The sequence below is a fragment of the Astatotilapia calliptera genome, chromosome 12 (assembly GCF_964374335.1).
Source record: "Astatotilapia calliptera chromosome 12, fAstCal68.1, whole genome shotgun sequence".
In the NCBI taxonomy this organism is placed as follows: domain Eukaryota; kingdom Metazoa; phylum Chordata; class Actinopteri; order Cichliformes; family Cichlidae; genus Astatotilapia; species Astatotilapia calliptera.
The window spans coordinates 3568418-3626079 of record NC_137433.1 but is presented as its reverse complement, the minus strand read 5'-3'; the positions used below and the strand labels follow the sequence as shown (position 1 = coordinate 3626079).

Sequence of the window (57662 nt, the reverse complement as noted above, 5' to 3'; positions counted from 1 at the left end):
CGGTCACTAGACTGACTTTGCGTTCTCATCGAGTTGTAATGTTCGTCCACAAAAACACTGAATGCACCCACAGCATAGTGGAAAAGGGCAAAGAGATTGTATTCTTCATAAGACTGGCTTCAACCAGGCGTTTCAGCATTCCAGGGCTGGCTTCAGCCCCGCCTCCCATGCTTCTTTGGAAATTTGTCTGGCAGCAAACATGCTTTGAAAGGCTCTTATCTCCTATCTAGCCAGGAGTTTCATGCACCAAAACAACAAACCCTATCTTATCTCAGTGTGTTCGTTAATGTCACAGCTTAAGGGGCTTGTTCTTCCACTTGCAATGGGGCTTGGAGAGCAGATTGTTTGCAGATTAGTAAATGCGGGCCTCTGGAGGTCTTGGAGCTAGTACAAAATACTTGTCTTCTCCCGCAGATGTTCATGTGCGCACACCTCACCGTATTGGCGGCCCTCCCACTTTCCCGTGTCAAATGGCAGGAGTACCGCACAATGGCTGGTAAGCATCATTACCGACAGTCAGATCTACAGCGATAGTTCTCTCATCAGAGTGCCAAAACAATGCACGATAGCTACACGAGGCTACAAATGTTGCTGATGCGCTTCTTCTGTTGCACAAAGCCCTAATCTGTGATACCTCCTGAACCACCTGCAATACTTGATGCCTTTTGCCCAGCCTGTGTGGCCATGTTCACGACCATCCCTCAGTGACACAGGAGAGCAGGCGAAGCTCTACTGGCTTCAGCCATCTGGCTATCTCACACAGCCCTTGGCTACACAGTGGCTCACTCAGCGATTGATTGGGGTGTTGAAGGCCAGCTATTTAACACATCAGAACAACAAGTACTGCTATCATGCTGGCTCCTTTTCATGTCTCGTTTCTGTGCCGCCCAAGAATGCCTCTTATCTCTTCCCTTCTGCTTGTTGGTTTAAGCCAGACAGCATATGCCCACATTCCCCCTGTAATAAACCATTTTGCTTTCGGTGTAACCCTGACAGACAGAAAGGCTGCAGCTGAGCTGCGATTGGGGGGGTGGGGGTGGGGGATGGCGGTTTAACCCTTGTGTTGCTCGGTAAGAAAGAAAAAAAATAAACAATAAAATCTGCAGCCCACTCTCCTGTTGGTGCACCCAAAGACTGACAGATGAAAATAAAGCCCTATGTTCCATATCATTAAATCCTCCTCTCTCACCTGATTACATTCTTATTAGTGTCTCCATTCTTCTCCCATTATTGTTACTTCTAGTGAAACAGGTCTGATAATGTGCTCTCACTCGCTGGATGCACAACCTGCTCATTCCTATCTCTGATTCTTTGTTGCAGCCGAATGGTTTTTAAATGAAAAGTGTGAGTGCTGTGTAATTATATTTCTGGGGGTATTATAAAATCAAATATCACAATGAATGTAATTTTATTTGCTTGTAATCTCTCTCGCCCAGGCTAATAGGCGTTTTCGAAGGGCGCGCCTGGGGGGGGGTTTAAACAGCCGACCATCTCCAAATAGAATGGCTGCTCTCTAACTCTCCCGCTCTGCTCCCTTTGTCTTTGATATGCAGGCAAAGGAGCTTGACAGTCTGGGAGACGTGGGAGATTTGTCGGCCTGTGATCTCCATGCCTCCCTGACAAATGAGCGCCTTTGGCAGGGCTGCTGGAGGTATGGCTTCTCTGCCCTGCTGGAATCCTGATGAGACTACTCTGGACCTGCTGGTAATGAAGTCAGGGCACAGGACCAACCTGCTGCCAGAAATGACCTTTAATCTACACACATGCAGGCCATTTGGCATGCGATGACTCAGAGTTGCACAAGCAGCTTTGTGCTATTACATCAAGCACATTTTTCACTGAGATGTTACTAAAATAGACCAAAAACACACAAGTTCAGTCCTTACAGAAATACAGTCACCACATCTTTTTTTAAGCTTATTTAAGAGAGAGAGAGAGAGATGCTGCTATGTGGAAAATAGTTGTTTCGTATTTTTTGGAACAATATGTTACGGCTGATGTTTTATGTGTATTCTTCTTGTTGGGCAATTTAGGATGCAATCACCATCCAGTCAATCTTCATTACATCGGACTCCACTGCTCCACCAAGCACGCAATTGCTTGACATTGATTCTGCAGATTCTTTCAGCCCATGTAATTCCTCACACGGAGCCGTGCAAGTAAAGATCTTTCCACCGGCGTGTCTGTGCAAAGTAAGACGTTAACAAATCACAACCTTAAAAATCTGAATCCCCTCTGACGATAAATGCGCTCATTTCAGCTCCACGCTGAGCATTAAATAGCTGACATTGATCGGGTGCATTTCCCATTCCACAGCGAGGAATATGAAAGCCTGAGTAGGTCCAATCCAACATGGTTGCCTTTGATTTCAGCTCCCACTTTCAGCGCGTCTCTCGGTATTGACTCACAGGAAGAACAAGCACTACCCCTTGTGGCCCAGTTGGCCCAGTGCACTGCGGGTGAATGACACATCCAGCTGCTTCTGGGCCCCTCCTGATAAGTTAACCTTGTGATCACATGCTAATGCCTGATTAATGTTGCAGTAATTAGACACAGCCTTTCACACTTAGTTAAGAGGACATCCTCCAGCAATTAGCCCGAGCCGGAGAGAGATAATTTCAGAGAACACAGCCAAATCACGTTCTTCAGCTCGCCTCCATTCCCACTTGGCAACATTAAGGTTTATTTTCTCATTATTTCATTTAATTACTCGTTTGATGTTTCATGCAGCTGCCACAAGTAATCTTTGATCCAATTAGGAAATGCTGATTGACGTGAGCGTGCGCATGGGATTCAATAAGCTGCCTTCAATTTGATGTTGTGACTATATCAGGGGATCTGTAGAGGTTTCGCGTTCTCCACTGAATGCCATCTAATAGGTTAATAATCTCCCTTAAAAATGTTTCTTAATAGATGGCACACCTTTGTTTGCGCGTGTGTGCACAACACGCGTGTGTTCCAGCACGTGCGCACTGCGCAGTTTCTCTAGCAGATATGGAGCAGCGAGGAATGAATGCGCTAGTGAGGAGAGGGCCCTGCGCTCACCATCCTGCCGCCTGCCCATTAATAATACATTGGCACAGAGTAGATGGAGGTTTGCTGAGATTAGTCCTTCATTAAGGACTCGTTTGCTTTTACAGAGACACCTTGGTCTTTTTTAACCAAGAAGAATCAGCCCACTTGTAACGGGACTGGAATCCTATATTATATTAAATTATATTAGTCGTTGCAGTGTGAAAAGCGACTAGAAGCACTGTGATTTCCTATCAAGACAAAGTAAATGTACATTTAATAACTGTGCATCTGTAGTTGCATAACTATTTGCATCTAACTGGAGTGGATGAGCAACTACTCCTAACTTTCAAATGCATTAATGTAATAGTATTTGCTACATACGAAACACAGAAAACTGGTGCAGGTGAGTCATGTCTTAATATAGGTCACATTACAGTACAGTAAAATTCATTTAGTTCCCAAAACTGTGTGGAAATATATCTGTGCAATTAATTCCCAGCACATCTTTAAGGAACCTTAAGAGTTTTAGGAGCTTGAAATGGAGCCTTGTCGTGTTACCAGGAAAGATGCGCGAACCATTTGGTGGATTGAGTTTTAAATGTTGGGGACTGTTTTTCCTGACTACAAAATGTTGGTCCTGCATGTTACAGGTAACTTAAAGCATTCACAGACTTATTTGATACCACATAAACAGTTATAAGTATACCATAGACATTTTACTTGAGATCCAAGCATTGTATGACACATTTAAGTTGCATTAAAATGGTGCAAAGGCAGAAGAACCTACATTTTTCTTTGCATTAATTACCCTCTCGAACTCTCAAAGTATGTTGAAGAATAAAGGAAAAAAAAGTTTTTTACTGTGTTTGAAGAAAGATATGCTTGTTGTAGTGTAGAAGTAGTGTCATCATTAAGTTTGTTCAAATGGTGCTGTGAAAAAGTCTTGAGCCACCTCCAAGTTCTTTATATTTTTTGTATTATTTCTTACTCCACGTTTTTAAAGATCAAAGTTTTTCTTTGGACAATGGCTGCTTTTATGCTCCTTTTCAGTCCAGTCCTTGTTCCTGATCATTGTCGGAGGGGTGTTTTTGTTTATCTAGTTCTTGAACCACTGTTGTGTTTACACATGACAGACAACCAGTTCTTTTCTGTCTTTAGACACTTTGCTACCAGGATGCTGCAAACATATTTGTCCCCATTTCTTTAGTTGGATCTATGAAAAATAAATACACAAAATTATGTTTTTGCCTTGTTCACCAACAAGGTGATTTCCAAAGAGATGTTAGCCATAGTGTGTCCTTACTAGACTGGACAAGTGGAGGACAAAAAGAATAAGTGGGAGACCTAAAAGAACCTCTTACAGCAGGTGAACAGTATCTGAATCATTTGTTTGAATCTGAGCAGAGCGTAGAGCCCTGTACATTTCAGAGCACTCGGATTATCAGTAGACACTAGTGACTTGGTTCCACTTGCAGTCAAACATGCCCATGTTATAACACTGACTCCACCATGCCTGACAGCTGTGCAGCCTATTTCAGATGTTTGTTTTTTCAGTGGAACCAGGTATTTGCATCTCATAGTAAACTCTCTGTATTCAAATTCGTGAAGCCACTTTCTGGATTGTAGACTTTGACAGTGTGCACCTGCCTTCTTCAGAGAGTTCCTCATTTGGCTAAATATCATGAAGGAGTTTCATCCATTACATTTCTTTGCAGTCTTTCAGCCCTTTCAGTGTTGCTGAGCTGGCCAATGCATTTCTGCTTTCTATAGTATTTTGTATATTTAGCCACTGCTAAAGGTTTTATCATCTCTCTGATAGGATAATTTGTCTCACTTGCATCCAGATCTGTTTGGATATCAGAGTTCACTGGAAATTTCCTGTGAGATTTCCAGATAATTTTGAGCCTCTGAAAATTAGAGACTGTATATAAATGGTCTCAAATGCAAACCTTTCTTAAAGGCTTGAATTAAAGCTAAAAGGATGTTGAGTGTTTGATTTAAAATCCACTGTGGTGTGCACAGAGGTCAAATTTAGCAGGAAAAATGTGTCAGTGTGCAAAAACATATCTAAATCTATTTAGTGAGTGACATAAAGAATTGGCTGAGGTTTTGCTGATTCTGGGATGTTTACAAGCTGGTGATGCAGCAAAATATGACAGCTCTATAAGGCAAAACACAAAGGCATGCAAAAAAATACTTCATGTGGGGACTCAGGAAATTTAACAGCCTTTTAATTTTAATGGGGAAAATATTTTTGTCTGTCATGCTGTCTTGTTTATAATAGCTTGAGGGATAGGTTTTGCATATTCATGCAGAGACTGTTCCTGTGTTGTTAACAACAAAATAACCTCGCTACAAAGTCCGCTGTGAAGCTCTTTTGGAGCTTATCACCAGCCCCTCTTCAAATCCCAGTTATTGTTTTGAAAACTTTAAGGACTGAATGGAATAAACAGATTTACTTACTGGAAATATCTGCTGGAACTAAGTGAAACACAAAGGCCCACAAATCCATATTGATTCATGTATTTCTGACAGTCCAGTATTTGAGCATGTACAGGTGCGGCGGTACGAAGCCAAGACATTTGGTTTGCAAAAATTAAATTTAGAGTCGAGCTGGAACATTTTCATTACTCAAGCCTGCAGCATTCAACTTTGGAAGACCAGAAATGTCTGGAGTACTTTATCTACCTCCTCATCGTTACCTGTCAGCAGTGGAGGACAGCCAGGTGCTTCAGCTCTAAGTGTGCGTATAAGGGGGGGGGGGGGGGGGGAGTGGGAGTATCTCATCTAGAACCCAGAGGTGGGCAGATCAATCCAAATATTGATTCTATAGATACCACCGCTGGTATTGGTGTCAGATCAATACTAGGATCAATACTTTTCATCAAAACAGCCTTCTGGTTTTTTGTTTTGTTTTTTTTTGGAAAGGAAAAATAAGCCTCAAATGAGCCTTTTTGTGTTGATTGTTACATCTGTTTTATTTATAGCCTACAGTAACTTAAACAATCAAAAATATTTACATTACCATTTGTATTCCAGCTCTCTAAAAAATCTCGGTTTCAAACCCATGAAAAGCTGAAAGATGTGTTTTGTTGTGTTAACCAAGAATTGTGGGATAGAAAAAAATCGCAGGGACTTGGTGGTCATTAAAATGTGTTCAGAATTTGCAAATTGATGATAATTCGCCTCCTAAATCGTGACACGCTGCTCTCACCTACATAAGCTGCCTTTATATAATAAAAGTAAAGTATCTGTATTGGAAATACTGGCCCTGTTTTTACTTGGTGTCGTATTGATACCAGAGGAGACGCGCAGTCTGTGGGAAGTTGAACCCAGTGAATCCACGACGTGCCCCTCCTCCATCAGCTGATGACGGTCAACCCAAAGCTGGGCAGGAAGTGCATCTTGTGCCTGAAGCTAGTTGGAACATGAACGGGAGAAGCTTGTTTTCACGCAGCTTCTGGGATAACAAACTAAGCTTTTGACGGTAGGGAAACCGTTTCCGACACGACATATAAACGACGTTACAGACATTGCTAGTACTCGCACCGAAGAACTACCGTTTTTGTCTTGGTCGCAAAATATGAACGGCTGCTAATGTTAGCAGTCGCGTTAGCTTATTATTGAAGTTGTGTGTGTATACGTGTGTGTTGGTAACTCGCCGCACCTCGTATTTAAGAAGTTGTCACCTTGATAGCTGACAGTTGAAATAACCTTTCCCCCCCTAACATGTAGCAGAGCATAGTCAGCTAGTAGTTTAGCTATGTAGCAGGCAAACTCACGTATGTCAAGCTAAGCCCAGTGTCGTTAGGGGGGGTCTTCCCCCCCCCATCATTTCGTACCAAACTTCATGAGAGATTCGTTCAGTTTAATGTAGCTTCGCTGATGTAATAATGTGCATTTCTGCACTAACGTGTTTAGTCTGTTTGTAAACTCATCCTACACGTAAACATGATGTTTAAAACTAGATATGTTTAACAGGACTTCATAAACACAGTTCGAAGAATTATTCGGCTTAAAAAGTAATGATAAAATATTAAAAAAAAAACCCAAAAAAACAAGCTTAGTAAAATAAATGCTGGGTTGACGTATGGCTCTTGTGTGTTAATCTGAAAAAAATAATTTCTAATTATTATTAGTGTCTATAAGAACACCAGTGTTTTTAAATGTAAGCATTTGCTTCTTGTTAACTGTTAATAGTTGGTGTGAGTGACGAAGAAATTAAAGAGCTTTGTAATTTTATCATAGGCAGAAATTTAATTTCACTTTCTCTCTGCTACCATGTTTCTAGGAAATCCCCTGAAAAAACGCCAAAGTGAAACTTGTTTTCTCTTAACTTCTGTAGAAAAAGGGTGGGGGGAAGAAACACAACAACGCATCCTGGGACATGGACAGTAGGAGAGGACGAGCGTGGGGGAAGCTTGTCAAAGTGGACTCCAGTGAAACTGTGATGCTGTTCAACAGTGAATGCACGGTTGGCAGAAAAAAAGGTGGTTAAGTTTGACTGTGTTTGGGAACGAGAAACGATTGGCATTAAATTCAATGCATTTTTTTTGTTTGTTTTGCTTTGTTTTTATCTCCTTTTGTTTTGAAACGCTTAATTTTCTGATGCCTATTAACAAATGACAGTCCTGTCAGGAGCGCAGACGTTGCTGTCAGTGTCTGGAGCTTTTGAAACCTCCCCCTTGAAAACACAAAGCTTTCTTTTAGTGAACCAAACTTAGACAGGCCCTTGTGATGAGAACAAAAGACATCCATCGAGAACATGCGTGCAGAATATTAAGTAGATTTTTTTTTTGTTTGGGTTTTTACTAAAGAAAAGGTTAGGTCTATAATTCCCCCTGTGTCTGCTTTTGTTGTCGAGTGCTTTTTGGGGGTCTGCCTTTTTGCAATGCAAAACTGCTAGGTTTAATTAGTTTGCTTATGTCTGGGCAGTGAATGATTTAAAAATGTCACAGCAGCACAATTTCAGGTATAACATGCGATGTTTTTAAAGGCTTAAATTTGGCTAAAGATTAAAAACTCAATATAGATAGTATTGGATTAATGAAGCATTGTTATAGAATGTTTGGTGGAGGGGGATTTAAAAATATGTTTGTGCTGTAATGGTTTACAGGTGCCTTTTATAACCTATAATGTTCTCTCGAGATGGGCTTTTAAAAGCAGAAAAACTAGGAATTTCTATATTTTCATGATAGCAATTTTCATTTTTTTGTTTCCAGGATGTTATCTTTCCTTTCCAGCGAATAAACTTGTCTCAGGGGAGCACTGCAAGATTGTGAAAGATGAAAGCTCAGGGCTGGTGTGGCTTGAAGACATGAGGTACTCCAGGCTGAACTTTTGTACCACTCATATCATTTGCTTGTTTTCCCAGTGGGCCAAACTGAATATCATTATAAAAAATAATAAGCTCTCTGCTGCACCGTTGAGTAGAAATAAAACTCTTAGAAGAAGTTGGTTGAAAAGACACTGGGAGTTATCAGAAACGTGTACCACCAGGTTGAGAATGTCCTACTGAGATAGAGGGAAAAGAAAAAGGAGACGCATACACTTTAAAGCTCCTTTTCAGTCATTCACTTTTTTCCATTAATCTGAGAGCATCGTAACTTGCTAGCCTATTATGGATTTTGCGATTTTAAACAATATATTAAGCCACCTTCCTGTTTTATAGGAATACAAGCAGCTGGCAGCCAGCTGAATCGAGTCCCCTCGAGATGTGCTCATTAACAAAGACTCATTCAGACTGATGGCAACATGTAGGCATTTATAAATTAGACCGCAGTTGTTTGCAAACTTTTGACAGTCTGTCTGAGAGTGACTGCAGTCAGTACAAGTCAGACTGTGACTGTTTGCAGAAAGGTTGCCTTTTATCAGGTGACCTGTGTAATCGCCTTGGAATCAAAAACTGTTGTTTATTAGGAGGCAGTTTTGTCAAGATAAGAGTGTTGATTTTTCAGTTGAGCTGATTTAATGTAAGTTTGTTTGGATAGTGGCACATGAGATGACTGCTTGTTCTATTCCCAGAGATTTTTCAATTCATTTAATAAAGTGTTGATATACGGAGGCCTGTATTGATACAATATGACCACAATATCACTCTGCTGGATCAGTTTTTTTCCCCCGCTGCAAAAAAATGCACATCTTCACTACCTAGTACAAAAATGGACAGTTCACACACTGAATATTTAAGTGGGACATGGTGAGCATTAGTTCGTATTTGTTCATAATGCCCCTTTGTAAAGCAGACGTATAAGCTAGGGCTGCTCTATTATGGCAAAAATGATAATCACGATTATTTTCACTGATATTGAGATCTCGATTATTTGACGATATTTAACAATAACAATGTATTGAATAATGACTTTAAAGATTGTCAAAAATATATATAAAATAGTGTGCAAATACTGATAACAGTGCAAATGTTTGCAATATAAGAAATCAATGAAAAATGTAAACATCTATGTTTAGTGAACTTTGCAGTGTTGCTCTGTGGTGCAGCTACGACACCGTAGCAAAGTTTACACACTATGTCTACTTGACCCACGTCTGACTCCGCCAACCCATAATGTTTCCACACCACTGAAGTTTTTTACCTCTCTTTTCAACCAACAGCAGTCACTCTCCTCTCCAAATAACTTCTGCTTAGCTTTCCGAGCTTCCCTCGGGTCCTCTTAATCAGCGGTCCCCAACCCCCGGGCCTCGGACCGGTACCGGTCCGTGAGTCGTTTGGTACCGGGCCGCGAGAGTTGAGGCTCAGGTGTGAAATGTATGGTTTTCAGGGTTTTCAGCGTTATTTTGTTATCGTTTTTATCGTTAACTCCGTTTTCCTGGGTCTTTTCACGTGTGTTATGAATAAATCTAATTTTTTTCGGTACCGGTACTAGTTTTATTTTGTTGTATTTATCCGCGACACCTTAAAGGCCGGTCCATGAAAATATTGTCGGGCATAAACCGGTCCGTGGCGCAAAAAAGGTTGGAGACCGCTGCTCTTAATTGTTGTGACACGTGTTCGAAACGCAGAGAGGTGCGCTCGATTTGTCACACGGAGCAGCGCGAGAGGAAAGCACGAGGGAGGGGCTAATAATCGGCTCAGTCATTTTTAATGATCGTTGAAAGCCCAGATCGTAATCGTGATTAAAATTCGATTAATTGAGCAGCCCTAGTATAAGCAGTATAGTTAAATATCATGTCTGTCTGTCCGTAGCACTAATGGCACAGTGATCAACATGTCCAAACTGGTCAAGAAACAAACTCACATGCTGCAGAATGGCGATGTCATCTACTTTGTGTACAGGAAAAGTGAACCTGAACAAAGTGAGTTTTGAATTTGTGAACTATAACAATGATATATTATTTTGTATGTGTGTATATGAAGACAAAAACGCGTACGCTGTGTGCTCTTGCCACCCTGTAGACATCGCCTATGTTTACCACTCCATCAAACTGGATCAAACCGCTTCACAACACAATTATGGTGAGTACCTGAGTAGTTCCCCACAGTTAATTTGTCAAAAGGAGCTAATTACACAAACCAGCCACAACACACAACATTAAAACCACCTGGCTAATGTTGTGAAGGTACCCCTTTGTGCTACCAAAACACACTCAGTTTCTGGGAGCCCTGCCTGTCCTTAAAGTGTCCTGTGGTGTCCAGAGCTGGTCGGTATCAGTGCTTGGTGGGTGGTACATGCCACTTAGTTACATGAATGGAATGGGCTACTGTTCACCAGCAGCATATTACACAAAAGCAACACGATCAAAACGAGTCACTTCATCTGTCTGTGATTTTAATGTTGTGGCTGAACTCTGTAGATCTTTACTTCTGTTTGTTTTGTTAGTCATCTCCCACTCTGTACTCAGACTTCAGCCCACAGCCGTCCTCCTCCTCTTCCAGGTTCAGAGATGGCCCTCTCTGTAGAGCCTGTAATGCTCTCAAAGGCTCCTCGGGATGCAACTCAGGAGGAACCTCAACCCTCTACCTCTGCTTCACACTTCTGTATTGAGACTGCTTACTCTTCTGGTGCCATGGCAACCACAGGCTCTCCTGTGACTGGTGGGTTCTCTACTCACGCACTTTTAAAAGGTTGGTGTGCAAAAGGACAGCGGGGAGTATTCATAAGATTAAAAATCACTCTTTAAAGTCTTACATTATGTACATTTACCGTTTGGAGCTTCTCTAAATTACTTTACGTCTTCAAATAGAAAAAGAGTTAACAGCCACGTCTTTTGAATGAAATGATAAATGGGCCGCTTCTTATATAGCATGTTTCTACTCTACTTGAACACTTGAGCTCTTTATACAACATGCTTCATTCACACAAGCACTCCTTTGTATGTCCAAGTGCTTTCTAGCTAACATTGTGATGATCCAGGAGCAGCCTTCCCAAGGATATGCTCTGGCATGCAGACTTTAGCAGCCAGCGGTCGAACCACCAACCTTCCGATTAATAGATGACCTGCTCCAGGGCCAAACACAAAAAGCATTTTTTTCTGAAATATTACAATACCTAAATACAGATTTGACACAGCACTGAACACTGATAGCACCTGCGCTTTCTCGCCCACTCTTCTGTCAGACAGCAAGCTGACACACTCACTGCAGTGGGACACGTTGCCTCGCCTACTCATTCACTCACTGCGCTGTCTTCTTATTTTAATTTTCTCATTTGCTCCGGTTACTTGTTTGGATTTGGTGTTAAAAACAAGTGCAGAGTCTCTCTGACCGGTTTTGGTGCATAAAGAAACTGATGGAACGCTGTTTCAAAATATTTCAGCTTTAAATCAAAGAACATTAAGATGAGAAACTCAAGTGTTGCAACTTCTGACAAAACAAAAAGCACCACATTCACATGTTTGTAGTTATCTTTTAATAAATAATAACCCCCCATGACCTCAGAAATGGTTTATCAGTGATATATAAGTATTGAAGTTGAAATTCTATTCTTTTTGCTTTGTATTTACTCCAAGTGAGATCAGTAAAGCTGGAGGACAGTCTTTGTGTTGGTGTTTCAGGAAATGTATCTAATTGATCTCACAGGATGGGTCATCAATTACAACATTTCTACACTGTAAAATATTAAAAGGGCTAATGTGAGGAATTTAGAATAAGACATCAGGCTGTTTACACATGACCAGTTAATTAGAAATTATAGGTGCACTTTATAAATTCCCCTAAACTGCAGTAAGTTACGAGATTTTCTCTCACTCAAACAGCTACAGTGAAAGCTTCTGCTACTGGAAGGAGGGACAGATAATTAAATGGAGATGAGCTGCTATACCTGCCTGAATCTGATATAATTTACCTTACCAACCAAACACAGGTGCAACAGATTCATAAAAAACGACGAATGCCATGTTCTCACATCATTTTCTAGTATGTTTATAACATCAGCCTTGTTCTTCTTTCCACTCGTCACAGTTTTCTACTTCTAACTGCTTTTTTTCATACTGAAGGCTCATACTGGTTTGTGGCTTTGAGCTGGAGATATTTTTACCTTTAGCCACTTTATTCTTGTTAGCGTGTTTTTAAATTTCCATGTTAATGAGGGAAGGTGATTTCAGCGTCTGATCAGGGTTGCTGTTAAGAATATTTTCATGCTTTACCAAACTTCATGTTTTCAGTCACGTTGAAGAGCTTCCATGCTAGCTACATGTTAGCTTGTGGCTGCTGTGAGTGTGTGTTGAGCATCTGATATATGGGAGGGTGACCAGCCGGTTGGTCTGACTCAGAACACTGAAAATTGGTCAATCGGTGCATCTCTATTAGGAAAAATGGCAGCGTTTAATAAAAGTGTGTTTCAGATAAATCCCCGGTACACTCTGCATTTGAGGTATACAAAGCCCCTTGTGCCTGCTGCATGGACTAACTACAGGATCTTTAGATTGCTTTGGTGGGAATAGTGTTCTGTGGTCATGGCTCTCAGAAGTTTGTTGCAGGGAACTCCTTAGAAAGACAACAATACTATTTTCTCCAGATGAGACAAGTAAAATATGTGTTAATTGCTGAGCAGTAGAGATGCTATTTGGTGGCTTTCTGTACTTCTGAGCAGAGCAATGTGAGCAGTTTTCTCCTGCTTTTGTTCCACATGTAGCTTCAGCTCTTTGATGGAGAGAGTCCAATAAACGTGGACTAAAACTGGCATTCCCATTTTCCCAATTTCTCTAATTCCTCTGGAAGTAGGGCTGCCACAAACGATTATTTTGATAGTCGACTAGTCACCGATTATTTATGTGATTAGTCGACTAATCAGATCATCATCCACTGGACGTAAAACTACAGCTTATTGCACCAGCAGCATCTGCTCTTATATAACTATCATTAGCTTACAGCTTTAAGCTTTTAAGGTGCTAACTAAAAATAAAGACAAGATGATAGTTTATTCAATTTTAATGAAATTTGCAGATTGTTTCGGTGAAGTTTAATAAACTCCTTGCTATCTAAAATATAACAGGACACCGGAGTATATTCTCCAGCATCTCACACTTCTGATAATCAGCTGTCTGCTTGACGTTCATTCAGCTGTGTAAAAACTATAACTTTAATCTCAGCCAAACCGATTTACTCAGGAACAAATAAAATACAAAAAAAAAAAAAAGCCAAACAACAACATTTTTAATTTATCTAAGTGACTCATATATATTTAACCTGAGTCGCGAAAGACGGCGGTGGGTTTGAAAACAATTTGCCGGGAGTCCGGTGTTCTCACGGCGCTAGTGACCTAGCCCCCGGCTAGCTATCGAGCTAGTGGGTAACAGACGTCTCCGAAAACGTCGGAGCGCTTTTGAAAATATGTGGTGTCCTGAAACTGAGCCGATATTTGAGGTTTACACAGCTACATTCTCGCCTGAAAATATGTTAAACGTTTATTTTGTGACCCAGAAAGAATAATAAGAGTAATATTAAAACTAACTAGCTACCGCCATTGTTGGAAACTAAGCTGGGCCGCGCTATGAATTCTGGGACACAGCTGCTTCTTCTTCTTCGGGGTTTAACGGCAGCTGACATCCTTGTACATGCTGTGCTGCCATCTTCTGTTTCAGTCCGTTATTACACTCTTAAATCCTGCTATTATTCCTGCGTCTTTTGCGATCTTACAAAGCTTCAAACGACACGTCGACTATTAAATCAGTCGTCGACGATTTTGATAGTCGACGTAATCGTGACTAGTCGACAAATCGTGGCAGCCCTATCTGGAAGGCAGCCACCAAATAGGTTATATTAATATAGTCCCTGTGTAGTTTGTTTTAGCTGTCTAAAGTCTGGTTGTTATTGCTTTAAAAAATTATAATATTGCAGGTGTTTAGTAAAATATAGTTGTAGAAATGAATATTGAGAATAATAATAATGTAATTGTTCTGACATAAATTGGTACCACCAGCTCATGTGTTTTGACAGTGTGACGGATGATTAACTGCTGTAGAGGAGCAGACAGTGAGCTGTGAGGACTCTGTGCTGCTTTTTGAAACTCTGATTACAGTTAGTGAGGGAAGAAGATGATTTACAGCTGATCAATACTGAACTTTACGCTAATTCAGCTTTATTGTTTGGCACGTGTCCAGCTGGTCATTATTGATTATATCTGGCCCGGTGTTTAACTGCCATTTCTGTCTGCTTTCATCTGCTTTGTGTATTGATTTGTTTCTCAATCTTGAAATCTTAGGTTCAGAGTACTCTGCTGGTACGGTGCCATTTTCTTTACAGTCACTCTCTGCAGTAAATAAACAAAGATGATTATGGTAAAAGAAGCTATCCTCAGCAGAGTTATGATACATGGTCAATAGAAGTCATTTCATCCATGTTTTGCCAGAACACAAAAGGCCAATGAGAATAATACCATGCTGAACCAATCACGTGGCTGGAATAGTTGGTCATATCAGGTTAGGCTAACAGATCAGCTCCATGGAAACACTTGTGTTACCTGCATACATCTTGTACACCCTCAGCTGTTTAACACCTGCTCATTATTCGTGACACACAACCATGTTAGCTGGTCACAGATTACCAAGTGACACTGTCTGCTCAATAGAACCTCACAATATGACTTTATTTTATTTTTTTAATTCAAACTAAGTAAATGTTCCTTATCTTACACCAGCTTAGACAGCTGGGCTGCTGGTACCTTGTGTTCACACTCAAAATAACTTACCTGATTTAAAATGAATAAACGTGATTTTAAAAAGAGAACAGTCTGAAAGTTTCACAAAAAGCCAGGTTGGTATCATTTGTTTCCAACAGGTTGGTAAGTAAGTGCTGTTTATTTTTTCAGCATGACACGTTTGTTGTAGGTTAGAGCACTTGGAGTTGATAAGTGTCTTAACATAGAGCTGCAGTGCCGACCAGCGTGTCTGAAGTTTGATGGGATTAAAGACTCCTACAAACACATAAAGTCGCGCTCACCACCACTAAATGCACTTAACTGCAAATGTGATCTCGGCAACATTACAGAACAATGCTTACGTCAAAAATAAATGGATTTAGTAAACTGGACACTGGTGTCATACTTTGCTACCACATCAGGTTTCTGGTCAAGTAGCACAGCTGATCCATATACGAGCCTCACTGGCCACCTCGTTTATATAATACGGCTCTTGTGTTTCTCAGAATTTGTATTTGTTTATTTATGTATTATTTATTTGCTTGAACCACAGTTGACTGAATGTCTGGTAGTTTGCTTTTGTTTATCCTTGAAAGTTTGTGGGATTATTTAAAATACAGCTGTAAAACGGTCTACAGTATAATTTTCATGTTCCACTTGCACTAAAAAATAAAGAGAGAGAGATGGATGGATAGTCATGTATTGGTTGATCCAATAAATTTAGACCAGACTAAACTTAATTGGAAAATGTTGTAATCTGTTATCTATTAAAAACAAGTAGTTTAGAGCATTGAAGTCATTATTTGACCCACAACTGTTGTTCTTTTGTCTCATTAGGCCAAGCTAACGATCCAACCACTACACAGGAGGAAGAAACAGAAAACCTGGAGCCAACAAGCAAGAGGAGGAAAACCGATGATGGTTAATGAATATGTTACTTTGAGATTAAACTAGATTCCCTTAACTTCTCTGATTTTGTCAGAGCCATCATGTTCCAAGCCACATTTCATTTTAATCTCACGCTTTGTGTGTGTTCTGATTTATAATGTGCACCTACTGTGTTTACAGATAAATCTTATGAATTAGGTGTGCCATGCAGCTCAAGGCCAGAAGTGGTTAGTTCCTCAAAACCACCAGTAGAAGGGACTAAGACGGATAAGATGGAGGAAAGCTTGACATGTGTTATCTGCCAGGACCTGCTACATGACTGTGTCAGGTGACCTGATTTATTTCTTTTTCCTTTCATGTTTAAGTTACAATAAAAATAAAAAGAAGGTGTCTGCTTCTGCCCAACAGTATATGTGGCAAAAATAGTGTTTGTGCAATTCTAACAAGCTTGAAACAAAGCACACAGGGTGTTGACCTGTCGCTCGCTTTAGCCTCTTTTCTACTGGTACTTAACTAGACTACTCAATTTCAGTCGCTTTCCATTACAATTGAACAGTATCTCAGTGTGCATGAGATCGCTATAATTTCTGCCTTTAGGTAGAAACCAAGAACAATAACAGGTGGTCACATTTCCCTAAATGAAGCCATTGGATGGAGCTGTAAAACCCGCACGGTGCAAATTACCCTGTCTAGGTGTAGTGCAGCTATGGTAGTCGTTTGCAGCGATATGAAAGTAGTTGCATGTAGATAGCAGGTAGCTATACTTTCTATTGGCGGTAGAAATAGTCCTTTATGTGCCTGGTCCAAGGTGTTTAGAGTGATGTGAGTGAGCAGTATGGTGGGAACCAAGTAGAAAGTCTCACCAGGGTGCTTCCTCATTTACCTCACCTCCAGCAATGCTCATGGAGCAATGACTAGGATCATTATTAAATGGTAGAACCTGGTTAATCTCTTTGCAGCTTCCAGCTGTTTAGCAGCTTCCAGCTGTTGGGAATGTCTGATCCTATGCCAATAAAGGTGTGGGTTTGGTTTTTTCTTTTTTTCCTGTAGTTTGCAGCCTTGCATGCATGTCTTCTGTGCTGCCTGCTATTCTGGCTGGATGGAACGCTCTTCCCTTTGCCCCACCTGCCGCTGCCCTGTGGAGAGGATTCATAAAAACCACATTCTCAACAACCTGGTAGAGGCCTACCTCATCCAGCATCCAGGTGTGCACAGTGGACCCCCCTTTTTTTTAAGTCTTATTTTGCTCTTTGCCCTCAGCCACTGTAAACCTGCACAGATTTTTGTCTTTTTGTGTACCATTGATGAAACACGAGAGATCGGCGCACTTAACTTTACTTGATTTCCTTAATGAGCTCATTCTAAACAAACTGTCCCACAGAAAAGTGTCGCAGCGAGGACGACCTGAAAAGCATGGACAGCCGTAACAAGATAACTCAGGACATGTTGCAGCCAAAAGTTGAGCGCTCTTTCTCTGATGAAGAGGGCAGTTCAGATTACCTCTTTGAGCTGTCTGATAATGACAGTGACTCCTCAGATATCAGGTAATAAATCAGTAATAAACCTGACATGTAGTTTTGTTTCTTCTGTTGTGTCAAATCATATTTTTCTGTAAAATCATTTTAGATAGGTGTTGTAGCGAACAAAATCTTATTGTGATGGCTCCTTGTCTCCAGTCAGCCTCTGGTGATGTGCAGACAGTGTCCTGGCTACAGGAGTGATGTGAACCAGCTCCTCTTTGCTTCGAGCTCAAGCTACTGGTTCCCCGGTCTGCCAAGTCTACAGCCTATGCCTCCACCTCCCAACCCAGTTAGCGAGGAGGCGGCTGCAAAGGCCTCAGCAGAGATGCCCTCAACATCCTCGGATAATAATAATGAGTGTAAGTTAGAGGAAAAATCAAAGATTTTAGGAAATGTAATAAAATAACTGCTATTGCTCAGCTATAGATGCCGTCGTGTCACCACTGTGTCTGTTTTTCTGTAAATAGTGGCATAAATAGTAGGGGTGCAACGATATTCGTATCGATATTGAACCGTTCGATACAGTGCTTTCGGTTCGGTACGCATATGTATCGAACAATACAACATTTGTAATTTATTTTATCAACTTTCCTTCTGACGATGCTGTCTGTGTTGAGCGCTCAGTGAATCTGCGTTCGACTACTCCGCCTAGGCTGCACTGTCGAGCGCAGATCCACTGAGCGCTCAACACAGACAGCATCGTCAGAAGGAAGAGCGCAGGGCAAGCTAGCAAGACAGAAGTTAAGCTCTCCTTGCAACATGGACCTCCCCCACCCTCATTCAGATCTGGCATTTGGAATTATTTTGGTTTTCATGTGACGTATGACCCTGAAGGTAAGTGAGTCATGGACTAAAGTAAAACAGTATGTTGGATGTGCCATGCAATGCTCAATTACATTGGTGGGAGCTAGTGTGTTAGCGCAGTTAGCTCGTTAACGGAGATTTGCCGTGTTGTGGCGTTAAGGTCATTTCAACGAGATTAACCTGAAAGCACTAGTGGGAACACAACGAATATGACTGCACATTTACGCCGACATCATCCTAGTGCAAAGACAAAAACAACAAGCATGCTACTAACTTTAGCCGAGTCACTTAGACAGCTGTTAGCACATGATTCTCCTTATGCTGCTGAGAATATAGCCCAGAAGAAGCGGATAGTATAGCTTTTATTTTGGAAAGAGACATTTCTCTGTAATAAACTCTCTTTTCCAAAGATGAGTGATTCCTCAATCAGATACAGGGCTCGCAATATCGCTAGCCTGACGTCCTGGAGCTAGCGATTTTTTCAGTCGGGCTACCAAAATCTTTCTCTGCCCTGCCCGTCGGGCTATTGTAGGAAGGAAAAATATATGTCAATGCTTTTGCATTCTTTCGGAAATGTAGCTGGGTAATTATGTCATTGGCATCGGTGAGCCACTGTCAATATGTGACATATTGAAGTTGCGTTTGAATTTGCGCTTGTTTTTTTGCTTTCACTTTGCAATCGCGCGAACTGTGTATAGAGAGCGACAGCACTGATCTGTGAGTGATGATAATTTGTGCACCAATTCCTCTGACATCGTCTTATCAATCGTTAGCTTACTATGCAAACATGACAAGTGAAATCTCCCGCAGCTTAAACATGTGAGAGGTTGATCGCGCAGAGAATCGCTGAGCTTATGTGAGTGCGTCTGTAAAAGCAGCAGGATATATATTTTAGTTCTGCTGAGCCAAATAAGACAGGTCAGGGTGAAGAAGTGACAGCCAAAGAAAAGCTTACCACAAAACGGAGAAGTTATGACAAATCAGACTATAAGGCAAAAAGAAAGTGCAGCTTCATGGTTTCATGGACAAAATAATTTCTGTGGCTGCAATATGACGAGCTAAATAACCAGGGCTGCACATAAGTGGTCCGCAGGTGCGCATTCGCTGTCAAAATAAAAAACACGCACAAGGGTTAGGGTTAAATTTAAAAACTGTACTTTTGAGTTAAAATATATATTTATAATTTTAATAAATGACAAATTAAAAAGGCATGAACATTTTTTTGTATCGAAAAAATATCGAACCGTGACACCAAAGTATCGAACCGAACCGAACCGTGAATTTTGTGTATCGTTGCACCCCTAATAAATAGGCGTCTTTGTGGTTGGCACTCTAACACCAAACGCGTTAAACAAGAATGATTGTGTGGTCAGACAGTGCATGTTAAAGCCCCCTTTAGCACAACAGCAACATTTCTCCTGATTTGCTAACACATCTTTGCATCTTGGCTCTTGTCCAACACTTCTTTCCTGCCTGCAGCTCCTCAGGAGTACCGCTGCCCCCCTCAGGGCTGCCATCTCATATGCACCTGCTGCCTCCAGCCAATGCCAGACAGACGGGCCGAGCTCGGCAACCAGCAGGTTATTGCTCAACAATGTGAGTGGCATCAACACCTGTTAGTCCGTCTGCTGAAATGTAACGTCTGCGTTGACTGAATATGATTGACTACAATTTGACTGTCACTCAGAAATTTGCATGCAACTATAGTGAAATGCAAAGAGATCATGTCAGATAATACAAGACTGTAAGCCGGTGCACAGTGGACTGTGTAAGGCTGCTCTGTTTATGTAGCCTTGTGGTATGTATTCTATATAGAATCGACTGATGGATAAATTCCAAATTTGTGAGTCATATCATATCTATAAATAGATTTTTTTGCACCTTAGATGGATGATTTGTGGTGTTTTGGCAGGTGTGCTGTGCCAACGACCTTTCTGTCATATGTACTGGGGTTGCCAGAGGATCGGTTGTCAGGGCTGTCTGGCTCGATTCTGTGGTATGTATCTGTTTGAGCGAAATAGCTCCAGGATATCCTGTGTTCACTGTAAACCTTCACCCTTGTGGGATTTGTTTTGGCCTCTAATTGAAAGGACTGAATCCTGAATAGTGCCCAAATCCAATATTTGTATTTTTCTTTTTTCCTATTATATGAACTATGTTTACAAAAACCCTAAACACTAGACGTAGCATTATTTTATGGTGAATACAGTGTATGATCTAACACTCTGAAAATGTATTATTATTAATATTATTAGAGGCATTAAACTATAACTGGTATGTTTTTCAATAATAAGAGTTCATTAAGTACAGTACTGTAGCAGCTAAACAGTTGAGATAAAGCACTACTCCTAAAGAGCTTTACACAATACTGTAAAAACACAGTATTTGCAGCAGATGAACAGTATCTGAAATTCATTACCTTAAGAAAAACAGCACTCATTCCCATTCAAAGCCTTTTTGTTGTCAACTGTTGTCTTTTTAACACATTTAAAAAAACTCTCCAAAAACTGTTTGTTGTTTTTACTCTGAAATTAAAATTTGAAATGGTCTGAGAACTGTGAATCAGCTAATTCATTAGTGTTATTATTATGTTGACAATTAAAATCCACTTTGCATTTTTTCAGACCTCAACCTGACTGACAAATGCCTGGATGGTGCGCTGAACAACAATAACTACGAATCAGAGGTCCTCCGGGTAAGATGGACTTGTATCCATTGTTTTATGAGTCAGTATTTTCGTTGACCACTTATTTCCAGTGCAATAGTTAATGCAGTGGTGTAAAGCACCAAATAAATGCAGTCATCTTACAACCTGTGACCTGTATGTCAGCATGTACTCTTTCCATCCTTCCACCAGAACTACTTATCCTCCAGGGGGCAGTCTTGGAAAGATCTGCTGAAGGACTCTTTGCAGGGTTTACAGCAAGGAAACTACCTTCTGACAGGTGAGTCCACTGAAAGTGAGTGCTGCAGATGCACTGTACACAGTGCTGTTTAGAATCAGAGCAATAACACTCGATCTTCTCTCAGATTGTCGTATCTCTGCAAACGCCATCCTGTGTTTCTGCTGTGGCCTGCGAGCCTTCAAGGAGCTGGCCTACAAATACAGACAGAACATCCCTTCATCTGAATTGCCAGGTCAGAAAATCCTACTAAATAATTTGTGACAAAAGTTCAAGTGCTCCTTTTTTTTTTTTTTTTTTTTTAAAATATATCTAAACCTTTGCTGTACTAACCTCATTAAATATTCTGTCTTCAGCTACTGTAACGTCTCGTCCAGACTGTTACTGGGGACGTAACTGCCGCACGCAGGTGAAGGCGCATCATGCAGCGTAAGTCAGTGAAACTGAAGTTGCTGACACTATGTAATGTAATGCCATTTAGATTTTTTCTTGCTGTCAGTAGATCTAATTAAAAAAAGCTGCTGACCAGCAAGAAGTGCAAGCCCGTCATTGTTGTCATCATTATAATGCCAAGGAGCCCAACTGCACACAGCAACCCAAAGCAAATGCACTGTAACACTAATATGTGCCCCGCTTTTCTATTTGATATGATATGCATGCATAATGATAATTGTATATTGGACGTCAAATGGATAACGTTATGCAAATTGAGTTTGTTTGCCGTTTCAGATCAGCTTCTATGCATTTATACGCTTATTTTGAATAGTTACAGCTTGGTTAGGTACTAATACTCTAATGCCAAGTACTTATTTATTTTAGTAATAAATATATGGAAGCACAATGCATTCACTTGACAAAATAGTGTCCCATTTGCCTAAAATAACAAGATAATTATCCCAGAAACTCAGATTAATGACCCCAGCTCTAGTGCAGTTGGAAACGCTGGGAGATGGTGGCATCTTTGAGTGATCCTGATGGTGTTGTTACAGGCTGTCTAGCAGACGTAGCAGTGTTTCTCAATATGGCGTTAAGATGTATAACGGTGCGTTACACTCGATTAAAACATTAGAGCTCCAAGACACCGTGGTGTTTTTCACTCCTCTTGCCACTAGGTGGAGTCCTTGTATAAACTGCCAGATAATTCTTCATGTTTTAAAGATCTGTGCCAGCTTGTTTTAGTTCCTCTCACCTCATTTGACATTTGCCTTTACAAGCAAATCTTACACCACTTTTCCCCCCTCTTTATTTTAATTTCAGGAAATTCAACCACATCTGTGAGCAGACGCGTTTCAAGAGCTGAAGCAGCAGCGTGGCTCGTCTTCCCTCAGCCGTGTCAAATTGACATAACTGAACATCTCGTACATTCGAGGAGGCACAATCACTTTTTGCATCCATTGTTGCTAACCGCTTTATGCAATAATCCCAGTCAGATATTACAATCAAGTCTCTATGTACAGCAGTGGCAAGGGTGTCTCTTCAGTAACACTATGCACATTCATATAGAATTAATTGCAGAGTTCAGAAATGTGTGACGCTGCTTCTCGGAGTGAAGACCTTAATAGATAATTTACACAATGCTGCCATTTAAATTCTCATCTGTTTTTCTTACATTATCTGCCATAAGCGGGTAATCAGCTATTATTTGCCTGAGCAGTTCATTTATTTGTAAGGTGAAGTAATTAGGTTCTCCCTAATAAATCTGTCCTCCAGCATGTGCAACAAAAAAATAATGCGAATAAGGCAATCTGTATGGATTAGAGCCATACATGCTTACAAGCGCTTTCTATGTACCCCCTTAGCCTGGGTAAGTTGAGGCTTAATAGCCCTTATGTGTATTGATGTTCATTAGCTCTCTTACTCGGTGTAGAATCCAGAGCTTCCTGCAACATGATGCTGATGAAAATATGTTGATGTCATTAGGGGGAAACAATGATGAGTAGTGTTAAGTAACAGAAATTGTATCATGTTTATTGGGCCAAGAGAACCAAAACTGCTGAATTTAAACAATATTATTAAATGTAAATGCACAACCTCCAAGGGTCTTTTTCACAAGGGCATTAGTCTGTTCCCAGGCAAAGGTGAAAAGCCATGTATAAGCAGCTTTCACATAATGGTGTAGATTTGTAATCCCATGTGATATCTGTGTAGGACTTTGTCTGTGGGTAGGGGATCATTGAGTTGTAACACTGCCAGAGGGCCTGGAGGCCTCTGTTGTGTGCTTTTGCTCTGGATAATCATCTCCAAAGTGATTAAAGTATAGTAGGAGGAGCGCCTGGCGAGAGATGCGTGGGAAGGGCTAATCTGTGATGAAATGCACGGTTGCGTAGAACAGAGGGAAAAATAGATTGCACTCCAAGCAGCTAGTAATAGTTAAATCTTTAGTAGCATGGAGGTTTGACATACTGCTCCTGCAGCATGTAGTTACTGAACAGTTGTGCCAATACAAACACAACAGTGCATTCTGTTGTAAAGTTGTCATTTGCAGTGATTGCAGCTACGTGTTATTAAGGCTTACCTTAGTTGACTTTGTTGGATTTTGTCCAGTTTTTCTCTGGTTCTTTCCTCAGGTACAGAAAGCTGCTGGTTTTTGTTTCATTTGCAGTATAACCATGTTTGGTGGTTCAAAATTCTGTTAAGTCCTATTGAATCCAGTGACCATTTGTTCATCATCACCCAAGTGTCAGAAACGCATGCAAACATGCACAGAGAACTTTTGATGTCTACTGTAAAGGTTGACAAATCAGCCTCTTATGGCCTTATTTAGTGTGGCCAGATTTAAGCGTGCACACTCATAGGGGCCTTATATTTAAATACAAGGATGAAGGAGTAGTCTGTTAGTTGACTTTTACCTAGAGTCACTGTAGAAAGTGCTGGAGGATGATGTAGAAGCTGTTAAAGCAGGTGTTAGCTGTCATCCAGTACATTTTGTGTGAGTTCACTGGTGGTATTGTTTTTCTACATTTATGTAGTATTTTAGTTGACTTGAAGAGAAAACAAAAACGTACTGAGTCTAAAAAAAATCTTAGTGTTTATTTTTTACTGCTGAGAATCTTTGCACATATTGTCGGCTCATTTTTATTTTGCTGGATTATATCGAGCATCATGGGAAAACTGTCTGTATCCAGTGTATGGGATATAAGTAAGGCTCATAAACTCTGATGAGTAATCATGAAAACTTCCATTCCAGACTGAGATGTGAAGGAGAAATGCAGTAGCCAAGAAAAAAATCTCCTTGATAATTTGAACCAGTTGCTCGAGTGTGGTTTATTAAGATTAACATTTTCTGCGGTTAATGTGGATGAAACGTGTCGTTTGGGAATCATCAGGTTTCCATTAGCGTACTGATAGAAAAATTGAATTGTGAATGGGGCGTTTCCCTGGCCTCTGCCTGAGCTCCTGATTTGAATTTGTTACGTTAGTGGTTTAGGTGTTTCTTGTCCTTTCTTTTACCCCCTCGGTTATGGTGCGTCTACGTTAGCATTCCTCAGCAGCTCAGGCCCTCAGCACAAGCCCGGTCGATCCCCTGATAGAGTGGCTGAGTTTTAATTATTCCCTACAGGAGATCTGGGGACCCTAAGCCAACAACAGTCCCAAGCCGCTCCAATCAGGAATTAGTATTAGAGGACTTTGGAGAAGTGCTTTGCATTCTCCCTTGAATGGTGTGTGTTTGGGGGGAATGATTGTTATGTTGTATACTAAGGCAAATATTTACTCACTTTGTGTGCAAAAGTCTGGACCAAGCTGCTCAGCAGTATGGAAGAGGCAGGTTTCATTCTACCTCAGCACTGCTCCCAGGAAAGTGGGAACAAACAGGCATCTGTCACAGTAACATCAGCTAAGAGCTGCACATCTGTCGGTGCGAGAGATGAACGAATTTTCGGATGCCTAAAAACTATTTGCAATGCACTATTTGAACAATTAGTCTGGACTATAATCAACTGCTAGTGTGAGCAGCACTTGGCACATGCAGAAAGTGTTTGGTTTTCATTATGAGAAGTCTCTTCACACTGTTGTATTCTACAATTGTCTTTGAAAAATGCGTATGGATCTGATTTTGCTGTTAATCTTTACCATTAAAAAAAATGATACCTGAAAGAAAAACTGACTTGCTTTTGTTAACTTTGAGTTTCTGTAACCTTTGAACATGTGATTTCAGTGCAAATCTTCATTCTGACTTTGAATGGTTTCAAACAAGTTTTTACTCTGTGTAGCTCTGAGTTAATCAACAACACAAGCTGCAAATGATTTTGCCTTTATTAAAACTTTACATTTATTCATACTGACTTTTTTTAAATACTATTGTGAATGCTAGTTCTGTCTTTATGCTATGTAATGGTGTATATTGGTACTTAATATGCTTTTATTTTGATTTCCCTTTTATAATCCAGCATCAGTCTTAGGGGTACATACTGAATGCCTGAACTGTTGTAGCATTAATATAAATGTATTATCTATGCTGTGTGGAACACTTTTAGGTAATATGCAACTAAGTATTTGCTACGATGTACTAAAGAAGCGTCCCCATGAAGAAGATCAAAAAAAAGAAAGCAAAAGGCTGGCACAGGAAGAAGAAAATCCACAATGACAGAGCTACTGAAAACAGTGCCGTGGTTGGAGTTACAACTCACTGAAAGGTGCGAAACAACAAACTTTATAAAAATAGAAAAACTACAGTGAGAATAATATGCGTGTATACCAACAGGAAGCTACAGGAGATGCAATTCTGTAAGAGTTGATTTTGGAAATTAAAGGAGTAAGTGAGATGTATCCCAGTGACACTAAGAGTTCAGAAATGCAGAACTGGCCCACCAGAGTCCCTGTTCATCACCATCGTGTCACATCTGGTTGGTCACACTGCACAGCCCTGTGGACACACTGAGAGATGGCTGGCTGCTGTCGACTGCGTTCGACTTGCTGGAAGAGAGTGAACCGACCCCTCCTGACACCTGGCTTCCCCAAAGCCTCCACTCTGCTCTGGGCCTCTGGGAGCCGAGGTTGGTGCTTCCTAGAACAGGCGCCTTGCCTTCCCATGTCCCTGTAACCAGCCCGTTGAGCAAAGCGGATGCGGAGGTCTGCTCCAGGTGTTCGGCTGGGACCAGAGGCTGCCGGTCCTCTTCCTCAGAGATGGCAAACACAGGCACGCTGATGTGATCACCCTCGCTTGGGAAATCTCGAGCGTGGCCACTCTCAATTTGACACTGAGGGGAGGAAGAGGCTCTAGAGACGGGCTCTGAGGAGGAGGAGCCCGGGGCCTTCGCCAGGTCTGCTGTCGCTGAGAGGAGGCCAAAACACGTCCCTGTGAACCGAGGACGTCGCAGGTTGCTGGTGGAGTTGAGGCGCCGCTGTCTTTGGGCAGGCTGCGTGAGGGGATAGGAGGCATTGCTGATGGATGAGTCTGAGGCTGTGCTGGTATCTGCCTTGCCTTCCAGGTGAACATCAGAGAAAACCTTCCTGCTGTCGCCACCTCTGCAGTTAGCAACCAAACTGGATGGAGTCTGGAATGATATTCACAATTAACAGACTTTAATTTAACCAACTGGTGATGGAAAAATCCTGCTAGTTCACACAAAGTTTTCCTAAACTGCTCATTTTACATTTCATGAACATTCTTCAAGGGTCAGTTCATCCAAATCATATTTTACGTAGTCTGTTGGTAGAATCTGACCATTCAAGTAGCTTCATTTTATTTTGTATGTAATGATTGTAGTACTGACGCTGTCCACCAGCTTGGTGAAGGGACTGGTGGAGTTCCAGCTGCACCACTTCTTATGAAGCTGTGGCAAAGGAGGGAGGAAGTCCTGGAAGGTGCGGACACTCCACGCCCTCGGCCTGGCACAGCCGTTGCCATCCTTGACTGATCTGGATCCAGGTGAGGTGGAGGATTCTAGTGGTGACGGCCAATCGCCTACAGGACCAGTGTCACTGTGTCGCAGAAACCTCTCCCGCTGCTGAAAGATACACGTAGCAAAGTATAAGAAGCTACATGCAGGTGAAAACATCACATGATAGGAAAAATGCAGCTACAATCTTTAATATCTTAGGCAGCTTTTACTGAGTCAAGCATGGGTCAAAAACAGAAGCACTACCTCATCACGAAAGAAGAAAGAAAGAAGAAAAAATATTCAGGCACCAAGGAGAGTGCAGCAGATGTGTATATGTAATAACCAAATTAAGACACCAGTAGGAATATTGTAAGAGCAGAAAACCAAATAGTTAAATCTCAAACAAACAAAGTATTCTCTACTGTGCTGCACTTAAACTGCTGCCAAATCAGCAAATAGCATCTCTGTGCAACAATGTATTCCCTCAGGTGTGAACATTAGGAACAACTGTCTGCTGGTTGCACCTGCTGCATTTCCTCCTCACCTGAATATCTCCCCACAGACTTTCCTGTGTACCACATTAACGGATTAACAAAGGAAGTGTTCTGATTAGCCTAGCTCTGTCACACAGCCAGCCAGCTGAGCATGTGTGGCTCACGTACAAATCTCATCATTATTAAGTATATTAAAACTGTCGAGAGAACAGCGCAGGCTTTGGAACAATTTTAGAGACATCTGTGGTATTGCTGAAGCACAGCTATTACTGTGGGTCGTTTACACTCCGGGACCAAAACAAAGAAGCATTTTAGGAGTCAGAGCCTCATATAGGTCATTTCACTTGAGCTTAAGAGGCTAAATATCGACAACCTGGATGTGTGGAGATCGCTTTATAATGTCTTGGGAGTTGCACTCATCAGAGAGCGATAATCCGTCCCTCAGAGTCACTAGCAGCTAGCTTTGTCTAGACAAGAATTAGCTAGGGGTTTATATAAAATGTTCTTTTCCACGCCAAAGCCTGAGAACACAATAGGAACTTTTAGTCTTGAAAGATGAGGCAAGAACTCAGTGCACTTATACACTGTAGTTCCAAAGGTGAGACTGGGGACCATTTAGGGATATTTGGAAAAGTTTGACGTACTCCCTAGAAAATGGAACAAGCCGAATAAAGTCTGTTGATTTTCAGACGGCGAGGAATGTACCAGACCGTTTTGATCCAGACTTTCTCTGCCTTGATCTCATCAGCCCTGCCTACAGCAACGTTTTCCAATCTTCTCATCGCTGTACTGCTAAATCGAAGCTCTTCTCGGAAAGGGTCTTTTGCAGCGAAAATTTATCAAAAGGGGGTTTACGGCTCAGGGCATCGTGTGTAACACAGGAAGTACCACGCCAACCTGGAAGCGTACCTGGCACTGACACCGAGAAGATGAATTTTGCAACATTTTCTAAACCGTATTTACATGCACCGAGGACACACACAGGCAGACCACACACACTGTGCGTCAAAGCGTGCATGACACACACCAACACACAAACACACACACAATTGGAGCTGGGAATCTGGCTCGGAAGATAATACTCCATTAGCCTAGGCTGCAGAAAAGCTTGCCAGCCCTTCAAAAAGCTGCCAAAGCTGTTTTATGCCAACTCTTATTCTGAGAATACAAAAGAGCAGCAAGAAAAAAATGCCTGATTGAACTATTGCTTCCCCAACACATGTCCTATCTTTTAATTATCCTCATGTGCCATTGCAACACTAGGTCAGTTCAAAGCACTGAATGCCCCGCCACCTCTGATGTTCACTGATTCAGGGATCATTTCCTCAAAGCAACAAGATCACCCACGCAGAGTGTGACCTTGAGATTGAACACACAATTTCACTTTCCACTCTATGATATAAGACTACATCCACATCATTTGTTTTTCCCCCAGAGCCATGTCAGTAGCATGTTAAATTAAATGGATGGGAATTAGTTTTACACCTAATTCACATAAACAAAAACGATGGGTTTGACAATAAGCGGTCATCAGATTTGGTACATTTCATCAAGCATGCTTGGGATCTTTGTCCTGTTGCATGACACAATCTGGGCCAAGCTTGAGAGGTCAGACAGATGGCCTACAGAGGAGCTAACAGTTGACTGCAAGGTGCCCTGTAGCTGCAAAACAAGCCCAAATCATCGCCCGTCCACCATCGTGCTGACAGCTGGCATGAGGTGTTTGTGCTGATGTGTTTGGTTTTCACCAAATGTGGTTCTGTCCTTACAGCCAAACGTCTTCACTTTGGTCTCATCTGTCTAAAGGACATTCTTCCACAAATCTTGTGGTTCGTTCAGACGCAAATTTGCAAACCGACACTGTGCTGCCATGTTCTTTTGAATTCAATTCAGTTTCACTTATATACACACACCGCCAAATCACAACAACAGTCGCCTCAAGGCTCTTTATACATTATGGTAAAGACCCTACAATAACACAGGGAAAAGTCCAACAATCAGATGGCCCTCTGCGAGCAAGCACTTGGCGATAGTGGAAAGAAAAAGCTCCCTTTTAACAGGAAGAAACCTCCAGCAGAACCAGGCTCAGAGAGGGGCAGCCATCTGATGAGATCGGATGGAGGTGAGGAGAGGGAGACCGGACAAAAGACATACTGTGGAAGAGAGCCAGAGATTAATAATAACCAATGATTAGGTGTGTAGCACGCAGAGTGAAGAAGAAACACTCGTGCATCATGGGAAGCCCCAGCAGTCTCGGCTATTGCAGAGTTAAAGATTTTCTTCTGGCAACACTTCCAATTAAGTCATACTTGTCCAGTCTTTTTCTAAGTGTACGGTCATGAACTTTAACATGTTAACTATAGAGTGAGACATGCAGCTCTTGGGGTTATTGCAATTTTTCTGATCACTGTACAATCTCATCTTTGGGTGAACTTGCTCGGATGGCTAAACCCGGAAAGATTCTGTCCAATAGTCTTTCTCACTGAACAGTTGACTTTAATAATTGTTTGGAAATAGCCTCATAATCCTTCCCAGATTGATGGGCAGTAACATTTGCTTCTTTAAGGTCACTGATGATGTTTTTCCTCCTTGGCATCACACACCTTAATGCTCCAGACCACCAAACTACTGCTCGTATTCCTTAATTCCATGGAAGCAGTAAGAGTGTCCTTCATTTTTAAAACACTGCTTCTTCATTTTGGCTTACTTGTGTGTTAATAGGTTATATGTAGTTCATTTGGGGCTGCATTTACACAAATTTAAGACCTGCTAAAACCTGTACCTTTTTTCTACTATGACTATCTGGTGAAATTCACTGGTGTGAAACAAGATGTTACCGTGTGAGGTGAGGGGGGGAGGCCACTCGGGCCTGAGGACACAATGAAAACGTCATCGGCACCAAGGTCAAGCTCAGTCAAACCGCTGCAGGAGAGGTCCACATCTGCACTGTGAGATACATCGCCACTAGCAGTGACTGCAGAAACACAAAGACAAGTTTAGACAGTTCTCGCTGCTGACATTACACTTAGCCCAGCCTCCACATGGGTTTCTTGCTACATCATTCTTCAAGGACCTTTTGCTACTGATGATTTGTGTACTGTAACTCAAAATGGTCAAATGAAGCAACATTCAGAGGAGGCTAACCTTAACTCAGTCATTGTTTGTAAGCTGTGTGTTTTGTCTGTGACCGGAACACATAGAGAGGGGCCTGCACTCCCCTGCTGATCAAACTACTCCCAGGCTGCTTTGTGGGTTAAATGCCACAACCCACAAATCTCTGAGCCTGGGTTCAGTCCCACTGAGAGCGCGAGAGAAATCTTTGGACTGTTCCAGGATGCAGCCTGTGGGCTGCTCCAAAACTAATGCAATTTTACTTTCCACTCAAAACTCGACAGAGTCTTTCTCATCGTTTTAATCTAATATTTTACAACATTTATAGTTTTTAAACCCATTTCACAAAAGCCCGCTGGGAAAATTGTAAAACAAGAAAGAGTTTCCCCGTTTCCTTTTCCAGAGACAGCAGCTTTTTATTTGGAAAACATTAAAGCAGCTTGTGGTTGGCATGAGCACAGATAACCATCATAGCAAAACACACATATAAAAGAGAGCCAAGCAGAGAGAGTCAATTGCATGCTGCTTAACGCACAATTAATCTTAACAAAAAAATGACAGCAATAAAAACACAAGCCTCTTCTCAAACCCCAAGTCTTCACTTTTAAATTAGTGCACTTAAACTTTATCAGCACTTTCCCAGGAAATGAATTAATGACAGATTTATATTCTCGGAAGTATCATTGTCATTCCTGAAATGATCCTCATCAAATGTTCAAGCATGCTATGCAGCTATAAATCGAAATGATTTATAAATGACATCCACAGTAACGTGCTATTCATAGTCTTTGGGCTTGCCACAATGCCTCTCAGTGCATTCCTTGTAAGACTATTACACAGTTTAATTCTGAGTATGAATGCAATTTATTTATTTATTAAATGGCCAGCATAAGCATTCCAGTGAACTAGGCTGTTCACTGGGGGGAGGGCATCAATGTATGTGCAGGTGTGTGTCCTCTCAACCTGTGTGTGGCAGGTTGTTGTTGTCCTGCTCTATGGTCGCCTCCTGGTTGGCCTGATTCTCAGCAATCGGCTGCAGCTCACTGACCTCAGCCACGGTGTTCTGGACTCCCTCCGGCACCTACAACATAACACTGTAAGTTTATCTGCAGAGGAGCTGCCAGTAATGCAGAACTATTTGTTCACCCAGCAGCAGTTTCATGGTCTGGTGTCCCTCTGCCTTTTGGTCAGTTTCAGTACATTCAGTTAAATTCAAACTTTTAACAGCTTCTTTTACATGTAGCTTAAATGACGGATTTATGAAACAGTGGTATGGTGCCAGTTGGTCCACCTTTGGTTTTGAAGGTCTCTTTATAGACTGTGGGAAAGCAAATTTCACAGCTTTCCAAGTCCACTGGTGAAGTTCTCTAATCACATCCTTTAAGAATCCATACAAGGATCACAGATTAGCACCCTAAGTGGTGGAGACATCAGTTTTGGAGTGGGAGTTACTCCAGTCTCCAGGCTAGAGTTTGGGTCAGCCCGTCCTGTGAGCTTGATGTCGGTTTCCAGCAAAGATGGTTCTTACTTGACACGCTCGTCTGTGCGGGAAGCTTTCACATTATAAGCTCGTGGACTGACTTCTTTTTTTAAAAGCATTGTTTTGTTTGCGTTTTCACTCCCTGTTGCTCCCCTCGTCTCCACAATGAAAAGATTTGTTTTTCTCCCCTCTTTGATTAACTGCTCCGTGTTGTCATAGACGTCATGGAAGAATCAAGAATCTGCGAGTCTTGAAACATTAGACATTTTCTTGTAATGTTAATGCCTCAGGTTCCTCCCATTGATTGCCTAGCGACAGGAAAAAAAAAAACCTCAAATGTGAGATCACAGTTCAACCAACAGACCTCAAATTCAACACTACATGTGATCCTCGTCAAGACATCAGACAGGTTTGAAGTAGACGGTGTGAACGGTTGGAGAAACGAAAAGACAAATGACTCAAACAGAAATTCCTTAATTTAATAGAGATGAATTTATGATCTCAGATCTGTATTATTAGTATTGTTTTTAATCATCATTTAGGACATTTTGTGGACCAGTGTTATAATTAATATTTACATAGTTCAAATATAATAATAAGCTTTTAGTCAAATCATTTTTTATTTGGGTAAAATGGCCTGTATTTGTAAAGTGCTTTCCTAGTCCCTAAGGACCCCAAAGCGCTTTATACACTCAGTCATCCACCCATTCACGCACACATTCACACACTGGTGATGGCAGCTACATTGTAGCCACAGCCACCCTGGGGCGCACTGACAGAGGCGAGGCTGCCGGACACCAGTACTTGTTTAAATTATGATTACACAATATAATAGTACCTGTGTTCTAAATAATAAAGACCAATAGGGCTGTTCGATATAACGATATGTATCGGATGACGATATAAAAATGTCTGTCGTTTCATTTTACGCTATCGTTTGTTTCATAAATAAACTGTTTACGGCAATATTTTTTCATTATTTTGATGGTCACTGTAGTGGCTGTATTAATTTATTAAAGTTCTCTCTTTCTCTTATATTTAATATAACCACACTACAGACAGACAAGCGTTTGTTTTTATGCGTTGTCGTTAGCAACAACGACGGTAAAACCACCGCGTGTCCGCTTGTTCCACATAAACCTTTCACAATAAAGCTCAAGATCCTGTTGAGACTTTTCAAAATAAACTGAATCACGTGAAAGAGCAGATTATTTACGGATGAGAAGCAAAAAAAGAGCCGTCGGGTGCTAAAAAATAAACCTTAGACTCAAACGTTAGAACAGGCTTTTCCCCGCAGCACGCCGTGTAATAAATACAAAGAAAACTTATGTCTAAAGATGTATCATTTCATGCATCGTTAAAACACTCGACTCCAGCTACATGACGCACAGCTGGAAACACTTCACGCAAGTCGAGCTGCCTGAGATTCACAGAATATGTTACATTTTTGTGATTTATATCGTTATCAGATGATAGATGTCTTAATATCGGGATATGAGATTTTGGTCATATTGCACAGCCCTAAACACCAATATCAATAATTACATTTATTGTTGGCATTTTGCTGGTAACTGCTGTCCCTCTTACTCCACTATCACCATACTGTGTTTGTACTATCCCAATAGACTGTCAGAGTTGAGCATTACACCCCGGCCGAAGTGAAACAAAGTTAATATCATCCTAGAAATACCGTCTTCTTATTCCACGTTTTTGACTCCTTGCAACATGCAAAGCTACATCACAGCTAAAACTTTAGTTTAAGCCTCCAGTGTGTTTTGTTGGTAGCATGAATACACTGTTAGGACACAAGCCTCTCACAGAGATGTGAAGTGCCTCCTACTTTTCTTAGTGAATATTTCGTTTCAAGAGCTTCCCTTCTTCTGGGCAATTTTCACACTTTTAATCGTCACCATCCAAATTTCCTGCGCTGCATGAAATGTGATGGTTTTCGTGCATGTACAGCACAATCTACAAAATTCAAATCTAGGTTTAAACAGTGTGACTCCATGATGCTCCATTTCTTCTTTTTCAGTAAAAGGAAAATTTACTAAAAAAAGAACTAATTTGTCGATTTAATAAGTGTGCTTAGTGTCCTCGTTCTGTTGACCTTAAACCTTTCGGTTCAACTACAATCTTCACACACATCCTCAGATTATCCTCAAGCACTCTTGAGGATCTTTGAAACCAATCTGTAAAAACTATTCCAATTTTATGGATTTAAAAAGGTGCAATAAATGTAGGATTGTACCTTATTTTTTTCCTAATGTGAATACATTGTCATTTATATTATTCAAACTATAAATATAACGGCAAAATGCCATTTATGTCTCCCTTGTCTGAACACATATTTAGGTGTCGTTTAAAAAAAGATCGCATGTTTACTTGTCCAAGTATGTCAAAAAGCCAACACCTTCTGGGAAGATAATCACTTTTTACACTTAACGGCAGTAATATCTGTACCTCAGAGTTGCTGGATGCGCAGGAGCTGGCCCTTTTTGGACACAGTTTGGGTCTGGAAAAAAGAAAGGAAATACCACAGCAATTCAATTTATATTAAAAGACACATCTGATATTCAAATTTTACGGCTGACCTCAGTTGTTTCCCCACTCTGAGCAGTGTTTTCTCAAAAATAAAAAACTCGACCACAAATGTTCAAATTGACACCACCACATAAAACTGAATTGATATGAGAGCTTTCTGATAACACTAGCCGCCTCAATCCCGGAGCTATTTCCACTCAGTAATTGCTGTGTTACCGTGTGGAAGGATGGGGCCGTGACACATACGCTCCAGTCTGCTTTAACGGTTCACGGGGTGGTTGTTGCTGAGCCGTCTTTGCTATAAATTACACTCTTCCTCTGGGGATTTTAAATTTGTCAGTGCTGATGCTCATTTCAAGTATATGTGAATTCTGACCCCATGCAGCGCTCTGATGTGAACACTGTAGCTGCTATCAGCAGCAGATCTAGCTAGATATGCTTCTCCACAGGTATTAATGTGGATATTAGTATTAAAGTCTTCAAACCACTCGCCTGTTTATCAGGGTCTAACATATCCGTCTGATGTTATTATTTGACTTCTCATGTTCTTAACGTTCACGTGAAGAACTGAAGCATCCAGGAATATTTGAGCAAGTACCCTTTTATTAAAAATGGCTCTCAGCTGAATGAGTTCATATCCAGCTACCAACTCAGGGCAACCCCTGCTGTGACTCTCATGCACCTTGGGCTGTTTTCTGACAACAGGGGATCTTGGGAGTTACCCTCACTGCTGCATTAAACTTGCACAATCCCGCCTGACTCGCCAGGCTAGTTGGTTTCAAATGGTTTCTGTGAACTTGTTTAAGTTAATAGGGAACAACTGAAATAGAAAAAAAAAACTGCTACTGTGGGTTTCTGTGAGCTTGATGTTTTGTGGCAATGCATTTCCTGGCTTCTGAATGACTTGTGTTTTTGTTTTTGCTAATTACTCTTTGATTTTATTGAACATGTGTTACTAATTTCCCTGTCATTAACAGTGAGAACGCAAGGGTATTTGTGCCTAACGGATGAGTTGGAGAAACTGAGCTACATTTGAAATCAACACCAATCATATCTAACGGTTTCTCATTGAAAGCTCAACACTGAGACGGGCACATATCCAAACATTTCTAAATTCTGAATCTATCTGGACCAGTAAGCTAAACCAGTCTGCTTGTCAGAACAGATAGTATTACAAACCTCCAAACTTAACCCTCCAGTTTGTGTTCATTGTCCCCTGGGATGGAGAGGGAACAACTTGTAAACTACACCTTTTGACTGACTCAACTGAGTTTTACCTCTCCTCGTTGTCCCTTGTTCCCATTTTCTCCGCCCATTCACTTTCATGCAGCCTCTGTGTTTTTGTGCCGTGGAATTGATGCCAGGTGCTGTACCTTGAATGCCCTGCTGTCTATGGTGAGAATGCTTCACATCAAGAAAGCCGCACAGTTGCAGCCAAACCCAACTAATCACAGAGGGTGACCACATCAGGGACTGAGACTTCCAGCTGAGTCAACATAACAATGTCATGACTGTGTAGGTGTGAGGGTATTAGTCTATGTGTATATAAGTGTGTGTGCGTGTGAATATGTCATCCCGGCTCCTTTATATCTGAGGAGAGATTACCTGTAAAATCACCAGAATTTGGAAGGTTTAATTCTAACAAAAGCAGGGTTTTTACCTTAATGCAAAAATGTCTCTAACTTGTCTTGTAACTCTTTCACTAGCTATTCACAAAAAAAAAAAAAAAAAAAAAGGATCATGCTTTTGAGGTTGTAGCGCCCAAATGCTGGGACCGCCTTTTAGGTCAGCAGAATCTGTGGTTTCTTTTAAAAGACTACAGAAAACTAGTCTCTATAGGTTGGCTTCTCTTTAACCCTTTGCCCATTATCTGTGGCCTTTTGTTCTCCTAACGTGTGGGTGTATGGGCGAGTGTATTCAGGAATGAATAAAAGGCCATGTGTTTGACTCTGATCTAGAAATATGTACACTCATTGTTTTTTTTGTTTTTTAAATAATAGTAATAATAATAAGCTGATATGCCCATAGTGAGAGCACTAACTTGCCATGCTTATGTTAGTGTAGCATGCTAGCACATGCTAGGCACTGTTAGCCACAGTTTAGCTACGGCTGAAGGGTAATGCATCATTTTTTGGATGGTTTTTGGTCTTTAACCAAAACTGGACAGATGAGAACTTGATAGAAGGAATACACAAAAGGGATGGGATTACTGAAAAGCCTTTGTTCTGTAAATCAATTAAATATGTGTGTTAGACATTTCCCTTAAACTGGAACTTGGTGGTGTAGCTACACAAAAGATCAGATTATTAGCGAACACAATTAACATCTAACGGTAACCTCTAGGAAAAAACAAACATGTAAGCACAAAAAAAATTGCAGTGTGACCTTACAAACCTGAGCGAAAGATGATTAAACCCCAACTCTTCAGGTTCTACACTCTTTTAATAGAAAATATGGGGAAAAAAGAATAAGAAAAAAAACAACTAAAAAATTAGGTAAATAGGAAAACTGAATTCAGGTTGTTATACCTACATTTGAGCCAGTACTGTGAACTTTTCTGAAAAGCCCAAAAATAATGAAGCATAACATCCAACCTCTAAAACTAATGTTTGTTCAGAAATTTAAGTAAATAACTGACATTTTAATGAAAAACATTATAAAAATGAAAAATCATAATCTTAGATTTTTTTTTCCATCTTTTTTATAAAACTTTAAATTGTGAAATTCATGGATAAAAGCAAGAGCTTGTGCATATTGATAGATTAACTGTTACAGAAACAAAACACAAACCTTCGCCGAAGCAGCTCAATAGTTACTTTTAAGGGAACAGTGTTGCATTTTGTTGTCTTTGTTCTTCTTAAATGTACTTTAGGAAGCTTGTTGTGGAGTTAAGAAGAAAAGAAAAAAAAAGGTTGTCAGAGGTCCAAAGTAACATGATATTTAGAATCCTCATGCGTCATTCCCTATATGTTGTCAATAGAAACAATGACAGTAAGAAATATAGTTTTAAATAGCTCTATATAGCATTACTATCACTTTGACCTTCAGGTCAGAGGTCAAATATGACATATTTTTAAACATACTCTATACTTTTTATGTGTTGATAATACACACTACACTTGTAAGAATCATAGTTTACGTTCTAAGGCTTTGTGTCAATTTTTGACCAATAAAATCACTAAGTTGACCTTGAACACCTTGATCAATGCAAACCAAACTTTAATGAATTGTTACCATGATTCCCACTGAAGCTTTACCAGAATTCACTCAAAACCTCGTCCTGTTTTTACACAGAATGATAACATGCATGCACTACCAACAACATGATTTTGTTGTTGGTCATGATGTTGGTAATTACCAGTGCTGTTATTCAGGGCAGCTGTGGCATAAATGTTTCATTGGGTGGTGGTCTAATTCATTTGATAAACACTGTACCATATCCATCTCTCTCTCTCTATTGTGAGATGTTGGAACTTTGAATGAATATTTAGTCAAAAAAAATAAAAAATAAAAGCTTTAAACAAACAAACATTTCTATCCCATTTTCAGGTAGCAAAGCACCAGCCTGATCCTTTTAACATCGTAAAGCTCTCACAGTCAAGAAAACTATAAAAATGGACTGTAAGTCAAGTATCATTTCAGTGCACAGTGCTGTATTGGATTAAGGTGGTGCTGTTTCCAAAATGTAATGCCTTTAATATAATAAAGTTAACACTTCTATTACCTGAAAATGATGCAGTGGGCACTTGTAAGTATCATAGCGAAGAAAGCAGCTCCACTCACTGCAGCCAGCAGTGTGTCTAGCTTATTGGCAGTATAAGCTGTGGCATGGAGGTCTCCTTGTGGCTCGGTCAGGTTCTGGTAGTGGAATAGAAGAGCAAAACCACGTCCCCAGTGGGTGGTAGTGATCAGTTCCATGATGACCTCCACCATTTCCTGGCTTGAGCCAAACACCAGCTGGCTGCTAGGAGGCCGGTTAGACCCACAAAACCTAGAGGAGAAGGTGATGAGGTCTGAGATGTAGAGGACATCGTGGGGGCAGGCGTCAAGGACAGACTGCTGGGTTTCAGGGCTTACACTTAGACTGTTGGTGGAGTGTGGTGAAGAAATGGTGGTCTCATCCACAACTGTGGTCGGGTTAGTACTAGGGTTGGCATCTCCCCTTAGGTGATATGAGGAGGCAGAGTTGATGGCTTTGTCCCCAGGAGGCACAGCGTCAGGTAGGAGGAGGAGAGTGGAAGGAGGTGGCAAAGATAGGCTGGAGGCAGCATCTGCAGATCTTTTGGCAGAATTCGAGACTTTGGTAATCTCCATTTTTGTAGACTGTTCTTGGACAACTATTTGCTTCACCTCACCATCTTGGAAGGATTGCTGAGTCTTTGAGCCATCACCTACACTCTGAACCACAGGATCTTTAGCCACTGAAGAGGTTTCATCAGCCCCTAAGGTGCCAGGGGCGAGAGTTGCCCCATCCTCTGCATCTTCTTCATCAAATTTAGAAGCAGAGAACTTGGATTCTGAGTCATGACTTTCAAAAACATCAAAGTCAAATATCTCCAGAATAAGCTGGTAATCAATAGGTACAACAAACTGCCAGACGCAGTGTGTCCCAGAGGAGTAGTTGTATGGGAAGCCAGGAGATAGAATTAGGCCTTGAACATCCACCACATCCACCCTGGCACCACAGTCAAAATACACCTGCAACAGGAATTATTTAATTAGTTGTGTCATATATCAAAATCTGCTTTTAAAGTAGATCTAAAAAGTCTTGCATTTTTTAATTTCAGACATTGACACCCTTTCTAAGACCTTAGATAAACAGGACGCAACTCAAAAGGTTAAGCACAAAAGCAAAACCCAATGTCCCACCAGTACTTGCATTTTTGTTATTCTTTGGCATTTCATTGCTAACTAGTGATTCATTACACCGTCTAATTCTGAAATTTACTGATTACATTTTCTGTCTGTGTCAACATGTACCACTAAGTCAAACAACAAACGTCACTTGTGGTTAATTGCATAACAAAACCAATTTGAAATGGTAAAATGGACTGGGACTTGCAGCTGTATTCAGAAGTTTACATATGCTCATGTGCATGAATGCCAAGCCCCACCTTGACTCCTCCAAACACACCTCCTGGCACTGTGGTCAAATAGCTGAATCGTTGTTTTGTCTAACTCTGTCTAACCTTCTTGTACAGAAGGGCTGTTACCTTTTTCTTTCAACTGTTTTTCCCCCCAGGGTAAAACAAAGTAAACACTCATTGATCCAAATCATTCAATTCATATGTTCATGGCTACGGGTGAATAAAACCAAGCACCTGGGCATGCAGACTGCTTCTACAAACATTTGCGAAAGAATGGGTCTCTCTCAGGAGCTCCGTTGCCCATTTCATGCTCCCAGCTTTGTGGGAACAGGTTGGGTATGGCCCTTCTTGTTCTACCATGACTGCATGACCATTGCACAAAGCAAGGTCCATAAAAACATAGGTGAGTCTGGTTTGGAGAACTTGTGAGAACATGGCCTGCTCAGAATCCTGAGCTCAACCCAACAGAACACCTTAGGGATGAATTGGAGAGACTGCGAGTCGGGCTTGTTCTTGTCCTGGCAGAGACCAAACGATTAAGCATAGTACACAAATGTTAAAAGGGTTGAGGCTGGAGCTTTGGTAAGGCAGGTAGGTTTAATGTTACCTTGCTTTATCGCTTCCAAAACCAGTTTTAATGTGTGTTTTGGGATTACTGTCCTATTTGAATACCCAAATGTGTCCAATATTCAACTCTCTAGCTGATTTGAGGTGAAGTTGAAGAATCTGGAGTTAATCCTCGTTCTTCATTATTCCATGCGCTTTGTATAATGCATCAACACCGGAACATGAGGCTGCCACCACCATGCTTGACAGCTGGAGTTCTTAGATTTACAAATTTATATTTACTCCTCTAAACATACCTATTGACGCTGTGGTCAAATAGCTCAATCTTTGTCTTGTCTGACTATAGAATTCTCCAGAATGCGTCCCAATTCAGCTGCAATTTACTCGTTTTTCAGATAATTATGTTTTAAAAATATGTAAATATCATATTTAACATCAGTTTAAGTGGGGGGTCCCCTTCTTTGAATGTTTGTATAATGCATGTTACCACACTGTTGAGCAGCTTTTAAAGTATAATTCATTCTTCAAGAATGTGATTAATGCTTTCAAATGGCCTTGTGTAGTTTTTGACACCATCCATTAAACGGCGCTCATATTTAACTTGATATCTGATTGTTCCTTAGTTACAGACTGATTGGTTATTACATTTTTTTTACCTCATTTAGCTGACTAGGAAATTAATCACAAGAACAGTACTTATATGCACATATTTACAATAATCTGTTGTTGCTAGCTCCATAAGACCTTCCCAACCTGTAAACCTGCATCAATCTACAATTTTCCTTCTTATTATTCAATGAGTTTGCTGAACTTTCTCAATGTTCTGAAAATTGGTCAAACCAATAAGTGCTGTCAAACAAATACTTCATGATGGCAAAGAGAAACTACCAGTTATAGTCAATCATGGTCGCTAACAAGACGATAATAGGCTTTGAGCTTATCAAATTAAAATATATCATACAACCTTCAGCACCAAATATTAAAAGATTTGAGGGTATGATATATTTGAGCCTGTTAAAAGTTTTTTTTTTTTTTACTTATATGCTGTATGCTATACAGTCACTCTGCCCTGGAAAAAGAACGGTTAAAACAACTCTTAAAAGCCCCAAATTACCATGACATTCATGTCCAGGAGTGCATGTTAATTTCTGACCACATCTGTATATAGCGCGTTTCTACTCAGGTCGAGCAGTCAAAACGCTTCCTTCTTCAGTGAACTATTCAACTCTGCTGTTCCTCCTTTACATCAAAGCATAGGTTTCACCTGGGTAACCTTGGGGAAGGGGACTGGGGTATTTCTTTAAACATGCTGGCTATAATTCTTCCCAGGTGTTCACTGGTATAAGGGGGACCTTTGCCCTAAGGAGAGGCAGATGCACAGTTGGTTGGGCCAAGCAGCTGAGAAGCAGACCTTTGTAGGGGGGCTGAGTGTTTATGAGCTTTCCTGTTGGTCTTTCCTGTTGTGGCCTGTCAAAAAGCCCTAGTCTGGCTATCCTTCTTTCCAGACAGGTAACAAACCAACAACCACAGGCGACGTTTGTGCTCTAGACTGGGCTGGAAGTGTACTAGATCTCTTTGAGATTATAGTTCACATGGGAGCTGTGCAACCTAGATCGGGGACATGAGAAAGCTAAACTCTGATTGCTACAGGAGTGATCCGCCCCCATCCAGCATTCTGCAGTTAGTTCATTTAAATTGGTAAAACCTGCATGTAATTTTGACTGGAAAAGTGAACCACTCACTCAGCCCTCAGGTCATCAGGATGAAACTAAAAACATTATCGCCAATATAGTCTCATAGGCAGGCCACAGCATATTAAAGACACATGGGGGGGGGGGGGGGTCAGCTAGGGCAGCACGGCCTTCATAACTAAAGAAAATACGACTGTTCTCAGCTGTTTAGACATTTGGAAACATATCCTAGAAATTTCACAATTAGCAAGTCCATAGCTGCACTCACACTCTCTTGAACTTTTTACATGAGTATTATTCGATTATTGACTTAAGTTACCCTTATCTATGACCTCACCACTTTGCATAATAGTGAGTTACATAACAGTACCTTAACATGATCCACGTTAGCCAGCAGCAGCTTTCAAATTGTATTTCAATGATCTCAAGAGGCATTTCTACCCAGATTGATGAAAATAAACAAAATGTTAATTTAAAAAAAATCGCCGAGGACAAAAAAAAGACGCAGTTAACATCTGCCCTTTCCTCTGCTATCAACTTACGCTGGAACACACATTAAGTACCCATCTCGCTCAGTGCCAAACGTTTATGTTTGTGGGCATTCAGCAGTCTGTCACATTATATCAAAGTACTTGGAATATATGATTTCTGCAGTACATTACAGTTAACTTTACAAACAGTAATAGCATTGCCAAAGACACCAAAGACCAGTGTTTGTAGCATACTAATGACATATTATACAAAATCTTTGCTCACTCTTAGTATTTAAAACTTTCTGACATTACTCATTTTCTCCTGACACTCTGAGGCAACTACATTAGTGCATGACACGTTTGGATAGCCTACACACTTAGTAGAAATTAATGTGATGTGTGTGATGTGATTAATGTGAGGAAAGAATTACACGGATGACATTTGAACGGGCCAAATGCCATTCCTGCTGAAGTTAGAGAGAGTAAGCCGATTAGGGGTTTGCAGCAAGGTTGGGCAATGACGGCACTTAACACCACAAGGGTGCATAACATGGCAAAGAGAAAGATAATACCGCCTCCAGCCAATGGTACCATTAAAAGATACACCTGTGGTATTAATTTCAAAATCCTACGTCGCCTTCTTCTCAAGTTATTGCAAGATTTTCAGAAACTCTGAACTTGGACCTGGAGGTCGAGGTCACTGAGATTGAAACACGTCCCAGATTTTTTCTAGCTACAACTATGACATCTAATTCGCTTCATTCTGGAGTGACTGCATCTACAAATTTGGGTGTAAATAGCAGGGCTGGGCCATATCATACCGTTCACGGTAATACCAGTATGATGTTAGGCATTGATAAGAAAATGAAATCTTGTGATAGAATATGGGTAAAACGCGCATGCGCAGTGCCTTTGTTTTCATATGCACATGGCGGAAAAAGCATGGCGGCGACGGAGAATGAGAAGGGCGAAAGCGGATCGTTGAATGAAACGGATGAACCAGAACTGGTTTGTAAAAATGCTGCAGCTTCAGTGATGTGGAACTGGTTTAGCTTTCGTCCGTCAGATACACAACAAAGCACATTTTTTGGTAGAGCATGCTAGCGGGCCGTCGTTATTACCGAACCGATTTTCTGTGCTACACGGCGCTCAAGAATCTGTCAAAAAAATGTTTTGGTACGACTTTGCTGAGCTACGAAGCCGCACCGCTTGATGGATTGTCGGAGCATTACGGCTGCCGTAGGCGGAGCCTCGCAGAGTGATACGTACTGTGCTTCAACATAATATTACTGTATTGTGTGTATAACCTCTTTTTAAGTGTTGTGGATATTACACATGGTTATGCTGAGGATATGTCGGCCAGTTTCCACTGGAAATGCCTTTTGGTTAAACTGTCAGTGAGGAATTTGCATTTGCACTGTTACATGTTTATATAGCTTTAATGCATAAAAACAGCTGCTTGTTTAAGTGAAAATACATTGATGGGGTTTTTTGCACTAATAAAGTTGAGGAGTTGTAAAGTATTTTGTCTCGCGTCAATTATATCATCAGTTATATCGTTATCGCGAATTTTCAAATATATATCGTGATAAATATATTTGGCCATATCGCCCTGCCCTTTCACAATTTAAGGCTTTTTCACAACATAAAATTCTAAATAAATAATTTGAGCCTAGGTAGTCCTGGCAACTTTAACATTGCTGAGGTTAAACCCTTTTTCAAGTAAGGTCTCACTTATTTTAACAAAATATCATCACATCATGACCAGTTCTCATCACAATCAAGAACTGGCGCCAAAATCTTTGTTTTACTCCATTTCTTCGCCGTGTTCTGATGCAGAGATAATGAAACTATTGCACTAACGCCACAGATTGCATGTAAAAGATTAACATAGTTTGTGGAGTGTTATTGTAAAGACTTGGCTTTACAGTTTTTTACTACGGCCTTTTGGCCATAGCTCTTAGTTTTCTGAAACCAGACATGAATGAGGGGTGGATCTGACTGTGAAACTGAGTGCAAATTCCAGAGGTGGGACCAAGTCATTGTTTTGCAAGTCTCAAGTAAGTCTCAAGTCTTTATCCTCAAGTCTCAAGTCAAGTCTCAAGTAATGTCAGGCAAGTCAGAGTCGAGTCTCAAGTCACTGGTGTAAAAGTCCGAGTCAAGTCACAAGTCTGAAATTTTGAATTTCAAGTCCTTTCGAGTCTTTAAAAAAAAAAAAACGAAAAAATAATGTTGCAGTTATGCTAAATGTAAATATTAGACCATGTAATTTTAAAATCTGTGTTTTTCTCAACACATGACAAAATAGTGAACTTAGAAAATATACACAAATTGTGAAATTGCACCTCTTTAAAATGCAGCTCAATTAAACCTAGCTCCAAGAATAATTTTCACCGACAGTTCTGAGATAAGCTGCATGTTATTCTTGGATGCGGTTGTAGGACCAGCTTTAAAATCGCATGACAAAAATATCATACACATTAAAAAAAACTGTATCACCAACGTAGCCTGGACAACATTTGCTAGTTAGATGAAGTCAGCTATCTCATCTTAGCATATTTATATGCATATTTATAATTACACGGTTCTTGGAGTGAGTGCACACACTCATGAAGTTTAGTAACTTCCGGTCACTGCAACAAGCCCAGGTACAGTTTACCGACGGATGGGTGCAGGACCTTGAAATGCACTGTGTAGAACGAAAGACCATCGTACGTATCATAAGTTTACCAGTCTCACAAATCGTCGTCATAAATACACATTCCTTAACCGTTTATTAATAGGACCTTTGAGCTCAACGGTAATTAATTAGTAGTGGAAATAATTTCTGGTAGCATCACAGAAATGTAGCAGTGACAATAATACTGTATGCTGTAATCACCGCGCGGATAGGAGGCGGCTGGCTTGACCGCGGCTCACAAATGACGGCTCACTTTACCGCAGTCTGTAATCGCACTGGGCAATTAGTGATACAAAACAACTGTTTTATCCTGTGAATAAAAGTATATGTTTTTGTCAATGTACCATAATAACAGAAGCGAAACGCAATATTGTGTCAGGACAATTCACTATTTATGCACAATAAATAAAGGAGCATAGCGCGACAATTTCTGTTCAGCGCCAGACTTGCTTGTAACCTATATCACTAATTATGTTATGAAAATGACGTATTAACTACAACAGCAGACTGACCTGTGTGGAAATGCTTGGAGCAGACTAACCTGTGAGCTGGAGTTTTCTGGGACGTTATATTTGACCTTTGAATGGCTGCAATCCAGTCGCCTCTTTGTTACTTCGGAAACATGGCTTGAACAATTTCTCTTCAACGACGTAATCCGATAACAACCGATCTCTTTACCCGTCGGCTTCCCGTGGCTGTCATGCGACCGGCTATTGCAGTTAATAATACAACGGCGTCTTGACATTTTTGTGTTTCTTTTTATCGCTGTGTAACTGATTTTAATTGAAAGCCTGCGTGCGCTAGTACCGCTTGCCACGAGTTCCCAGAATCCTTTGCGGTTCTACCCCTGAATGACGTCACATTTTCAATCTCTATATAATATGCATGTTAAATTTTATATTTGGGGTAAAATATCAAGTCTTTTCAAGTAAACCGGTTCAAGTCCAATTCAAGTCCCAAGTCATTGGTGTAAAAGTCCAAGTCAAGTCACAAGTCTTAGAACATTTTTTCAAGTCAAGTCTAAAGTCATAAAATTAATGACTCGAGTCTGACTCGAGTCCAAGTCATGTGACTCGAGTCCACACCTCTGGCAAATTCCTACAGAAGCTACTTATCAGTCACAAGTAGGCCTTCCCAAAAGGCTGTGTAAGTCTTCCATCCATTAAAGTCATTATCTATAATTGGAATCATGAATCACAGATCTCAATGATATCTATTCCTAATTACAACAACAACAAAAATAACAAGTCTCCAAAGTAAAAGTCTGTGTTACAAATGACTGCCTCCAATCCAGGCCCATTATGTAAGGAGGAGAAGAGAAAAAAGAAAAGAAAAAGTCAGTCCCAACCTATTTATCAGCGTGCTGGGATGTATAGCAACACCTTAAAGCATGTGCATATATCAAAGTTTTTGTTGCTAACTTCAAATTAAAGTGAGTGTAGCTTTCTCAAAAATATAAAAATTCTCAATTTGAATATTTGCCATGTTGCCTTTGGATCTCTGAAATTAAAAAAAAAACAGGGAATACTGATTTGCAAATCCACACACTGTGTTTTTACTGAAATTTTGTACAAGGTCCCATCTTCATTGGACACAGGGTTGTATATGCTAGACTACACATGAAAGGGCCCCAAAGTGCCACGGTGTCTAATGGAAATGGGACATTCTTATAATGCCAACATCTCAGTTCTGTTACATCACAGGCCGCTCTACTGGCAGGCCGCTAATTATTCAAGGATGCCTTTTCTCATGACAAAACAATGGGCCACATTGCTGTTTTGGTGAACCACTCCACAAATGGGGAATGTGGATAATATTTTAATGAAGTGATGCTAATAAGTACGTGGCATAAGAGCAGGCTGGTTATGCCACTGACAGCAGCTTCCCCGGACACAAGTAGACCAACTGAGCACATAATTGTCTAAAATGACTTGTTCAGTAAAATATTGGACCAGCTGCTGTCATTACTGGGAGGCCCCAAGCAAATGGTATTGTTCCAGTTTTCACTTTGGATCACCAGATTTTTAAACCAAAGAAGAACAAAAATAAAAAATTATTCCATGACAGCCATGACAAGTTTGTCTAATTAAACTAACTGTCTAATTAACTAGCTCATGTTGTGCAGCTGATTTATATACCATATTTACTGGACTCTATGCATATACCCTTACTGCTTTCATAGGAACTAAGGAGAGTTCAGGTGAGCGTTTACACAAAACCACAATCCATCTTACCAACAAACTCCTCCCAAGGTCAGACCATGCAATACTCTGGAAAAAAAGACCTACCACCTCAGACTCTACTGGGCTCAATAGCATGTCAAAGTTCAAGGCCTTAGAATTGGGGAAAAAAATAAAACAAGTAAAGCATGTTTGGAAGGTTTGAGACAGGAAAGAAATAATAGAAAACCAAAAAATACAAGCACACAAGTACCAAAACAATAAATAAGGTGTAGTAATAGCCCAGGCAAAGTCCAAACCTCAATCAATTTCAAATGCTGTGGCAGGACCTGTGCATAAAACGGATGCCCTCTACAATGATGTGACAGACTGATAAAGTCATACAAAAAATAATCATTAATAATAATAATAATAATTAATAATCAAATAATTCTCATTATGGTTGCTAAAGGAGATTCTATAAGCTATTGAATCATGGGGTGTACTTGTTTTTTCACGACTGCACAGAGTCCCGTGGAAACTCTTTCAATTACCACATGTAGTAATATTATTACAAATTTCAGCAAATATAAACTGATGACAAAAACTACTGTTTATCATATTAATAGCTTATGTCTGATAATATTTTACTTTTGTTAAAAAAAAAAAAGTTAAAAAAAAAAAAGTGTTTTGTTTTGGGGTTGTTGGTTTGTTTGTTTGTTTTTTGGGGGGGGGGGGGGGGGGGGGTTGGTTTTACCACCCAGGCTGACGACACCCCTGTGAAAACTGCAACACGAGCTGCTTCTGCTGAAGTTCTGTTAACACACACACTCTGCCTCTCATGCACAAACAGCCTGGGACTGGCTCATAAACAGGCAGGCAGGCCCCTCAAAAGGGGGCAGGAATCCTCACCAGCCCTGTTTACTGAAGAAGTGACACTGCTTTGCAGGCTAGTGCTTGGGTTGCAGCAGCCCACTCAGGACGCACTGAAATCACACTCCACTTGTGAACCAAATCTGAATCAATATCAACATAACTAAACTTTGCCATGCAGTAAACAGTATGAATAAAAAAATATTTAACCAATAAAAATGCGTGGATTATGTCTTCACCTCCTCTCAAATAGACTGGACTTGATGTATCTGGGATACAAGTATGAAGACCAAAAAAAAAAAAAAAATTCAGGTAAACAAAGTGACACAGCTGCATAAAAAACAAATTTAACCAAAAAAAAAAAAAAAAAGCTTTACTGAAATAGAAAACATAAAATTCACGAGGATGAGAAAAACCTAACAAGATTATGAGTCTCTCTAATTTAATTTAACCACTTTGACTCAAAGTTCAGCAAACATCTAGGAATTCCCCAGAGTTACACTAGTTTCCAAAGATAAGGACTTAAGGGAAACTGCAGCATTCACAGAATAAAGAAAACAAACTCCAAGGCTTAGAAACTCAGAGCTCCAGGTAGCAAGAACCCCAGAATAACAAGGACAGACTGCAATCAACTGAATCTTAACCTCTTTGTGACAGTCTACACAGACAGAAAAAAAAGCTCTTTGAAGTAATTCTCCACAACTGTGAAAAGGTGCCGATACTCCAGCCCAGGACTTATCGCATATCCCCCTCGTGTCCCTGCCTCTCCTACTGGGATTAAGTGGCTGCACGCTCAGCCAATGGTGAGTTTTTATAAGTAACTGGCACGGCAGTCTGATTAAATCCAGGCATTTCTGGGGTTGCCCTTGTTGGCCGCTTCAGCCCATTTTCATCACAGTTTGCATCAAGAGCCATTTATGAAAGACCTCTTTGAGCTCATGCATGTTTGATCAACTTTGTATTTACAGAGCCATCACTGGATATTCACTGTAGCCTACATGGATAAGTGGGGTGCTGTAAATTATTACAGCTGTGGTTCTCTAAAAGCTATGTGACTGGGTGGGCTTTTCCATGTTTGTGGTGTAAAACCTATTAACATATTTCCTCTAAAAAAAGGGGGGGGGGGGGGGGTAAAAGTGCTGCTGCTGTGGTAGCTGTTAAAACCTTTGGAACCCTGTGGCAAATCATGACCTTATCTTCACAGTGGTTTCAACTGGTTTGGAGAAATCATTCCCAGACTTTGGAATAAGATTGAGCCAATGTATCACTGATAATTAGTGTTTGGGCAGCACCCCTATGAGAAGCCCAATGCTGTGCTGACAGAGTAAATTGGATTCAGTCAGGATGCAACAATATTTCCAAGTTTAAAAACATCAGAATTGCCAGAAGAGATCATTTTTGAATATCATCTCCAACATCACTGATAATCCCTGAACCAGTGTGCTCAGTCGCAAATATTGACAAAGCTATTAGAGCCCTTCGCTATGACAAACCCTGAAAAGCTTTCTGCTCTAAAATGTATTGATTTAGCTCTACTAGTACTAAAAGCATGTTTTTATCCCAGGTTTATCCAAAAAGCTTGATCTGACTCAGAGGTGTGCCTCTGTCATATGAGCAGTATATTCATAGTCACGAAGCGAAGCACCTGATTTAACAAAAGTAAACAAACCAGATGATCTTTAAAAATAAATTTTAAAAAACCCTCAGAAGGCAGCACCAGCAGAAACTTCGTTTAAATATTCCAGCAGACAGCACCAAATTAAAACATCATCCAGGTTTTACACCATCTGCATCTCTGCTCATCAGTTCATCTCTACCAACTGCAGATCACTGACAAACTATGGCATGTTAATCCGTTCACAGACCGAGCAGATCCTTCATCAGATATGAGAGTTCATTATTCATTCTGAAAAGAGATAACTCTGCCCTCATTCTGAAACACCGACCAGGGCAACACATGCTTCCTTTTTTTTGTCTGACGGCAATAGAATAAATTCCAAACTTGTTTATGCTCTTCTGGAAAAAAATCAACTTAATACAAGGGGAGCAGAGGACAAAGCCATCATTTACTGTGCCACTTCAGGCAGATAATTGCAAAGATAGTGAGAACCCTATGCACACAGGAACTAAAGCTGGAGACGCTGACAATTCAATATAGTGTGGGCTTTTGTTGTCTAGCTCTGAGGACTGTGCTGCTCAGCCATCATTCTTCATCAGTGGAACTAGACAACTGTTGACAAATGGAAACCACAAAGCTTTTCCTGACCGACAATGTGACAATCGCGTTTGAGGAGATCTGTGCCGAAGGTAACCCTTTATATAACGATACCAGCCATTGTTACAAAAATGGGGACAATATACTGCATCACACAAAAATGGCAAACAGAAGAATCAGGGATCAGAAGACTGAGCGGATGATGCACTTTAAAAATTTAAAAAAAGAGAAAATAAACAGTTCTCTTGTTTTCCTCAGTCACGTGTAGAAATCTCCCTCTTATACACTTTAACACCTCTGACTTCTCTCAGGTAATTTCATCAGTGCAACTTCAAAACCTCAACCAATCAACTCTTAAGCGCTCACAGGCACTAATCTGACATTTTAGTGACCCTTTGCCTTCTTCTGTGGTATGTCAGAGACCAGAGAAGCAGTTCCTGCCCATTTGCTTTCCTCTACACCAGACAAGCCTTTGGATCATGAAGTTTTCCTGTCAGAGGCAAAGCTTTGGACGTCACAGTCACCGAGTATGAGAAGTTTCACATAAGGTTAACATGTTCCCAATGTGGTTCTCATTTCAGCAGTTTGGACTGCATGCCATTCTCCAACTCTGAAGTGCAGTAACATCAAAAACATGCCCTTGCCATCAAAACAACTCTTTGAAAATCTTTAAGGATATAACTGCCTCAAAATTTGGAGTTAAAAAAAAAAGGAGGAGGGAAGAAGGAATAAGGACGGATTTTTTTGCCACTTTTTCATGAATGGAAAAGGTGCATGAGAGGAGCTCAAACTGAAGTGAGAGGGGAGGTTTAAAAGTCTGGCTACCGATTACGTGACAGGGGTTATTTTTGCTATATAGCCACGTGGAAAATTGTGATATAATAAAAGTAAAAACAAGTAAATAAATTAAGAAATAATACATTAAACGACTGAGAACCTCGTTACACAAAATGCCAAACCACGAACTGACCCCAGGGTAATTCCGATAACCTGTTTATGTTAAATAGTTGTCTCCTGCTCAGCTTTCACAATGAGATGCGGCGCGCTGTGAGGGTCATGCTAATGTCCCGTCCTGTTAGCAAGCACGGCGTAGGCGAACTTTAAGAGTAAAAGCTGTAAATTTAAGGGGGCAATGCTAATTGCAAAACTTCTCCCCAGCGTAAAGTAAAAGCTTGCTTGTTCTTCGAAGCGGAGTACCCTTCTGATATACTCTGCTGAAATGTTATGCAACCAAAGGCATTTAAAGGTTTACATTACCATATTTTGAAACTTAGTTCACACTACGTACTGCTTCTTGCTATCGCCTACACACAGAGACGTCTGTAAGAACTTCGTTACGTTGGTAAAATAAAGGCTGATGGTAACAGGCGGACTGCATTTAAATTGAAAACGTAGCTAACGCAATTGCTCGTCGGACGTGTGCCGAAATGAACGGTGGCGCCTGTTTTATCGTATAGTAGCTGGGTTCAACTCTCTCGGGGTCAATGAGTTTACCAATAAGCGAACAACTGTAGAATATCACGTTTTCCGAACGGAGTTCGCGGCTCGGTTCTCTACACAAGTGAGCACGACACTCAAAACAGAGCTAAGAACGTGTGATTTATTTTTGCAGCAAAGAAATGTCAACTTACTTTCTGTGCAACGCATCCCATCACGAAGAGTAGATATGCTGTCATACAAACATGCACCCCGAGCGACGTAACGTAGCTCATTTTTGCCTAATTGTTTCTTTTTAACGCCACGCACATTGAACTGTGTATCCCGCTCCTCTGCTTCCCTCTCATTCACCTGAAGTGTCGGGAGCGCGCTCCCATCGTTCATGGGCAAACACGGACGAACGCTGGACCGGACCTCTTCCTAATAAAAGTCTCCGGTTCTTGACTTTATCCTTCCCAGTAATTTTAATTATTAGTTCGTACATTTGAGCCATCACTTTTGTTTGGTTTTATTGTGGTTTCTTTCAAGTACCAGTGCTAGAAATGGATTTTTACAGTATTATGAAATGTTTCTTTCAGCTGAACTATTTTTTTAAAATGTTCCTTCTTTTTTGTCCGAGTACTTGTAAATCAAATCATGTGTATTTTATAGATTTTATTTTTTTACATAAGCCAAACCAAATGAAATTATGCAAAGTATTTTAAATATCACTTGTAGAATCAGAAGAAGAAGAAGAAATATAAGCCGTGTTCACAGAATTACCACAGTTGTGTTGAATCCAGGCTTCTGCTTTGAGGATTAAATTTTATTTCAGTATATTTATATCAGAAGAAAATTAATTTTGGCTTGCAGATTCGGGAGTTCAGTCTCACAAACTACACTGTTAAATCCGAAATATCCTTCACTTAAACAACATCCTTTAGTGTAACATTGAAGCTATCACTCAGAATGGTTTCATTTGATTGTGATGGTTTATATTTGGACTGTAGGAAAAACTTTACCGGTGTCATTGTTGTTACCGCCATTAGATGGAGCCAAAGGCAACTGAAAACCGAAAAGAAGTAGAGGAGAGTAAACAAGGCCGTGTGATTACAACTTCCCCTTAATTCATTCAGAATTATTCCCTCTTATCCTGGATGTCTATGTAATCACTCCATGTCACCCAGACATTCTCAGATTAGCCTTAGGTTTGGAAAATAGTTATCAGAGGCATGTAAACAGAGAGGATAATGTTTTAGTGTTTTTTATTTATTTTTCTTGCCTTTAAAAAAATAATACATTTCCCAACAGTAAAACTATATTTTCTTTTTTTCCACAATGATCACAATAAATATGGAAAGACTTATAATATAGTCATATTAAATAAAAAATATGACAAAAAATGTGAGCACCAGTCCTTGTGACTCTGGGAAAGGTGCATACGTTTAAATGAAGATTTATTGCATTTGTTATAACCACAGCTGTAGCTGCTAAGTGTGACTGGTAAAAACTGCAGAAATTTTCAATACAGCATTTCTAAACATGCTAGTTTTCTTTAGAAAGCATAAATTATTTCTATTTGCACGCAATAACCTTTTTTTTAATTATCTGTGAACTGTGAACTGAAACCACTGCTGTGCAATGACGTCCTTTACCTCTGTAATGCTCAAATCCTGTAAAATCAAATTAAAACTGAGGGTTATCTTCCAATTTACACAGTGTATGAAAACATCAGCAAGGATTTGGCCTGTTACTTTGGAAAGTATTATACCAAAAAACCCCAAAAGAAATAGCTTTTCTTGAGAAAAAGAATTGTTAATGCTCACAAAGCGGGGGATGGATATACAAAGTTATCACAGCATTTCCAAGTGTCAAGAAGGGGAGAGAGAAGCATCAACAAGAATTTCAAAGAGAGAACAAGTCTGGCGGTAGGATGTGAAAAATTTCAAAGACTCTGGAAAGAAGGAAAGACAGATGTGACTAAAGACCCAGAAAATTTTACCATGACTCTAGTGAATGACTTTGTTAAGTAGGCTCAAAGAAGACAATCTATAGGACCTTACAAAGGAAGGTTACAGACCAAGAAATACTCTTCTTCAGAAGTACTTCTGCAGAAGTAGACACCTTCAAGCCATATAGAGGTATGCTGAGGACACCATGGAGAAAGGTTAAGTGTACTGGAAGTGCATCCTTTGGTCAGATAAGGGGAAACTAGAGCTCTTTGGCCAAAGAGATGCTAAATATGTTTGGAGAAAGTAGGAAGAGGCATTCAACCCAAAGAACACTGTTCTCATAGTGAAACACGGGGGTGGGAGTATTATACTGAGGGGCTGCTTCAGGAACTGGCAACTTTTCATGTGACCTGTGACCGCCACAAGAAAAGAATGGACTTCTTCAGTCTCATCTGACTACAGGTTTTCCCAACCTTATAAGCATTACATTTGCATAATGACTGAATCTAGCAACGCTGACTAACAATGGGCCAGGGGGTTAGTTTTAAGATCATTAATATGCAAATTGTGGTGTCAGCTTGCAGTTAGCTGAGGGTGAAGAATTCACTTGGATGAGCGAGGGAACATTTCAGCCACTGAAAACACAACATCCAAATGAACAGAATCGATTTTACATGGATGATTGAGCATGCATCAAGATAGCACAGTACCATGTTTTACATTTGCAAAGTTGCATCTGAACAAATCACAAGACTTCTGGAACAATTACGTTTGGACAGACAAGACCAAAGTGAAGATGTTTGGTCATAATGCTGCGTGTGGAGAAAACCAAACAAAAACTTCATACCAACTCTGAGCACAGTGGTGGAGGGGTGATGATTTGGGTTGTTTTGTCACTCACAGGATGTGGCCACTTCATATTCAATGAGTAAACCATAAAGTCCTCTATATACCAAAGTATTCAGGGGTCTAATGTGAGGACATCTGTCTGACAGGTAAAGTCTGGCCCAAACAGGACAATGATGCAAACACAGGTTTTAGATGACTGGTTTGTGACTGCAGCTAATCATCACCAAATGTATTCTAATTCTTGTTTAATTCAATATTCTTGATTTCCTTGATGACTGCAGAAATATAACGCCAAACTTATCACCTGACTCTTCAGCTCACCACACTCTTACAGTTTTGTTTCACTGTTGAGCTGACAGACAAGTCATCTTACTGCGTTGGTTCTTTTGTTTGTTTTCGGACAAAAAGCTCTTTTGAGACACATCCCCAGTGTGGGCAGGAGAATTTGCGACCATTAATCCAAAGAAGAAAAACTTGCATGCATCACAGAACCTGTGTGTACGTAGCAAAGACCAAAAGACATATTGGAAGTATTTTACCACAGCTAACGTTCCCAAATTCAAATCAGGAAAACAAATACTTGATGTCTGATGTCATATCACGATGTTCCATATATGCTGTTTTCTATGAAAAGACTAAAATAAAATGTGCACTGTTCTACTCAGTTATCATTTGAAAATTGTATCGACTGACCCCTTCTCAGTACATCTCCTGATTGTTGAAAAAATTGACAGTGGATAAAGACTATTGATATTTAACTCAATATTAGACCAGTAAAGTCACAAAAACAGTTTAAAATAAACAAATTACTATAGAAAGTATTGACACTCTTACACCTTGTGAAGAGGATTACATTTTAAATGGATTAAATAATTTTTCCCACTCATTTACCATAAAAAATATAACAGTGAAGTGAAAAAAATTTGCAAATAATTACATTAAAAGAAAAGTTTTTCTGAGTAAATTTAACTTGGAAAAAACTGCTAAAAAATTCACAAACAGTCATTCTAGTAGTCAAAGGAGCTTGCAAAGAAAAGCGTCTGGACTTCTTTAAGTTGCTTGAAGACGTTTCACCTCTCATCCGAGAAGCTTCTTCAGTTCTAAGGTCAAATGGTGGAGAGTCCCAGATATAAACCTAGTGGGAGTGACCCCCCACAGAGGGACAAAGGGACCCCCTGATGATCCTCTAATCGCCTGAGCCAAGGTGTGAAACTGGATGTGGGTCACAATCAGCCAGAGCTTCAGCCAGAGTCTTGTCCTGTGGAGGTGGTCAGCAAAGTCAGCAAAGAGGCACAGAAAAGAAGACCAGACACCAGCGAGGGAGGATAAGAAGGACAGATGCAACAACATTGTCATCCCCTATGTAGCCGGTGTATCAGAGAAACTCAGGAGAGTTTTCTCCAAGCATGACATCCCAGTGTATTTCAGACCCAGCAACACGCTCAGACAGAAACTGGTTCACCCGAAAGACAAAACGCCAAAACACAAACTTAACAATGTGGTGTATGCTGTACAGTGCAGCGAGGAATGCTCAGACCTCTACATTGGAGAGACCAAACAGCCACTTCACAAGCGCATGGCACAACACAGAAGAGCCACCTCCACAGGACAAGACTCAGCAGTCCATCTGCATCTTAAGGATAAAGGACACTCTTTCGAGGATGCCAATGTTCACATTTTGGACAGAGAGGACAGATGGTTTGAAAGAGGAGTGAAAGAAGCATCTATGTCCACTGTGAGCGACCATCTTTGAACAGAGGCGGTGGTTTACGACACCAACTCTCTGCCATCTATAATCAAGTTTTGAGATCCTTCCCAGACGCCTTAACGCCCACTCACATCCTGGGCCATCTGACCTCAGGAATTCGCATGATAAGGTGGGGCCAGGTTTCACAATGAACACACCCAAAACTCTGGCTGATTGGGACCCACGCCCAGTTTCCCACCTTGGCTCATGTGATTAGAGGATCATCAAGGGGTCCTTTTGTCCCTCTGTGGGGGGAAACTCCCACTAGGTTTATATCTGGGACTCTCCACCATTTGACCTTAGAACTGAAGAAGCTTCTCGGATGAGAGGTGAAACGTCTTCAAGTAACTTAAAGAAGTCCAGACGCTTTTCTCTGCAAGCTCCTTTGACTACGATGACCTGGATGACTGAGAACCTTCACAGAGTCATTCTAGTACAACCACTTATATTTTGGTACATGTCAAATGTTGATCAATTTTATGTCACACATTCATACAGAGTAAAACATTTCTGAATATGAAAAGAACTAAGCACATGTAATCTGATAAATATTTTTGTTCTTTGAGCTTGAAACATTTTTGTATTGTCTGGATACATCCTTTTCTGCACTGCCATTTTCCCTGAACATAGAGGCAAAGAGAAGGTCATATCGTCATGGGTGGGAGGAACGTCCGATACCCACCTGCATGGAAGCAGGACATGGTGACAGCTTTCTCTGTGCAAGGAAGCTCAGGAGGCTCCTCCTGGTGGCAGAAGAGCGTGGTGCTTGAAGCTGGTCAGCCATAACTTGACTGTGCAGCATTCTTTATGTTTGAGGAGCTGAGGCCTGAGGTTGCAGGTAGAGACTGCCCCGGCTCAAAACTCATCCTCATCCATGGAGCTGTACGGAGACTCCTCTCTGGCCCAGTCAATAATCCTGATGACTTGAGGGCACGGGAATATGAAGTATACCCTGTTCAAGAGCCATTTACATAAAATCAATTACTGTCCAAACACAAAATACAATAAATAAATAAATAATCATTCAATTAAATACTACATAGTAAAAATTGCATGTTATAGTGTAATTGTCTTAACATATAAGGTCAGCGAAATCACTTTATGTTGCATTCCATTGGCATTGACAGCATTAGGACTAACTATTAAAATATAATAATAATAAGAACACATGGCAACGTCGTGGACTGTTTGGGCTGCTTTAGGTTTACAGCTGGGCTTTCTCCAGGAGTTTTAGTAAAGTATGGCTTAAGAAATTGTCTGCATAAAACACATTCCTTTAA

The 57662-nt window shown here is 40.6% G+C and overlaps 2 protein-coding genes across 9 annotated transcripts; one reads left to right on the top strand and one right to left on the bottom strand.

The window, feature by feature from the left end:
• The first annotated feature begins 2549 nt into the window (after positions 1-2549).
• Positions 2550-25326, top strand: chfr (checkpoint with forkhead and ring finger domains, E3 ubiquitin protein ligase). 5 transcript variants are annotated; one of them, XM_026186919.2, is made up of 18 exons: positions 2550-2680; positions 7361-7505; positions 8238-8337; positions 10220-10329; positions 10430-10489; positions 10910-11098; positions 15948-16031; positions 16179-16326; positions 17049-17203; positions 17380-17542; positions 17675-17877; positions 19802-19918; positions 20235-20318; positions 20947-21017; positions 21180-21267; positions 21353-21460; positions 21582-21654; positions 22483-25326. In XM_026186919.2, exons 2-18 carry the CDS (start codon positions 7403-7405, stop codon positions 22523-22525), a joined length of 1899 nt encoding a protein of 632 aa, XP_026042704.1. In that variant the 5' UTR covers positions 2550-2680; positions 7361-7402; the 3' UTR covers positions 22526-25326. The 5 variants fall into 5 exon arrangements, with proteins under 5 accessions (XP_026042704.1, XP_026042705.1, XP_080164799.1 ...); XM_026186920.2 differs by lacking the exon at positions 2550-2680 and adding an exon at positions 6318-6502 and having other exon boundaries at positions 10910-11068; XM_080308673.1 differs by lacking the exon at positions 2550-2680 and adding an exon at positions 6318-6502.
• Positions 24862-52254, bottom strand: LOC113033273 (uncharacterized). 4 transcript variants are annotated; one of them, XM_026186915.2, is made up of 7 exons: positions 52207-52254; positions 38398-39371; positions 34593-34644; positions 31616-31733; positions 30379-30515; positions 26940-27173; positions 24862-26720 (listed from the first exon to the last, which is right to left on the bottom strand). In XM_026186915.2, exons 1-7 carry the CDS (start codon positions 52237-52239, stop codon positions 26061-26063), a joined length of 2208 nt encoding a protein of 735 aa, XP_026042700.2. In that variant the 5' UTR covers positions 52240-52254; the 3' UTR covers positions 24862-26060. The 4 variants fall into 4 exon arrangements, with proteins under 4 accessions (XP_026042700.2, XP_026042698.2, XP_026042699.2 ...); XM_026186913.2 differs by having other exon boundaries at positions 52050-52226; XM_026186914.2 differs by having other exon boundaries at positions 26940-27170; positions 52050-52226.
• Positions 52255-57662: the final 5408 nt, after the last annotated feature.

Excerpts from the sequence above, each read along its gene's own strand:
- chfr (XM_026186919.2), top strand. The coding sequence starts at position 7,403 with ATGGACAGTAGGAGAGGACGAGCGTGGGGGAAGCTTGTCAAAGTGGAC. Across the intron at positions 10,330-10,429 it reads GAAAAGTGAACCTGAACAAA|ACATCGCCTATGTTTACCAC; the intron begins GTGAGTTTTGAA and ends GCCACCCTGTAG. Across the intron at positions 21,268-21,352 it reads AGGAAACTACCTTCTGACAG|ATTGTCGTATCTCTGCAAAC; the intron begins GTGAGTCCACTG and ends ATCTTCTCTCAG.
- LOC113033273 (XM_026186913.2), bottom strand. The coding sequence starts at position 52,130 with ATGAGCTACGTTACGTCGCTCGGGGTGCATGTTTGTATGACAGCATAT. Across the intron at positions 31,734-34,592 it reads GCGCATCCAGCAACTCTGAG|GTGCCGGAGGGAGTCCAGAA; the intron begins GTACAGATATTA and ends GTTATGTTGTAG. Across the intron at positions 30,516-31,615 it reads CAACAACCTGCCACACACAG|TCACTGCTAGTGGCGATGTA; the intron begins GTTGAGAGGACA and ends GTGTTTCTGCAG.